The sequence below is a fragment of the Callospermophilus lateralis genome, chromosome 8 (genome assembly GCF_048772815.1).
Source record: "Callospermophilus lateralis isolate mCalLat2 chromosome 8, mCalLat2.hap1, whole genome shotgun sequence".
Taxonomy (NCBI): Eukaryota; Metazoa; Chordata; class Mammalia; order Rodentia; family Sciuridae; genus Callospermophilus; species Callospermophilus lateralis.
Window position 1 is genome coordinate 100,345,927 of NC_135312.1, and position 72,089 is coordinate 100,418,015.

The following is a 72,089-nucleotide window of genomic DNA, read 5'->3' on the forward strand; positions in this document are numbered from 1 at the left end:
ACTTCCAGTTAAGAAATGCTAAAGACTTTGCCCAGAGACAATGAAAAAGATGAATTGTGGGAATCTTAGGAATTGGCAAGACCACACCCATCTCAGGCTTAAAGGAGTTAAAGTAAAAATTCTCTTGAAAAGAGAACTTTGGGACACCATCTAGCATGAGGAGGCCTATGAAGTATTTTCAACATATTCAGCCACCCAGGCACTGAGATGCTGCTGCTGCCAGCATCCATCCATTGCTCAAGATGGTGGCAGATCTTGGCATAAACCTCTTGATGCTGGTTCTGCAAGAATGAAGGATGCTGGAGTTAGGGGGTCATATAAGCTTTCACCAAGGTTTCAAAGGAAAATCTGCAAGACCAGGCTAGGTGCTGCAGGTTCAGAGTCCCTGTGGGCAGCCCCTAAGAGGGCAAAGTGTGGACAAGTGAGGAGGAAGCTGAAGCTTCTGCAGAGACTCCTGAGATTAAGAAATTCCAGTAACATGGGACATTGTTCCAGGAAAGCTGCAGGAATTGAGCAGAAAAGAGCTAACAGAAAAGCCAGTTGGGTGGCAACCAAAAAGGTTATAGGGGTGGATCTACACAAGCCCTTTGGAGAGACTATCATGATGCCATATGCTCCAGATGCCAGACATAGAACTCTAGGACTTGTTTGGCCAGCTGGATTTCAGTCTTGCTTTGGTCCTATTCCTTTTTTTATACCCTTATTTTTGTGAATGGAAATGTGTGCTCTGTACCTTCATATATTGGATTCTTGTAAATCACTTTTAATTATTTATAGAACTCATTTTGTGAGCTTGCCCTAAGTCTCAGAGGAGACTTTGGACTTTAACCTTTTGGCAATCTTCGAACTGTTGAGACTATGGGGAATCTCAGAAATGGAAGAAAATATATTTTGCATTGTGAGATGCTCACGAGTTTTTTTTTTTATTGGGGGCAGGGGAAGAATATTATGGTTTAGATATGAGGTGGCCCAAAAAGCTCATGTGTGAGTCAACACAAGAAGGCTTAAAGGAGAAATGATTGGTTTATAAAAGTCTTAACCCAATCCATGAATTAATCCTCCAATAGAGATTAACTGAATGGTAACTGAAGGCAGGTACTGTGTGGCTGGAGGAGGTGTGTCCATGGGACCCTGCCTTTGAGGTTTATGTTTTGTATCTGGTGAATGGAGTCTCTCTCTCTCTCTCTCTCTCTGCTTCTGATCATCATGTGAACTGCTTCCTCTGCCACACTCTTCCACCATGATGTTCTGCCTCACCTGAAGCCCCAAAGAATGGAGCTGGCTGTCTCGGAAACCATAAGCCCCTGAAAATACTTTTCCTCCTCTAAATTTGTTCATGTCAGGTCTTTTAGTTACAGCAGTGAAAAAGCTGACTAAAACCCTCTTTCATAACAATTTGAGGAAATTGAGGGTTTCAGGGACAGGGCACAGCAGAGGAAGAAAAGTAGTAAGGAGGCCACTGTGAGCACTGGCTTGCTACGGAATTCACTAACACAGACACTTACACAGCACAAGAGAGGATTCCAGAAAGAAGAGCTCCCTGTGTGTCCAGGTTCTTGAGGATTCACAGATTATAGCTTTTCCTTTTCGTTATTCCTATTTGATAATGCCTCCATTTAGTCTGGTCTGTTTGCAAAATCCTCAAAATTTCCATCCTATATGGGCATTATCAAATTTTAAATTGACTGACACAAGAAATAGCAAATTTTTACAGAGCCTTTACTCCATGTCAGACATTGCTATAAGATGACATATATGAGACACCTCCTCCAGATACACAGCTTAAAATAATTCATAATGGTATGATACTTGTTTTCCATGCTCGTTTATAGATAAAGTAATTGATGAACAAAGATAAAAACTTGAAAGATAAGTTGCAGAGCTAGAATTCAGTTGTAGGCAGCCCAATAACAGAGTCCAGTATTGTAAATTACATATTACACTGACTTTGCAGGATTCAGTTTCATTTAATTAAATATAACATTATAATAAGATACTTTCATAACTTTTTCAATAATAGAAATATTGAACAATAAAGAAACAAAAAACAGTGTCTGTTCAGGTCCTTGGCCCATTTGTTGATTGGGTTATTTATTATCTTATTGTTTAATTTTTTGAGTTCTTTGTATACTCTGGATATTAGGGCTCTATCTGAAGTGTGAGGAGTTAAAATTTGTTCCCATGATGTAGGCTCCCTATTTACCTCTCTTATTGTTTCTCTTGCTGAGAAAAAACTTTTTAGTTTAAGTAAGTCCCATTTGTTGATTCTTGTTATTAACTCTTGTGCTATGCAGATTATGCTAAGTGAAGCTAGCCAATCCCTAAAAAACAAATGCCAAATGTCATCTTTGATATAAGGAGAGCAACTAAGAACAGGATAGGGAGGAAGAACATGAGAAGAAGATCACCATTAAACAGGGTTGAGAGCGGGGAGGGAAAGAGAGAGAGAAGGGAAATTGCATGGTAAAGGAAGGAGACCCTCATTGTTATAAAAAATTACATATAAGAGGAAGTGAGGGGAAAGGGGAAAAAAAAACGAGAGGGAAATGAATTACAGTAGATGGGGTAGAGAGAAAAGATGGGAGGGGAGGGGGTATAGTAGAGGATAGGAAGGGCAGCAGAATACAACAGACACCAGTATGGCAGTATGTAAAAAAGTGGATGTGGAACCGATCTGAATCTGCAATATGTATATGGGGTAAAAATGGGAGTTCATGATCTGCTTGAATCAAATGTATGAAATATGATATGTCAAGAGCTTTGTAATGTTTTGAACAACTAATAATAAAAAAATGTAAAGTTAAAAAAAAGAAACAAAAAAACAGACTTGGTTGAACACTTTGAATATAATTAAATCAACTTAAGAGGAAACTGAAGGATGATTTAGTGCCATATACACTGATGTTAAGAAAAATTCTTTACCATTTGAATTCACAAGTAACCCAATAACTTTCAACTTAAGAAGTTATTGGGGATTGGGGCTGTAGCTCAGTGGCAGTGTGCTTGCCTAGCATGTGTGAGGCACTGGGTTTAATCCTCAGTACCACATAAAAATAAACAAGTAAAAACATTCTGTCCATTTACAACTACAAAAAAAAAGTTATTGGAAGAGTTTCATATAGTCCTGTGCATCAAATAATTACACAAAGACATGATTATCTATTACACACACAATCCAAATAAGCTCATAATACCAATTTATAAAAATCAATACATTTTACTAAGAATTTACATTTTTGTTACTTGAAAATGTTCATAATTTTATCACTTTTAAAATATATCAATTACATGTAATATATACCTATTGTATATTGTGTCAAGAAATTAAAAGACTTGTTTATAAATTTTGATATATGTTCATATTGTTATTAATCACTGTGTTAATTGTTAAGCGTTTTGACCATTACCCTTCATGAATCAAAAAGATACTCATTTTGATAGGTATTTATATCTGATGCTCAATAATTTTACCCCTCATATGTACATGGGACCAAAATTGATTAAACATTTCAGGAAAAAATATGACAAAGAATCTCCAGTCTCACAAAACAGCACAATGTTAAACTCCAATGAAATTTACAGGATACATCCATGAACAGATTGTATCAATAAGAAAAAGAACACAAAGCAATTTCCTCATATGAAAATGAAACACTTAGATTTCTCTGAAATTAGAGATAAAAATGGAACAATATTTATGCAACAAGTAAACAAAATTTTAGTATTACTGAAGAATAAATTTCAGAGCTGAAAGAATGAAGACCTTTTTCTATATTTTGTATGCAACAAATAAAAAAGGCTACAAGCTATTGTAGGTGTGCTTTGAGTAGAATTTGGAGTTAAAACATTTATGCAGTGGAATTTCTAAATGCCAAGAACAGAGATCACAAATGGAGGCAATAATTAAAGCAATAATTGGAAAAATCAACTATTCACAGTTTTAGATTCAAAGAGTTATTCTGTTATATGTAAAACTATACACAACAACACCTGGTAAAAAGTTAACTCACCCAGAACAAATGAAAGAACAAAGTTTCTGAGGAAAACAAAAACTGCCAACAAAGAAACCTTATTAGATTCTCCTCAACACATGTCTGGAATACCCTAAAATTCTGTGAAAATATTATTTTTGCACCTAGAATTCCAAGTCTAGCAAATAAGACTGTGAAGTGAAAGACAAAGATTCTTTGGAATAGTTACAGACTGTAAATGCTGACATTCAAGAACATAATCCATATTTTAAAATAATAACATAAAAAAGGAACAAAAATACAAGTCACCCGCCCACACACATACACTCAAAACCAATATGAGAATGACATATCAGTAAAACATACAGTTCATGCTGCAATATTGAAAAGGTAGCTATGAAGCTTATTTGATTGAAAGAAATATTCCTTAATAAAAGCAAAATAGAAAACTAAAAGAATAAAACTGGTAATTTAAATTTTAGGTAACATCCAAAAGATTCTGACTTAATATAAATCCTGTCTCATTCAAAATAAAGGCAATGTAACTATTGCATTCTTCTTAATGTAATAAAAAAGAGCATGGTAAGTACAGATGTTTCACATTTAAGTTTACTAAATTAAAGAAAAAGATATAGTTTCCAAAATCCTAAAATAAAATGAAGTAAAAACAATCTAAACTCAATAATGAAGAAATGAATGAGACAAGAAATAATAATAAATATGGACCACAAGAACCACATGTCAGCATTACTAAAGCATTTCATATTTATTGTTTTAAAATGGGATCAATTTCCCTTATAAAATAGTTATTTTTGGATTAAAAAAGTAAAAGATAAATTATATTGAGTGGTACATAAATGTATTTAATTAGATAAACATTTACCAATAACTTATGATAATAAATATTTTCAAGATATAGAGAACCAAATTTCTATAAACAGCAATAAATAAATAAATAAATAAATAAATAAATAAAAATAAAGGACAATAGAAGAGTGTAAATAGAAATTCTCTGTAAAGTAACTGCACTATGTTTAAATCAGCATGGTGTTATTTGGAGATAGGCATAGATTATTAAAAAGTTATATTGCAAATTTAGGACAAATGATAAATGTTTGCAAAAGAAGTATAATTGATGCAATAAGATAGATATACAATAAATCATTAAATATTTAATTAAAACTTAAGAGGACATAAAAGAGGAGAAAGAAAATATGTAACAAATGAAAAGTATGACAGAAATGGGAGGTATTGATCCCACTATGTCAATTATTATTTTAAATATGAAGCATTTAAATACACAAGTTTCAAGAAAGAGGTTTGCTGAGCAGAATCACTAAAAGATTAAATTATAGGTCCACAAATTTGGTAACTTAGGTGAGCTAATTCCTAGTAAGAGACAATCACCAAAACTCACAGTATAAGAAATAAACACTATGAGTAGGGCAATATTTATTGAAATAATTGAGTCCTATTAGAGAGAAAATACCATGGAAGAGTTAGTTTTTCAAAGGAGAAGTATCAGATAACACAGCTTCGAAGTGGGAAATTGCTTTGGTCTCAGCCTCCAATCTATTTTACCAAATTCGTGGTAATTTAAGATTTCACAAGTTTGAAATTTTCAACTGCCTTTGCATCCTGAAACAGAGTCAAATCATGACTGAAGAAGCAACCTGGGAATGAGGTGACACTGTGGCCCCCAAATTCAACAACTAGTATTGAGTTCTTTTTTAAAAATTTTATTTGTTCTTTTTAGATATATAAGTCAGTAGAGTATATTTTGACATATTTAAGCAAACACAGAGTATATCTTATTCTAATTAGGATCCAAGTCTTGAAGTTGTACACAATGTGGAAATTCATTGTGGTATATTCACATATGTACATAGGAAAGTTGTGTCAGATTCATTCCACCATTTTTCCTATTCCTATCTCCCCTCCCTTCCCTTCATTCCCCTTTGTCTAATCCATTGAACTTCCATTCCCCACTTCATTGTGTGTTAACATCAATATATCAGAGAGAATCTTCAACCTTTGTTTTTTTGGAATTGACTTATTTCACTCAGCATGATAGTCTCCAGATTCATCCATTTACTGGCAAATATCATAAAGTCATCCTTCTTTATGGTTGAATAATATTTCACTGTGAACATATACCACACTTTTTTTATCCATTCATTTGTTGAAGGGCACCTAGTTTGGATTATAACCTAGCTATTGTGAATTGAGCTGTTATAAACATTGATGTGACTGCATCACTATAGTATGCTGATTTTAAGTCTTTTGGGTATAAACTGAGGAGTGGAATAAATGGCTCAAATGGTCGTTCCATCCAAGTTTTCTGAGGAATCTCTAAAATGCTTTCCATAGTGGTTGCACCATTTTTTAGCCCTACTATCAATGTATGAGTGTACCCTTTTCCCTACATCCATGCCAGCATTTATTGTCACTTATTTATTGAATGTGCCATTATGACCAGTGTAAGATGAAATCTCAGTGTAGTTCTAATTTGCATTTCTCTAATTGCTAGAGATGTTGAACTTTTTTTTCATATATTTGTTGACCAATCAGATTTCTTCTTCTGTCAAGTGCCTGTTCAAGTCCTTTGCCCCTTTATTGATTGAGTTATTTGGGTTTTTTTTTTTTGTATTAAGTTTTTTGAGTTCTTTATATATCCTAAGGATTAATGCTCTACCTGAGATGTAGGTGGCAAAGATTTTCTCCCATATGTAGGCTCTCTTTTCATGTTCTTGATTGTTTCCTTTGCCATGAAGAAGCTTTTTAGTTTGTTACCATTCCATGAATTGATTCTTGATTTTACTTCTTGCACTTCAGGAGTCTTGTTAAGGAAGTTGTTTCCTAAGGCGACATGATGGAGTGTTGGGCTTATATTTTCTTTGGATGGCAGTGGGAAGCAGCTCAGCTGCAAAGTTGAGATGAAGGGTATTGTTATGTTGCACAAGCCTTCATTTGACATGACCCCAAGATACTCCATGAAGAAATGGGAGAAAGGACGTTTATAGAATACAAAACAAACTAAAAGTTTTCAGAACTATGAATTAGATTCAGATGTATTTAGATCATTCTTCTCATTCATGGTACTATATAGAATTAAATAGACACAAACCTACTATGTTTTCAAGAAATCACTCATGTTACTCATGGAACTCCATGAAAAGCCTGCAAAATTTGACTCCTTTGACACATAAGATCATTTTCATATTTTAGAAACTAAATCTACGTGAATTAAGACATGAAATAATTTAGATCATCAATATGGGCTTATTCTCCATTGACTCTTTCAGATAGTGTAAAAGAGAATAATAAATAAGGAAGAGACTTACAACAAAGAAAGTCAGGGTCACTAAACATAATGGGCAGGTGAGTCTTTCATAGGAATAGAACCAGAGGTTACAATAGGGACTAAATCAGGAATGTTCTCTACTTTTGTACAAGGGGTTTCCCAGTTTTTACAACAGCATAGGAGAATTGATTTAGATCAATAACTCTATTTGTTTTCCATTATTCCTTAGTCCACTTGGAAGTATTTCTTGGACTTATCCTATTTCTATTTTTCCATAGTATATTAAATGATGGGCAGGTAGAAAGGAAAAAAAAAGTACTTTTTAGTTCTAAATTTTCTTTGTATTTAAAAATAAACTTAAATGACAAGTGAAATGTATATATTCTTAGTGAACCATGTGATATTTTGATATATGTATATATATGATCAGATTAAACTAACACATCTATCACCTCATATCTTATTATTTTTGTGATGAGATATTCAACATCTATTCTCTTAGTATTTTTCCAGTGTTAACTATATTAACCATGCTATTTGGTGTCTCCAGAACTTATTTCTTCTGTCTAACTTAAATTCTATGCCATTTATTCAATATCTCTCCATTCCCTGCCCTGCCCATTATCCGACCTCCACTCCCTGGTAATTAGTATTCTATTCTCTGATCTACAAGTTTGATTTTGTTTTGTATATTTTAGGTTATCAGAATGTAGACAGTCATATCCATCATATATAGTAAATATCCTAAATGTTAGCTATTATCACTTTATAGCATCTTCAGTACTTACAAAAAATTTACTTTAAAAAAATTTAAAGAAAAGCAGTTTCGGGGCTGGGATTGTGGCTCAGAGGTAGAGTGCTTGCTGAGCAAGAGAGTAAGGCACTGGGTTTGATCCTCAACATCACATACAAAAAAGAAAAAAAAAGAAAAGAAAGAAAACAAAGGTATTGTGTATACCAATAACTAAAAGATAAATATTAAAAAGAAAAATATTAGGCAGTTTTACTAGGAATAGAACCACAATTTGACCTGGTTGTGCCACTCCTTGGTATATAGCCAAAGGACTTAAAAATCAGCATACCACAGTGAAACAGTCACATCAATGTTTGTAGCAGCTCAATACATAATAACTTAGCTATGGAAACAACCTAGGTGCCCTTCAACAGATGAATGGATGTTGTGGTATATATATGCAGTGGAACATTACTCCACCATAAAAAAGAACTTTAATACTTTTGATTGTAAATGGATGGAACTGGAGAGTAGCATGCTAAGTGAAATAAGCCCGTCCCCCAAATTGTTCTCTCTAAAATGTGAATGCTAAAACTCAACAAGAGGGGAAGGGGAAGAATGAAAGTTCATTAAATTAGAGAAAGGAGAATGAAGGAAGGGAGGGGGAATAGTAATAGGAAAGACAGTGGAATAAATGGGACATAACTTTCCTATGTTCATATATGAATACACCACCTGTGAAACTCCACATCATGTACAAACTCAGGAATGGGATCTTAATTAGAATAAGTTATACTTCATGTATTTATAATACTCCTATACTCTCCTGTTATGTTTATCTAAAAATAACAATAACTAAATATTTAAAAAAGAAAAGACAGTTTTAATATTTTTAACATGGCAGATATTTAGATGAGACTGTTTCATATCACCTATTTAAGCCATAGCAGGCCCAAACTAAGGATTCTAGAAAGTATTCTTTAATTAGATGGCTTCTTTAAAAAGATTTTTAAGCATTTCTAATTTGTGTTTTAGACACTCAGTCCGCAGAGAAAGATAACACTTAAGAATTTTTCAAAGTTCTCATCATAGTAAACTTCTTTTAAATTGTAACTAAATGAGAATGTTTTAAAAATTGATGAAAGTCAAACCTCTTTTAACCATTAACTATGCTGTACATTTTCTGGCCTTAGTTTCTTCTTTGATTGCATTTCTCACATAACTCTGCTTTATGTACTTGTTACCAGCCCAGTTGGTTTGCTTACTATTCCCCCAAAGTGACAGACCCTTAGTTCTTAGTAATAATTGTTTACTTCTTCGCTGCACTCATCTCCCACAAATCCAGATGGCTCAGATGTCATATGTTATATGTTTTTCTTGATTTCTATATTAAAATTCCAAGTCAGGCTTCCTCCACAATTGAATGATATGATAGACTCAGTTTGTACAGGCTCATGATAATTAATTGATAATATTTTAGAAATTTTCCAAGTTGGTTGATACCATATTGGTCACTTGAAATTGGCTCTTTTCAGAACTATTTTTGAAATACCTACGAGCTTACTACTATCAATTCATCCTACTTCCTCGGTGCTTTATAGTCCCTATGGTTTTCTAAAATACATCTAACATATCAAGTTTTATGTTCCTTATTTATATTTCTCTTCTATTAGAATGTAAAACAAGGGTAGACATTTTAATTTCGTTTGGTGATGTTTCTTTTTGGTAGACATGTACTTATAAATGTGCTCACATTTAGAAGTTACTCAGTAATACAACCCTTTGTATCCATGAATTACATATAAAAAATATAGAGATATGTGTCAATACTGAATGTCTACAGATGTTTTCTTGTCATTATTCCCGAAATAGCATAGTAAACATCTATTTACATTGTTTGATGTATTAGAAATAATCTAGGGATGGCTTAAAATATAAGGGAATATGTTCATAGGCTATCTGCAACTATCATACCATTTTACAAAGGGTCTGAAGCATCCAAAGACTTTGGTATGAGAGGTAGTGCTGCAACCAATCCCCTTGTATCCTGAGGATGAGTGTACTTGTTCAACAATGAATCACCATTAACAGTATAAGCCCATTTTATGGCAGCGGAAACAAGTATACCAAATGAAAGACTACATTTTACAGACTGCTGGAAGTTAAAACATGGTCATTGACCCTCTCTGGCCAAAGTGATATTGCCAGAAGTGATGTGTTCCACTCTTGTACCATGCCTTTATTGGGAAGAGCTTAGGCATCAAACAACTATGAGTACAGACATAATCCTGTATCATCTGAGACCATTCATCTGGGGTAATGTGGTATGAAATAGACCTGTTCTTTGATTCAGTGATGCTGCAATAATAACCCTAGACTGATTGTGCTTGGATTATTATTTAAGAGACAAATAAAGCCATATTTTATTTAAGCCAGTGCTTCACAATATTTTACACTATAACACCCTTGGAAATGCTATTTATATGTGTTTCTTGGTAAATATATGAAATAGCAGGCCAAATGGTTTCAGCTATCAGTGTCCTGTAAATATCCCATGGCAGAACTTTCATGGTGTTATCAGCTTTTCATTGCACTCACCAGAACTTACATCTGAGTTAACACAGAACATCATCTACTTTAATTATTGATTTACTCAGAATATGTTAGTTACAACCTCTTCCTTTGTTAGAGTATGACATAATTAAATTTTAAAACAGAAGATTTAGATTCAAGGAACTAGCTCCTTTTCATGTTAAGATATTTACACTTGCTGATTCTTCTTACCATAGTATATAATCATTTTGCTCTCCCCTTCCAGGAAATAATGATACATTCTTCAGTTTTGAGTTCAAATGTCATTTCTTCAAAATGTGTTTATCTAAACTCTTAGGAAGATCAGTTTCCCCCAATTACATGCACATTAGTGTGCTATTTTTTCACATATATATATATATATATGTACATATATGTATGTATATATGAATATGTCTACATATATTCATAATTGCTGGTTAAAGGGAAATATATTTTCTTTCTTTCTTTCTTTCTTTTTTTATTTGTTTTTTATATATACATTACAGTAGAGTGGACTTATTGTACATATGTGTAGTATCATTTATTCTAATTAGAATCCTATTCTTGTGGTTGTAATTGGTATGGAATTACCCTGGACATGTATTCATATACAAAGATAGGAAAGCTATATGTAATCAATTCTACTGTCTTTCCTATTCCAATTTCTCCTCCCTTCTAGTCATTCCCCTTTCCCTAATCCAATGTATTTCTTTTCTTCCCTAACCCTCCCTTTCTTGTTGTGAGTTAGCATCTACATATCAGAGAGAACATTTGGCCTTTGGTTTGGGGGACTGGCTTATTTTACTTAGCATGATAGTCTCCAGTTTCATCCATTTACTGGAAAATGCCATAATGTTCACTTTTCCTTATGGCTAATAATTCATTGTGTGTATATACCATGTTTTCTTTATTCCTTCATCTGTTAAAGGGCACCTACTTTGGTTCCTCAGCTTGGCTATTGTGAATTGAGCTGCTAGAAACATTGATGTGGCTGTGATGCTTTAGTATGCAGATGTTAAGTCCTTTGGGTATAAACCAAGGAGTGGGATAGCTGGGTCAAATGGTGATTCCATTTCAAGTTTTCTGAGGAATCTCCATAGTGCTTTTCATAGTGGTTGCAACAATTTTCAGTCCCATCAGTAATATATGAGTGTATTATTCTCCATACTTCCTTTCACCTTTTATTGTTGATTGTATTCTTGATAATTGCCATACTGACAGGAGTGAGAAGGAATTTCAGTGTCATTTGAATTCACATCTCTCTAATTGTTAGAGATGTTGAACATTTTTCATGTATTTTTTGACCATTCATATTTTTTCTTCCATGAATAGTCAGTTCCTTTGACCATTAATTGATTGGGTTATTTGTATTTTTGGTGTTAAGTTTTTGGAGTTCTTTGTATATCCTGGACATTAAGGCTCTATCTGAGATGTAGATGACGTAGATTTTCTTCCTTGTCTAGGTTCTCTTCATGTTCTTGATTTGTTTCCTTTACTGTGAAGAAGCTTTTGAGTTTGATACCATCCCATTAATTGATTCTTGGTTTTATTTCTTGTGCTTTAGGAGTCTTGTTGAGAAAGTTGTTTTCCAATCTGACATGAGGATAATTGAACCTATTTTTCTTGTACTAGGCATATGGTCTCTGGTCTAGTGCCTAGGTCCTTGATCCACTTTAAGTTTTGTGTTGTGGTCCATTTGATTCTTGAAGTTGAGAAGGGTTTATTTGACATATATAGGTGCTTCACTATTTAGGGAATAAATATTTATAGTTGTTATGTTTTGTTGGTGTATAATTCCCTTAAGCAGTAGGAAATGCTCTTCTTGGTCCCTTTTGATTAACTTTGGTTTGAAGTCCACTTTATCTGAAATGAAGATAGAAATCCCTGCTTGCTTATGAGAGCCAAGTGATTGATAGGTTTTTCCTATCCTTTTACCTTCAGTTTGTGGATCTCTTTGCTTATGAGGCGTGTCTTATGGTGACAGCATATTGTTGTCTTTTGTTTTTCAATCCAATATGCCAGTCTATATCTTTTGATTGATGGGTTTAGACCATTTACATTGGATGTTATTATGAAGATATGATTTCTATTCCCTGTCATTTTGACTTATTTCTGGTTTTAATTTGAATTAGTTTCTCCTTTGATTGACTATTCTTCTAGTGTAGTTATTCCATTTGCTGGATTTTTACTCTTATTTTTCATTTCTTCTTCAAGACATATTTTATTGAGTTTATTTATTGAATAATGCAGGCTTTTTAGTTGTAAATTCTTTTAAAATGAGGAAAAGAATAAGTAATACTTATGCATTCAGTTAAAGATAGAGCTCTTCAAGAGGAAAGAAGAGATGAGGCAATAGAAAAGGGTTTGTAGATTCAAAAGGTGAATAGGGCAAATGCAGAGGAAAGGTAGGATGTATTTATGATGGGGAAAACAAAAAAAATAGAAATAAAAGGATCAAAGGAAGAGAGAGCGCTTTCTAACAAGCAGGGGGGGGGGGGGAGAAATAGAGTTGGTAAGAGACAACAGAAAATCAATCCCAAATATAATAATAAAAACCCCTAACCTTCAATAAACTGAGCACACACACAAAATATATACCTTCCAGAAATGCTAAAAATGGAAGAGCAGAAACAAATATGTTTGTGTACACGTGTGTAAATGTCCATCATGTATCAATCAGTGCATTCAAAAACAAAACAAAATAGAACACAAACAAAATAACTGAATACTCAATGAGAGCATTTGCCCTCTGTGCCAAACTGCCTTTCCATTTCTTAGCTTCCCTTCTCAGTGGGAGGTGAGAGGAGCTGGGGAAGACACTTTTGTCTTCACTTCCTGGGTATTGTTGCCTCTGGGTTCAGTGCCAGGAACTTCTGTAAGTGAAGCGCCCTGGGGTGGGGATTTGGTCTAGTATTGCTGCAGGGGTTTCACTGTGTGGGAGTTGTCAGGTGTTAATGAATCACCACTTCCAGGACTGTACTCCACTCTTCTCCCCAGGGCACTACTCCTGGGAAGGGAGAGTTGGTCCTTTGCTGTTTCTGTTTTGGGGGAGGCACTGCCCTTGTTTGGCCTCTCAAGGATGGCTTCCGAACTCTGAGCTCAGTAACTCCTCCATTCAGTTTCCCCCTGTTGTTGGTCCTTTGCGCAGCCAGGTTCCAGAGAATGCCTCCGGAAGGTGAGGCAGGCTTTCTCCAGCCTCTGTGATCTGGATCACCCTCAGGCAAAATGGTCTCTGATTCATCCGCTAGGCTCAGTTTATATTTTGTGTGTGTGTGTGTGTGTGTGTGTGTGTGTGTGTGTGTGTGTGTGTAGGGGGTGTCTGCTGGATTACTGTGCTATTTTCAACCAGGAACTCACAGATCTAAATTCCTTGTCTGAGTTGGCCCTACCATCTCTGGAGGTATTAAAATGTCTCCAGCTTCTGCTTCCCGTGCACCCTTGCTCCACCTTGACTTCTCTAACAAGTTTAATAGGCCAAATAGTCTCTGTGTTGGCCCAGGGCCGGCTGCCCCTTCTGATCCTGGGATTCCCCCACCAACACTTTCCCAGCACTTTTTGATCTTTCTCAACCTTGTGTATTAATTTCCCCTGCTCAGGCCCGGAGCTCAGTTCCACTTCTGTTTCTTAGCCTTGTCTGAGGTAAGCCAAATTTCCCAGTCCTCACGGCCTTCTGCTCAGTATTGAGTATTGGTGGAGGGCTGTTTTTGTTTTTGTTCTTCCATTCACCTCACAGAGAAGTAGTTTTCTCGCTGTTTGAGTCCCTAGTCACAGAGCTATGAGAAAAGTGACTTCCTGCTAGTTCTCCCTATTGTAACGCCTTGCTGTTTCATATTCTTTAAAACAGCTTCATTTACTTCTGTGTCATTGATTAAAGTGTTTCTATCTCAGCCAAGACATTCTGAAGTAAGAGTGGACTTACTGCTTAGCACCTGGTAAACGTTCATTTAACATTTGTCAAAGAACACATAAGAAAAATATCTCTAAAACTGAATTTCTTTATTAAAGAATGTCATAATATGTTATTATCAGCTCTATCCAGTTGAAGAGTCCATATGGCTCTTAGTAAGGGGGTAGTATTACTAATGCAGTGTAGGATAATGATATGATATATTGCAACATATAATTAAATGATATAAGGATATATTTGTTACATATCAAACATTGTTATAGGTCTCTATACTTTTATCTTATTACAAGATCTGATTTTACTTATTGTCTGCTCTTTTAAATCCTTAATAAAGGTAGACATATATTTTCCTTTATTTTGTTACCACTTCAAAATTATTGTCATTATACTTTGCATTTATACATAATTTTGTTATTTATAATCAGAGTGCATTCCTGGTCTGACTGAGTCTTGAACTAAAATAGAGTGGAGCTATTGACCTTTTATAAGACTCCAATGAAATCTTTTGATTTTGAGTAAACAAAATAAACAATTTTGAGAATTAATGAACATCTCTAGAATGTAGTAATTCTCCCTAAACCATAGTTTTGGACCTAAGTATGTGTGGATCTCATTCCAGATGGTGACCTTTAATCTAAAACTTCCTCGGTTTATGCAATTTGAGCTTCTGAGAATTGCTATCTACCAGCTGGTAGCAAAACACCATTGCAGAAATAAAGACAATCTACCTTCATTCATTGTAATTCCTAGAATTCATTTATGTACTCTTATTCATCCCTATTAGTCACAAATATTTCATTAATACTTTACTATATTCCAAGCATAATTTTAGTCACTAAATACGTATCAATTTTACATAGTCTCTGTAGTCAGGTGATTTACAGACTATTGTGTAGAAAATAAAAGGCTAAAATTAAAAGAATATATAGCATTAATATGATAATTCCAGAAAGCGGTACTTGGTATGAAGAAAGTTAAATGGGACAGAGAGTGAAATTTTAATAGTATTTCTGCAAAGTTGATGTGATATTGGCAGCTGTGTGAAGTTCTGGATGAGGTGTATCATAGCAGATAGCAAAAAGTCATTAAATAATTTATAAAGTATTTAAAGGATTATATGCATGTAAATTACATCACACTATGATTGTGCTGACGTGGGTAGACAAGAATGAGAAAGTTATGTTCATGAGGATACTGCAGTTCTGGAAATCAGATAAGGTGGTTCAAATCATTGAAATTTCAGTTGTTTCTGTAATGTAGGAATAAATTCATAGTATTTTTATGAGCCAAGAGTTTTATGTGTAAGAGGAAGTTAACACAATAATTTGCAAATGATAGGACCTATTAAGTGAATAGTGCTTTTCCCTTTTGTTTGTGTTTATTAGAGTAGAACATCTCACATGGTACAAATATTGGGTATATTCCTAAGAATAAATTTAAAGAATATAAATTTAATTTCTTGCTCCTTTATTAATTTCTTAAAATTTATAAATAAATTAAAAGTATGAAGTTGTTTCTAAAGCTTTGTAAAAAGTATCATCTTGGGTGAGAGCTGTTTTATTTATTTGATTTTGCTGTTTTCCCTCTGGGTTCCTTTTTTTTTTGAATAGTACATTTGAGCCATGATGTATTACCTTATTCAATCCTTGAAAACATGGGTGCACAGATGTAAATTGGTCCCAATGGAACTAATAATAGAGTCGCTGGGGAATGTGCTACTGAAACAGAAAAGTAATTCTTTGGCTATCGCTATGGTTTTAAACAACTTGTTTATATCTAGCATGCTTACATATATATCATTTAATATAATTGAATGCCTTCATAGTTATGTTTAGTAATTTAAATATGTATATGTAGAAAGGAACACTGGGAGCATATGTATGGATATCCATACATAAAATATGAATATTCATAGATATGTAAAATATTTTTAAAAATACACATAAGGACATCCATTCATTTGCCCACAAAGGTAGCAAATACATCAAGTACTATTAATTCATATATATGAATATGAATTTGCTGTTTTAGCAAAAAAATTAGTCAATCTTCTGTTCATCTTCATTGCATAAAATATAGCCCAAGGGGAATTTTAGCCTGTCGCACATTGTGTTTGGCATAATTTAAAATTAAAGCGGTGAGTGTGAAGATATTTTAGCAAAAGCAAGAACAGAAAAACCAAATAAAACTATTCTAACAGTGTAGGCATCTGTATTCATGCTGAGATTTGTTGTCAATATTTTTAAAAATCCCATTGTGTAATCATGCTTTGCTAATAGTAATAGCTTTTTCTTTCCTCTCCAGAGAAAGGAATGATTTTTCAAGATCAGTCAGAAAGAAACTCAAAAAACAAAAAATTCTAAGTTTAGTGCTGCAAAAATAGTTTACTTTGTCAGATATTTTCTGGTTTAAGGCTGAGGCCATCAAATAAATAGTTCAGAAGACTAATGCCTATATTTGTTGTATTCTACGCAGAAAAATGTCTGTCTGTTTATATGACCAGGATGAGTGCTCATGATTGATATCTGATTAAACAGAGAAGTATACATCATATATAGTGTAAGGAGAATTCAGTATTGTAACAAAATCCTATTATATTATTTAGAAAGGGAAAAAGTCCATGATGAATAGGAAATAAGCTCCTTTCTCAACTTCACTATCAAGTATGCTTATCATGGCTCAGAAAAAGGTAGGTTTAATTAGAAACTGACAGCATAAAAATGCAAACCATTACTACACCAGAGTCAAACAGAGTTGACTGCCTTATTATGCAGAAACTGTGTCCATCACATATTTGATGTCTCTAAGCAAATTACAGGTAAAATTAATTTTGTAAAAATAGTGATACTTAAGTTTTCAAATGGAGCATTTGTCAATTGACACAATTTTTAGGTCTAATTTTCCATCTGTAAATTCATGAAAAGATACCAATGTAATGGTTAAAAACAAAGATAGAGAAATATTTTTTTCTCTTTTTTTAAAGAACAAAATTCAAATTCTCACTAGGAATTTTCTTTAAAAGACAATAAAATCCAAGAGACAGAGGCATTGTACCTATCTTTATGTTATATAGTTTTACTGAACTTAATTCTGTTGTTCAAATACAAGTGGACAACAATGAAAATAATTAAGAATATGAAATTTAAGGAATACATCATGAGAAAACAGAAGTAGTTATATTAATGGGGACAAATCTTTTATATTTTTACTTTATGATAATAATGCCTATGTTTCTTTTTTAATAGCCACTCTTTGTCTTGGGTTATTTATAAGGCTGGGGCTGAGGTACACAATGCTTTCACTTGCATGTCCAGTTTCTAAGCCGGGGTGAGTGGAACAAATGGGGTTGGTGTCATTCTTGTAAACAGGATAATTTGGCTTCTTAAATGTTGGATTATAGCTCCAAGATAGCAAAAGTGAAGGCTGTCAAATGTCACATGGACCTGTCCTGGAATTGATGTACTATCACTCTGTGACATGCTGTTGGTTAAAGCAAGTCACAAGGCCAGCTAGATTCAAAGGACATTGTAAAAGGATTTCACATCTTGAAGAAAGAAGCACTGTATGGATGTAAGGATTGAGCAAGTGTTGGTGACCACATTTGGAGGGGATCCACTGCACAGTGCTGCAGAACATGATAAGATTGACAAGCCAATCCTAGCCATCGCTCATCTAAGAATAGATTCCTACTTACTCAACAGAAATCAGAAAATAAAATCCAATTTCCCAAAACTGCTGCTACCAATGGGGAAAACATATTCAGGTCAGAATCAAAATTCAATATAGAATCAGAAGGAAAAAATAGAGACTAGGAGAGGCAGCTGAAATGAAATTCTTTTGCTACTTGTAATGTACTTAGGAAACCAAGAATATACATGCCTAGACTTAGTTCATGAAATACACATTTTGGGTTACACAGTTTCATTGGCTCCAGTACATGAGTCCACTTGGACATCTTACTATCAAAGGATAATTTTTACAAAGGTAAAAACTCATCTGGAAATAAATAGAAGAAGTGTGTGTGTCAAAGATTTATTTAATTTATAAATGAGGAAACCAATAAAATGGTGATACTGATTTTAGTCTTACAGGGTTTTTTTTATTACATAAATTAAGACACTGTGTCCTAGAGAAGCTATTTGCTGAAAATCACATGGGCAATAAGTGTTAGATGTGGGAATAAGATCTAGGACAAATTCTCATTTTACTACAGTCTCCCAAGTGAGATAATTCATTTTTGAAAAACTTATTAAATATTCGGTATGGTATTTAGCTGAAATCCTCAAGACTATAACTTCTAATCACTAATCCTGGTTTTGTGTCTTACAACTATACAATGTACACCTCATTATACATCAGGTGTACTTTCAACAATGTAGAACCCTTATCTGAAATAATTCATACTGGTATGAATAGCTTGGTGGTACTATTAAGTATTTGCCATGTATCCTGTTTTCTTAACATTGCTACATTATCGTTAGACTTTTTCTAAGATGTATTTTTTTCATATTAATTCTTGGTTCAACTAAAAGCATTATATCTTATTGTAATAAGCTACTATGTTAAGTTTTTCTCACAAAATTTGTGTTTATGCTTAAATTGTTTTTGAATTTGTATATGTATTTGATTTTGAATTTGTATATGTATTTATACATATTCAAATACATATGTATCAGAGTTCTTGATTGCAAATAAAAAGTAATTGATTCTGGTTAATTCAAGAAGAAAATGGACCTATTGCAGTTATATTCAGTAGCTGAAGAATCCACAGGAGACTGGAATGGAAGCGAGAGAAGCAGCTAAGGTCAGGTCTCAGGTACACCCAGGTTAGAATGACAAATTTTCTGTTAGTTCTTCCACAGAATTTTCTGCAGTAGACTTCTGCTAGGGAATACGTTACACCTCTAAACAAATACCCATTTGTTCTCATATTGATAGCATAACTTGTTCAAAATTCACAATGCAGAGTGGGGCAACTATTGCCAAGTTAGAGCAGATATCTGCTCCCAAAATGCCAAGGTATATGTAACCCATTTCAACAAACTTTCCTACTGGGAGGTAGCATCTCAGCAGGTTTTGTTCCTTGTGAAGAAAGTGGCAATGAATGCATTTACATTGAAAGATGAATCTGCATTCTTCTAGTGGGTAGGTAATATTTACTCATTGTGTTGATTAATGTTATAGGTCAACTTGACTACTTATGGGGTGCTCAGAGTAGACATTATTTCTGGTTGTATCTGTGATGGTGTTTACAGTTGAGGTTGGTATCTGAATCAGTGTACTGTGAGAGGGCATCACCACTCTGTTAAAGGTCTGAACAGAACTGTTAGAGGAAGGAGGAATTCACCCTTTTTGGCTTCCTGCTTAACTATTTGAACTGGAACATATCTCATATTTTCTGACTCTTAGACTGGGATTTACCACATTGCCTCCCCTGGTTCTCAGGCCTGAATTGCTCCACTGGATTTTCAAAGTCTCTGGCTTGCAGAGATGATTGTGAGACTTCTCAAACTCCATAGTAGTTTGAGACCATTCCTTGTAATGAATAAATTTCACCCCAACTCTTTTCTTCACTACTCATTACATATACTCTTTACTGATTAGCAGTACATTTTTCATTAGGTTTCTTTCCCTGCTAAGGAAATCCAGACCTTAATTGTGAACCATAGGGTCAGTTTGTAGGCCATGTGTCTTGCAAAAGTTTACAGTAGACTTTCAGTAAAACTTAACACTTTATACAGTGATCTAAAATGTTGTCAACTAGGTATATCAATACATTTGTTTACTATGTGGAACCACATAATTTATATCTAAATCACTATTTCTTTAGTTAAAGAGGATATTATTGATAATCATACTCAGATAGCAACTGTGTACAGTTATTTTCTGAATGAATCTAGAAGATTTTTCCTTTCAGTATGTCATTTCACTCATATACCAAACTAGCTATATAGCTGATACACACAGTTAATTAGGAGACCAAAAACTTCCATAGCATCAGACACTGCTTTACTTGTTTTGTTTTTTTTTAAATAGAAAATTAGAAAGATTTGCTTTATTGTGGAATATATGGTATTCCAAGTATGCAGTGTGTCTCAGGATGATTGTGCTGGCACAGTGTGAAGGCCAGGGAATGGGTGTATTCAGAGAGTCCAGCCCTGTGTGGGTACTTCTAAGACCTTGTTGTAACCTCATTCTAAGTCCCTGACCATTTGGGTCATCTCTTCAATACCTTGAACATCAAGCATAAGCCACAATACATCTTCACGCTTAGCTGTTTATAATTTGTGTTAAGTGGAAGAAATGACTTATGGCAGTTTGACTCTCCTCACTGCCCTCAAAAGACAGTCCTGATTGTGAATGACACGCAAAAGCCTTCCACTTACTCTTGTTAACAGCATCTCATGCAGAGCCATTGGTAAGCCAAGGTTCAATTGTTTTCTTCCCTTTGTGCTAGTTATAGGAAACTCACCATGGGATGACATTTACAACTTTAGGTGGGTGCTGCAACATGGCAGAATATAAGTGTATGTGAAACATGGAAGTTTTTTTGTACATTTAGTAAGTTATTGGACCAGTTCTTATTTTTATATGTTGCTGGTGGCCTGTTGGAAAAGCCAACCTTGATAGGATGTATTAGATGAGCCATTCAAATGAGACAGCTTAGGTCATGTGGTCCTCTACAGTTCCATTCTTCATTGGGGACCTGCAATAAGCCAAAATGTATTTCTCAAACATCAAATTTCTAGGAATATACTTTTATTTATCGCATATACTCTAGATAAAAATATATTTTGCAACAAGAAGTATCTTTTCAGCTGGGAATGTGAAACACGCCTGTAATCCCAGCGGCTCAGGAGGCTGAGGCAGGAAGATAGTGAGTTTAAAGCCAGCCTCAGCAAAAGCAAGGTGCTAAGCAACTGAGTGAGACTCTACCTCTAAATAAAATACAAAATAAGCCGGGGGAGGTGGCTTAGTGTTCCACCTCCTACATTCAATCTCAGAATCTCCCCCCCCCCAAATGAAGTGTCTTGTCTCTATCTTCCATTATTTTTATGATGAAGGTAATTTAAAATTTTCCCCTGACAGTTGTTGTTTTTATCTATTTTATATAAATAAAAGTTCTAAATGTCTTCCTTAAGTCTTATCTTTCATACTTTGTGAACTAATTAAAATGTATTGAGTGATACTAGATAGAGCCAGCATTCTTGCTACTTAGTGAGCAGCATAGGAAAAGACAAACACACACTCTTGCCCACGTCCTGCATGGGTAAGGAAATGGGTTCCCCTCTGGAGGGATGGGCTGGCTGAGAAATAGAAGCTAGGAAAAGTAGTACTATGAAATAACCACATGACACAGGAAAATAGCTTCAGAGTGGGGGCAGCGATGGACAAAGCTGACCAGAAGGGTTCAGCTTCAAACAAAGAATGGCCTGTGCTTGTTTTATTTATACTGGAATAGATCAAAGGGAATTCTATAGAAAGTTCTTCACCAAAATAGGATAGAAGTGGAGACAGGTAGGCTGCTGGTTCCTAACAGGTCATGCCCATCTCCAGAGCTGCACTGGATCTTTTGACAGAGCAGAGAAGTTCACATGTAATTGGGCATTCTTAATAGAGAGAGTGACACTATAAGTTCCCAAATACCACATCTACCACCTCACTGGCTTCAATGATGAAAACGTCTTCACACAGATTAGAGGTGGCTTCCCACTAACCCTTTTTGTCATAGAATTCCCATTCAAAAGACAGTAACCCAGAGTAAACATGCACACACTCACACATAGTACATTTCCCAGGAATTTTAAGTAAAAATTATTCAAAATAAAATAATTTGATACTAGACAGGGGCAGGGGAACAAGAGAAGCATAAGGGGAGGTCTCTTTGAGAATATGCCTTTATTACCCAGATCTGTAACCCTGCAGCCTTGCTGAGGACTCAGCAGAGTCTCCATGGGGGAGAACTAGCTCAGTTATGCTGGTTCTGTCTCCACACTTGCTGCAGCCCGGCTGGCTGGGCAAACTAACCGGGGGATGATGAGCAACTTGTGTAGATTGGTACAGCAGGAATGGAAGCCATTTATTGTAGGACAGGAGCGGTATTTATACATTCCACACAGCTTATCTAATTAACATAAACTAGATACAGCAGTCAACCAATCAGGAATCTCCACACCTAATGGCTCACTGGCGTTACTTCACAAACCACTCCCTCTGGCATTTTGCCAGGCACCATCCAGACTTGTTTACAGACTCTAACATTTCTCTGGCAAAATGCCAGGTGCCATCCTGACTTGTTTACAGACTCTAACACACACTAGCTGCCAAAGGGCTTTGAATTTTCCATGGTGGAAGAGAAGACTTCAAAGAAGGCAACAGATTGGAAGAGCCCACAAACATAAAGGAGTCAGACTCTTGTTCTAAAGAAAATATAAATTCTAGTAATTTAATTTGCCTCTTTGTACCTGAGTATTACTGATTTGTGAACTCTGGATAATAGTTTGGAACAAAGATTAAATAAGGAAATACAATGAAATTTTTAGCACATTTTAGGGAAAATTACAATACTAAATAAATATAGGGTGTACATAATAATATAATAATAATGATTTTGATAAGTTCTTATGTGCATTGTACCTAGTCATCAAAGTTAAATCTAATTATTCTACTTATTTTTTTCCAATTCTCTTCTTTATTACACCACTATTCCAGGAAAAAAATATAAAAGGATACAAAAGAATAGAAATACTGTCCTTCCCAAATAGAACACTATATTTTGTTCACTGTATACTATGTGCTCAATAAAAATAAAACATATGAATCAGGCACAGTGGCACACACCTGTAATTCCAGCAGCTCAGGAGACTGAGGCAGGAGGATGGCAAGTTCAAAGCCAGCCTCAGCAAAAGCAAGGCACTAAGCAACTCAGTGAGAACCTGTTTCCAAATAAAAAATACAAAATAGGGCTGGGGATGTGGCTCGCTGGTTGAGAGCCCCTGAATTCAATCTCTGACAGCCTACCCCCCCAAAAAAAAGAAAACATGAATGTGAATATAAAACAAATGAATAAAAATGATAATTCATAATGAAAATTTGAATATTCTCCTACATTCTCATTGTCTTCTTATTCATCAATTCCAGATGAGCAATCACATCCTTTTATATGCTTTTTCTTCTAGTCATTCTCTATCAATGTCTGTCGTTTTTACCTCCTGTTTTACCTTTAATCCTCCTGACATCATTACTAAATATTGTTTCAATGTTTAAAATTCACTGCTTCATATCTCTCCTCCTACATTTTGTCTATGTCATTTTTATATCTGAGCTCTGGAAACTGTTCTCTTTGCAGTGATACTATTTCTTTTGATGACTCACTTTTTGACTCACATAATCTATTTTATGACATTTCTATCAATTTTCGTGTGCGTACAGTTTGCCTTCTCTTATCGGTGATCTTTCATTGCAAGGTCTCTGTCCATGGAGTTACATTTATTTTTCATGGATTTATATAAACCTAATTTCTAATTTGCAAAGGGGATTTGCCTGGAAAAATCTAATAATTTTTTTTACAAGAAGAATATCATTCTGGGATGTGAGTTAGAAGGATTATATTTTGAATCCACACTGTAGCCAACTATCTGTGCCCTACCTTCTTTCCAGGGTAATTATTTTTTTAGTACGAGGAGAGATGAAAACACTTTCCTTAATCTAAATCTTTTCTATTTCTTAGATTGAACTTTAAATTCATTATTTCTTCCCAGAGTCACGCTGACAGAATGGAAAAACACAGCTATTGCTAACCTATACATTTTGAGTAAAATGATTTTGGAACTTTACAAATAACTGTAGTTTCTAATTACTGAATCACTTCATGTGCTTGGCACTAGAGAGTTCAGGTCTTGTGCTTTCTGCTCAAGAAACCACAAGAAAATTGATGACATAAAAAAATATGGGGACATAGAAATACTCCAAAATATGCAGCTTAATGTTGCCTATTTTAAGGGTATATTAGACTGTAAAAGTGCTTATTTCCCTGTTGCATCAAATGTTCAACAAAATCTGTTTATAACTTGCTTGCCTCAGTTTGTGCTGTAGAGTATGTGAAAAAAGGTCTATTTCAGAAAGGAGGAATTTGGAAATTTGGTAAGGTTTGCAGCATCTGTTCTGGAAAGGCTTCCCCATTGATGTTCAATGTGGTGAAATATTTTGAAGCCCTTGGAGACTCATTGATGTTCCTGGAGTCTGAGGCATCAGCAGTAACCATGAATGCCTCCGTTCATTTGTAAAGTGCTCCAGCCAGAAAATTAAGCTGCAAGATGAAGATCTTGCTCCAGTGATCCATACTCTTGACATATTCAGCCTTTCAACCTGGTATATTTCAAACCTCTTTATTTGAATCTCTCCAGGGAAGCCAGTCAAAGAATAAAAATGGCCCATAAAATAGCAGACTGCCTTTTGAATTGAACAAACAGCATTCTGCAGTGATTTTCTTTACCCTTTGCTCATTGCCAGGACACTTCCAAATATAGGAAAGGCCTTTCTTCTCATTTTCAAAGCATCACATAAGATGAACCCTAGATTCTTCAATAGCATCAAACTTCATACCACTATATCAGAATCTGGAATGGCATTGAACTAAAATGACACAAGATTCCTAGAATCCCACATTTTGGAACTTTCTATTAAAAGGACATGTGAGAGAAAAGAGAGTGAAGCATGTTTCACACACTAAAACAAATACCAGAGAAAATTAATGAGTTTAGACAGGTGGTGTACCAAATAATAATTTCCTATTTTAGAAATAATTTCAAGATTAGAAATTGTTGTGCTTGTAAATTTTTAACATAAGTAAATGTATTTGTAATCTGTGTGATATACCAGGGTATAAAATATCACCCAGTTTTAAAGTTGTGCTTTTATGGAATATACTAAGAATATTTTATATTATGTGCTTTAATTGGGTCACAGCTGTTCGTATGTGGATACCTACTGCATATATTATTGACAAAATGTGGTTGCTCTTTTTTTATCTCAGATTATAAGTGATCAATATTAATACATTTCTGTATTTATTCTGTATACTAAAACTATGTACACACAGTGAGGATATGTTAACACAGAGTTGTCATAGTGATTTGTGAAAATTATGTATCTTACCCAATACTAAACTCTACTGATAATTTCAAGGATACAAGATAGAACAAAGTACAGCTATAATTTTATTTGACAAATCTCAGTCCTACAAAACAGAGTTTCGAAAAAATTTATTTCTCCCATATTACAAATTGTTTTTAGATTAAGATAACCACAAAAATTCTAAATAGTATATGCAGAAACATTGTTATAAAAAAGTCATCTTGTTTTGAAGACTTTCTTATCTATAATTTATTAAGTTACACAGATAGAATATAATTTGCTTTACTTTTTCCAGCCAGCCATGCACCATAAATCAACAAAAATAGGTTTATTTATAATAAGTGGTCTATCCTGCTTAAAAAGTGTTTTTTTTTTTTTGTTGTTGTTGTTTTGTTTTGTTTTTTAGACCCCAGGATCCCATATCCTCTGGGAGCAATTGATACTAACATGTTTACAAGAAGGTCTAGTTAAGATCCTCCCACAAAGAAAAGGAATCGTTGCTGGCTGAAGTTAACTGATTATTTCCAGAGAGGGAAAATCTATATGAAATGCTTATAGATAAATATTTTAGAGAGGTACAATATTTACATTTTGAAAATATGTTCATCAAAATATATGGACACCATATATAAAATTGATACATTTTATATATTTAATACATATATAATATATATGTATATATATATATATATAGTTGGAATACATACAAGGTTATGTTAATACAAAGTTGATTTGTCATAGTGATTTGTGAAAATTATTATAAACAAGATTTATTTATTATTTTATTGTAATAATAACATGCTAAGTATATATGTAAATAAAAAAGGACAAATATTAAAATACTACATTTAAGAAAGAAAACATGCATCAAAATTCTAAAAGGGGAAAGTTAATTTCCCCAGGAACAAATTCATTGTTGATTAAATGACAAAATATGACCAGCATTGGATAATAGATTTCTTCACATAATCACTTAAAAAGGGAATCTGAATTTGATGTAAGGTTTGAAGGATTTGTAAGACTTGGGCAGGAAATAAAAATATGCAAGCAAAATAGTTGTGTCTAGACTGTGTGTGTGTGTGTGTGTGTGTGTGTGTATTCATTGATAATGCATGATAGGAAGAGCATAGTGAGGATCTAAACTTTCCATAATGGAGCATTAGAAGTAGAATAAAATTATGTAGGTAACATGATGCTAGATATGAAGCAGACTGCAAATTTATCTGCAGGTTGATTTTATGTAATTAAAGTTAGAGTATAATACACATACTCTTCATCATGGACTTACCATGACAGCTGTGATATCTTACTGATGTTTAGAAGGGAATTTATTTGTTTCTTTGATTTCTTTGATTGTTTTGGGTTTTGTTTTGTTTTTGTTTTTGGTAAAAGGGATTGTATGAGATGGCCCTGTAAACAGGAAGTGTTGCTAATAGGAATAGGTGATAGAGAAAAAGAGTTTGCTTTTGGTAATAAATCCGGAAATACCAAGAAGCACAAGTGGACAGATTTTAGATTGTAGTTTAAGAGAGTGCAGGAGGAAAGCTAGAAAAAATAACAAATTTCAATTTTTTAGATTTTGAGTGTTGTGAACAAAAACCGTTGAGTAAAACCTCTGGTTAATCAGGAAGGACAGGATGAATAAAGTAAATAATTGAGCTTTGGGTAAATATCTATGGAAAAAATGCACAAAATAAAGTAGGAGAGACATAAAGCTGTTCATGAGGCTACCACACCAAAGTCACACTGTGCGAGGCAGGAAAATATGTAGTCGCCTTCTATGAGAGGAGGATTTAATGGATAAATGAACTGTGAGGTCAGTGAGCAAATCAGCTGAGATGGTGTTGCAAGAAATGAGGTATAAAAATGGAGTAATTTGGGAAACTAAGTTTGAATAGAAAAGCTAAATGGGACTGAACCTGGTAAAGCCTAGAACAGGCCAGTGGAGTGGAAATGATTCCAACAGTGTCATCATGAACTGAATATTTAGGGTTTCAAATTTGCCAGGTGCCAATAGAGAAGGGACAGCTGTAGCCATACTGGAAGATTCAGTTCTTGAAGCAATGAGAATGGAGCTAGAAGAGTGGAGCACATGGATCATATCTGAGAAACTCCCATTGTTACAACTACAAGAAAACGAAAACCAGGAAAACACAAAATGAAAAGAATCATTGAGCCCTAATGTCAATAAAACCTAACGATATTTTTGTTAGCATTTATGATGAAATTACATCTCATTAGAAATACCTAGTCACTACAATTTCCTGGGGTATTTCTCCTGGAAAGAGGCAGAGGAAATACATGGTAAGCTGTCACTGATGATTTATTTTTTCAAATAAGGGTATGTGCCATGCAGGTGATCAAAACAAAATCTATGGCTTTTGAATTAGACATTTATTTAATTATCTGTGTGTGTGAGTCAAGGTTGGAGGACATAAAATGCAGAGGGTCTTCTTTGTTATGAGGAGATTTTAATAAACAACTTTATTTCCAAGGGTTCCATCTCAGACCTGTGAAAATGATTCATAAGTATATGTTGACATAACAATTAGAAAATTTTCCCATTACAACTATGGAGGCTTAAAGATGAAATAAATACAAAAGCTCTAGTGTCTCATCAATAAGTTTTTAAATGAAAAAAAGTAAAATGTGAATTGTTTGATTTTTATTTTATTCTACTTATTTTTAACATGTTAATTTTGTTGTTAATGACATTAAATAAATTGTGTGTTTTAAACTCTACAACTTGCAAAGTTTTCACTTTCACATCCATGGTTTCTTCATTACAACCAGAATAATGAACATAGACACTATACTAAGTATTTTCTCATGTCCTTTCATAAGTTGTCTTTTCCATTCCCCCAAACCCAACTTAAGGTATGCCTGATCTACCTTCTGTCACAATACATCAGTTTGCATTTTCTAGAATTTTATGTACATTGTATTATTATTTAGTGTTGGGTTTGGTTAAGATTCAATGTCTTAATAACATTGGATTTTCTGACATGCACATATTATTTATTTATTTACTTATTTATTTATATCTCTAAAAATATTTCTGTTTTGTAGTGTTCAGTGCCCATGTCTTCTATTAAAACTTTATCATGTGTATTTTAATATGCTGATCTATTGAAAATTCTATTGTTATTTTTGACTCAATTCTCATTTTTCACTGTTTTATAGAAATACATTTCTGTACTTTAGTCTTGCACATTACAATCTTATTAAACGTACCTGTTTTGGTACATATGTTGTAGATTTCAGAAAATCTTCTCTAAAGTAAATTGGGTCATTTGCAAATAAAGAAAATTGTATCCTTCTCTTTCCTATTTGTATATTATTATTATTATTATTATTATTATTATTATTATTATTATTATTATTATTATTATTTGTCTTATTGTACTGGCCAGGACTTCAGTATAATGCTAAATAGAAGTGGTGGTAGTGTATATCCCTAACTTGCTCTTTATATTAGGGGAAAATATTCAGACTTTCATTATTACATGTGAAGTTTGCTATAGGGTTTCTGTAGTTTTGTTGTTGTTGTTGTTTCTTTTTCTTTGTTGTTGTTGTTTGTTTGTTTCTTTTTGGTACTAGATATTGAATCTAGGGGTGCTTAACCATTGAGACACATCCCTACCCCTTTTTATATTTTATTTGGAGATAGGGTCTCACTAAGTTGCTTAGGGCCTTGCTAAGTTGCTGAGGCTGGCTTGAACTGATTACCCTTCTGCCTCAGCCTCCAGAGCTGCTGAGATTACAGGCATGTGCCTCCATGCCCGTTGTAGATATTCTTTATCAGTTTAGAAAGCCCATTATATTTCTAGTTTCTGTTAGTTTTTAATCAAGAATCAGTGCTAGAATTGGATAAGTTCTTTCTCCAGGTCCACTAAAATTGTCATTATTATTCTCTTTTAATCTGTTATTGCTGTGAATTATATTAGTTGGTACTTAATTATTAAACATGAAATTCATGGAATAATCCCCACTGCATCACAATATATTATCTTTTTTTTGGTACAGTTTGGATTCTATTTGCTAAAATTTTGTTTGGAATCTTTACATCTCTGTTCATGAAATGTACGGGTAGGCAGTTCTGTTTGCTTGCAATACTCTTTCTATGGTGTTAATATTGGTATAATGCAGTATTTATGAAATATGAAGAGTGATCCTCTTCAACTTACCAGAAGACTTTGTGTAGAAACTCTTGCTTAAATATTTAGTGAAGTTCACTTGTGAATCCCAAGTATTTTATTTTTTTGAGGCTATTGTGAAAACAATAGTGTTACTAATTTCTCTTTCAGCTGATTCATCATTAGTATATAGGAGCACATTAATTTATGGGTGTTAATTTTATATCCGGCCAATTTGATGAATTTGCTTATGAGTTAGTTCTAGAAGATTTCTGGTGGAGTTTTTTTTGGGGGGGAGGTCTTCTAAATATAAAATCATGTCATCAGAAAATAGAGAGACAGTTTGAGCTCTTATTTTCCTATTCATATTATTTTATTTTATTTCTTTTTATCTAATTGCTCTGGCAAGGGTTTCAAGAACTATATTGAATAGAAGTGGTGAAAGTGGGCATCCCATCTTATTCCAGTTTTTAGAGGAAATGCTTTCAATTTTTCTCCATTTAGAATGATGTTGGCCTTAAGTTTTGCATATATAGCTTTTACAAAATTGAGGTTTATTTCTTCTATCCCTAGTTTTTCTAGTGTTTTAAGCATGACTGGGTGCTAAATTTTGTCAAAAGCTTTTTCCATGTCTATTGAGAAAATTATGTTTTTTTTTCTGTATATCTGTTAATGTGATGAACTATATTTACTTATTTCCATATGTTGAACAAACCCTGTAACCCTAGGATGAACCACAACTTGATCATGGTGCACTATCTTTTGAATACAGTTTTATATGAAATATGCCACTATTTTATTCATAAATTTTGCATCTATTTTCATTAGTGATATTGATCTAAAGTTTTCTTTCCTTGATGTGTTTTTGTCTGATTTTGCAATCAGGGTGATATTAGCTTTATAGAATGAGTTTGGAAGGGTTAACTCCCTTTCTATTTCAAGGGATAATTTGAGGATTATTGATGCAAGCTCTTCCTTGAAGATCTAGTAGATGGCTGAGAATTTGTCTGGTCCTGGGCTTTACTTGGTTGGTAGGCTTTTGATGTTATCTTCCAGTTCAATGCTTGAAATTGATCTCTTTAAATTTTCTATGCCCTCCTGTTTACATTTGGATATTGTCTCTATAATTTGTGTATATGTCTCTAGACCTTTTTAATTTCTTTGTGATTTTCTATAGATTTTTAAAATAATTTCTGGTTATCATTTGCATTTCCATAGTGTCTGTGGTGTTATTTCCTTTTTCATCACAAATTTTAGTAATTGCAGTTTTTTCTCTCTCTCTCTTGGAAATCCATCTAACAAAATAGGTAAAAGATCTATACAGTGAAAATGACAGAACACTGAAGAAAGAAATTTAGGAAGACCTTAAAGATGGAAAGATCTCCCATGTTCTTGGATAGGCAGAATTAATTTTGTCAAGATGGCCATACTACCAAAAGTGCTATATAGATTTAATGGAATTTCTGTTAAAACTCCAATGACATTCTTCATAAAAATAGAAATAAAACGTTCAGTTTGAAAAATAAGAGGCCCAGAATAGACAAAGCAATCCTTAGTGAGAAAAGTGAAGCAGGAGGCATAATACCAGACCCTAAATTATACTACAGAGCTATAGTAACAAAAACAGTATGGCATCAGCACAAAAACAAACATGAAAATCAATGGAACAGAGTAGAAGACACAGAGGCAAACCCACACATATATACTTATCTCATAGACAAAGTGATAACTAGACAAAGATGCCATAAAGATACATTGGTGAAAAGATAGCCTCTTCAACAAATGATGCTGGGGAAACTGGAAATCCACATGTAGTATAATGAAATTGAACCCCTATCACTCACCCTGCACAAAATTTAACTCAAAGTGTATCAAGAACCTAAACATTAGACCAGATACTCTGTGCCTAGTAGAAGAAAAAATAGGCCCAACTCTCCCCCATGTCAGCTGAGGGACTGACTTCCTCAACAAGACTACTAAAGTAAAATACTTTAGTATTTTACATGTAAGATCATGAATCAATAAATAGGTTGGTATCAAACTAAAAATTTTCCTCACAGCAAGAAAATAATCAAGAACATGAAGAAAGAATATACAGAATGGGAGAAAAATTTTGCCACCTGCATCTCAGATTGAGCACTAATCTCCAGGATATACAAAGAACTCAAAAAACTTAACACCAAAAAACAGCTAATCAATCAATAAATGGACAAAGGAACTGATAACCACTTCACAGAAGAAGAAATATGAACGGCCAGCAAATATATGAAAAATTGTTCAATGTCACTAGCAATTAGATAAATGCAAATTAAAACTACACTGAAATGTTATCTCACACCAGTCATAATGGCACATTCAAGAAATAAGTAACAATAAATGCTGGCAAGGATGTGCAGAAAAGGGTACACTCATACACTGTGGGCAGGACCACTAATTGGTGCAACCACTATGAAAAGTAGTATGGATATTCCTCAAAAACTTGGACTGGAACCATCATTTGACCCAGTTATCCCACTCCTCAGTATATACCACAAAGACTTAAGATAATTATTCTCCATATATGTATAATACTCCTAAATATACTCCACTGTCATATGTATCTAAAAGAAACAACAAAAATTAATATTTTTTTTTTAAAATCAGATATTATAACCTAAAAAGCAAACGAACAAAAAAGCAAACTCACTAGTGAAGCTATCTTGGCCTAGATTCTTCTTCACTAGGAGGTTGTGAACTACAAACTTGGTTTCTTTAATTTTAACTGCCTACTTCATAATTTTCTGGTTGGTTATAATTTTCAAAAATTATGTTCTTTTTTGCTCAAGTAGTTGAATTTATCATCCTAAAATTGTTGTCATTTCACATGTCTTATTGCTGATATTAATAAGCCTTCTCAAAATGTATCACTTTTAGTCATTTTCTTAAAGAATGACTTATGGTTTCACTGATTTTCTTATTTTGCTTAACTGACTTTTGATCTGCTATTTTTGTTTCTTTTTTTCTACTTACTTGATTACATTTTTTTCATTTTCATGTTAATTACTTTAGAATTTTCTATCATAGGCCTTAAATAACATGTATTCATCACAAGTACACTTTTAATCATAATCCACAAGTTCTGCCTTCAGCTTTTTTCTTTTTCCTCAAGACGGCTGTGGCTGTTATAGATGTTTTCTACCTCCACATGAGTTTTAGGATTCTCTGTTCTAGTTTAGAGAAGACTGGTACTGGTGATTAGCGCAGCATTACTTTAAATCTGTACAGAACCTTGGGTAGTATGGGCATTTTAGCAATCTATCTTTCAATTTATAAACATGGAAATCTCTCTGTGTTTAATGTCTTCTACAATTTCTTTTATCAGTGTTTTGTAATTTTCTTTGAAGATTTTTTTACTTCCTTAGTTAAGTTTATCCTAGGTATGTGTGAGCATGTCTCTCTCTCTCTCTCTCTCTCTCTCTCTCTCTCTCTCTGTGTGTGTGTGTGTGTGTGTGTGTGTGTGTGTGTATGTTTGTGCCTATAGTAAACAGGATTGCCTTCATGATTTCTTTCTCAGATAATTTATTACTGGCCACTGATTTTTGTATGTTTATTTTATATCCTGCCACTTTACTGCTGTTTGGTGGATTCTTTAGGTTTTCTTGCATATACTTTTGTATTATCGTTTTTGGTAAGAGGCTAATGATAGCCTCACAGGATTATCTTGGAAGAACTCCCTCTGTTTCAAGTAGTTGGAATAGTTTAAGAAGCAGTGGTAGTAGTCATTCTTAAGTTTGTTAACATTCAACAGTGAAGCCATGCAATCTTGAGAGGTTTTTTTGTTGGAAGACTTTTTATTACTACTTCAATCTCATTACTTCTTATTGATCTGTTCAGGTTTTCTGTATCCTTACAGTTTAATTTGGGTAGATTGTATTTATCCAGAAATTTGTCATTTTTTCCTAGATTTTCCAGTTTGTTGACATATTTTTTTTCAAAAAAAATCTTTAATGATTCTTTTTTGTTGTTATTTTGTTTTAATTAATTAATTTATTTTAATTAGGTATGTATGATAGCAGAATGCATTTTGAGTCATTGTACACAATTGCAGCACAACTTTACATTTCTATGGTTGTACACAATGTAGCATCACAACACATGTGCAGTCATACATGTACCTAGGGTAATGTCCATCTCATTTCACTATCTTTCCTGCCGCCATGCACCCTCCAAAGCCTCCCTAACCTTTGCCCAATCAAAGTTCCTCCTTTTTGAAGGAGAGAAGATGGCGGGCCAGAGAGAGTCAGCATTCTGTGTTGCTCCATGATCCAGATCTCACCTAATCAGACTACTGAATTTCAAAGAGTGTAAGAGGACTCCTATTTAGTTGGTTTCTGCAGAAATCACCAGCACCATGACCCCTGCATAGGGCTTCGAGCCTCATAGTTTGAGTAGGACTCTGGATTTCTGGCTCTCTAAACCCAAAGCCCAAAGTTCTAGCACATACAGGGCTCATGAGCACATTAGAAGAATCACCTATCAGCACCTCTACAGAACTCTGAAATTTCACTCTGCTCCCCAGCAATAATAACTCAACAAAGTATCCACCCAACACAAAAACAGCTCTTAGTTTGGCAGGTGTACAGTGCGACCAAAGCGCTGCCCACCTGTTGTGAGCCTTGTTGTGAGAGGTCCTGCAGTTGGAAACTGCTAAGGGAGAGGGAAACAGGGAGACTAGGAATTGGGAAATCTCCAGGCAAGATAGGGAGATAGCACCAGGTGCTCAAGTCATAAGAGCAGTCCCAAAAAGAGACCTGTAAGGTGCAGTATCCCTGCAGGGACTGGCAGGTGGAACTCCCTGCTTCCAGGTGCCCTATGCCAGGACCAGTCTTCCAAACCTGGCTACCTCTGCCATTCTGAGGGCAGAGACACCAGCCTGCAACAAACAACCTCACCTATTGGATGAGAAGAGAAGCAAAAATGAAACAGATCTCTAAAATTAGCAACAACCTTGTTTTCTTCCTTTGAGTTTTTTTTTGTTGTTGTTGTTGTTGTTGTTTATTTTTCTTGTTCCTCTACTACCTCTCTATCCCCCGGCCCTCACATCTCCAACATATGTAAAATCAAGAACTTTGCATGAAATAGGATTTTAAGGACTAAGTCATCTGAATAATATAATATAGAGGTGTTGTATGCACACTTTTTTCTTTTCTTTTTTCTTTCATTTTTCTTTCCCCCTCAAAATTTTACTATTTTAACATCCTGTATTTTTCTAAATACATATGTGTGTTTGTTTTATGCACTCTATTGTCTTCCCACGTACTTTTCTACCCTAACTTACTTCCTGTCTATTCTCTTGCTACTAATCCTCTTCATTAGATTTCTCTTTCACACTTCCTAAGATATATTAACTCTATATCCTCTCATCCTACCTCTTCAGCATATTCTCCTACATACCACCCTCAGTTCATTGTCCACCATCAGATACTATAAGCCTTTTAACAAAAGTACGGATTATACTTTAGACAATAATTGAATCCAACATTTCTATACATTGAGACTAAACTGTAAATGTCTTAATAACAACAAATTGATCTTAGGTAGTATATTGTTGATAGTCGGATCTGTTAACATTGTCCTATACCACAAAGTAGAAATCTTTTCAATCTACAAGAGCATTACAAACCAATAGGGTAAAAGCAACAACACTCCAAACCCACAGAGCTGTAAAGGAAGGACATGAGCAACATGAAAAGACAAGGGAAGAAAGTGCCCCAAACGGATCAAGACACCACATGATTAGAATCTTTGGCAGCCAGAGCAGAAGAAATTACAGAGAAGGAGTTCAGGGTGTACATGGTTAAAATGTTCTGAGAACTTAAGGAAGATATAAGAGAGCAAATACAGGCAGTGAAAGTCACTTGACAAGGAGCTTCATAAACAAATACAGGAAGCAAAAGATCACCTGAATAGGGACATAAAGGTTCTTAAAAAAAAAAAAAAAACAAACAGAAATCCTTGAAATGAAAGAAAGAATAAACCAAATTAAAAGCTCAAATGAAAACACCACAGAGTAGACCACTTGGAAGACAGGACATCAGACAATGAAGACAAAATATATAATCTTGAAAAGAATATAGACCACACAGTGATAATTGTAAGAAATCATGAGCAGAACATTCAAGAAATATGGAATAGCATAAAAAGACAAAATTTAAGAGTTATTGAGATAGAGGAAGGCATAGAGGTCCAAACCAAAGAAATGAACAATCTATTAAATGAAATAATCTCAGAAAACCTTCCAAACATGAAGAATGAATTGGAAATCCAAAATCAAGAAGCCTACAGACGCCGAGTGTACAAAATCATAACAGATCTAAACCAAAGCACATTATAATAAAAATGCCCAACATACAAAATAAGGAGAGAATTTTAAAAGCTATGAGAGAAAAGAATCAGATTACATATAGGGGAAAACCAATTAGGATAAAGGTAGATTTTTCAACACAGACCCTGGAAGCTAGAAGATCCTGGAACAATGTATATCAAGCTCTGAAAGAAAATGGGTGCGAACCAAGAATCTTGTATCCAGCAAAATGAAGCTTTAGATTTGAAGATGGAACAAAAACCTTCCATGATAAACAAAAGTTAAAAGAATTTATAGCTAGAAAACCAGCCCTACCAAACATCCTTGGAAATATATTCCATGAAGAGGAAACGAAAAACAGCCATGAAAATCAGTAGAGGGAGGTAGTACCCTAAAAGAAAAACTAATCAAAGAAGAAAATCAAGTCAAGTTAAATAACAAAAATAATCAACATCTCTGGGAATACAAACCATGTCTTAAACTCATCAATCAAAAGACATAGGTTAGGAGGTTGGATTAAAAAAAGACCCAACAATATGCTGCCTCGAAGAAAATCATCTAATAGGAAAAGCCATAAACAGACTGAAGGTGAAAGATTGAGAAAAATCATACCACTCACATGGACTGGAGAAGCAAGCAGGGGTTTCCATCCTCATATCAAATAGACTTCAAGCCAAAGTTAGTCAGAAGGGTTAACATTACATATTCCTCAAGGGAAACAAAAACCAAAAAGACATAACAATTATAAATATATATACCCCAAACAATGGTGCAGCTATGTTCATCAAACAAATTCTTCTCAAGTTCAGTAGCCAAACTGACCACAATGCAATAATCTTGGGTGACTTTAACACACCTCTTTCACTATTGGATAGATCTTCCAAACAAAAGTTGAATAAAGAAACTATAGAACTCAAAAATTCAATCAATAACTTAGACTTAACTGACATACATAGAATATTTCAACCAGAATCAAGCAGATGCACTTTCTTCTCAGCAGCACAAGGAATCTTCTGTAAAATAGACCATATAACATGCCACAATGCAACTCTTAGCAAATACAAAAAAGTAGAGATACAACCATGCATTTTATCAGATCATAAGGGAATGAAATTGGAAATTAATGATAAAATACAAAATAAAATTTTCTCCAACACCTGGAGATTAAACAATATGATACTGAATGAGCAATGGGTTTCAGAAGACATCAAGGAGGTGATTAAAAAATTTTTAGAGGTAAATGAGAACATAGAAACAATATATCAAAATCTCTGGGACACTATGAAAGGAATACTAAGAGGAAAGTTCATTGCATGGAGTTTATTACTTAAAAGAAGGAAAATTCAACTAATAAATGGCCTCACATTATATTTCAAAGCCCTAGAAAAAGAAGAACAAATCAACAGCAAATCTCTAGAAGGCAAGAAATAATTAAAATTAGAGGTGAAATTAATGAAATCAAAACAGTTGAAAAAATTGACAAAACAGAAAGTTCTTTGAAAAAATGAATAAAATTACAGATCCTTAGCTATGCTAAAAAGAGAAGGACAGAGATAACTCAAATTACCAGTATATGTGATGAAAAACGTAATATCACAACAGACACTACAGAAATACAAAGGATAATTAGAAATTATTTTGAAAATTTATACTCCAATAAAATAGAAGGAATTGACAAATTTCTTAAGTCAAAAGATGTGCCCAGATTGAACCAGGAAGATATACACAATTTGAAAAGACCAATATCAAGTGATGAAATAGAAGAGGCCATCAGAAGCCTACCAACCAACAAAAGCACAGGTCTGGATGGATACACAGCCAAGTTCTACAAGAGCTTTAAAGAAGAACTAATATCAATATTCTTCAATTTATTTCAGGAAATAGAAAACGATGGAGCACTTCCAAACTCATTCTATGAGGCCACTAACATCCTGATGCCAAAACCAGGCAAAGACACATCAAAGAAAGAAAACTTCAGACCAATATCTCTCATGAACAAAGATGCAAAAATTCTCAATAAAATTCTGACAAATCAAATTAAAAAAAAATATCAAAAAGATTGTACACCATGATCAAGTGGGATTTATCCCAGGGATGCAAGGTTGTTTCAACATATGGAAATCAATAAATGTAATTTATCACATCAATAGACTCAAAGATAAGAATCATATAATCATCTCAATAGATGCAGAAAAAGCATTTGACAAAATATAGCACCTTTACATGTTCAAAACTCTAGAAAAACTAGGGATAACAGGAACATATCTCAACATCATAAAGGCTATCTACGCTAAGCCTCAGGCCAACATCACTCTAAATGGAGAAAAATTAAAGGCATTCCCTCTAAAAACTGGAACAAGACAGGGACGCTCTCTTTTACCACTTGTATTCAACATAGCTCTTGAAACACTGGCCAGAGCAATTAGACAGATGAAAGAAATCAAAGGGATATGTATAGGAAAAGAAGAACTTAAATTAGCACTATTTGCTGATGATATGATTCTATACCTAGAAAACCCAAAAAGCTCCACCAGAAAACTTCTAGAACTAAATGAATTCAGCAAAGTAGCAGCATATAAAATCAACACCAATAAATCAAAGTCATTTCTTTATAGCAGTGACAAATCCTCTGAAGAGGAATTGGGGAAAACTATCCCATTTACAATAGTCTCAAAAAAAAAATAAGATACTTGGGAATCAAATTAATGAAAGAGGTGAAAGATCTATACAATGAAAACTACAAAACTCTAAAGAAAGAAATCAAAGAAGACCTTAGACGATGGAAGGATCTACCTTGCTCTTGGTTAGGCGGAACTAATACTATCAAAATGACCATACTATCAAAAGAACTATACAGATTTAATGAAATTCCAATCAAATACCAATGGCATTCCTCACAGAAATAGAAAAAGCAATCAGTAAATTCATCTAGAAAAATAAGAGACCCAGAATAGCTAAAGTAATTCTTAGAAGGAAGAATGAAGCACGTGGCATCACTATACCAGAACTTAAACTATACTACGGAGCAATAGTGACAAAAACAGCATGGTACTGGTACCAAAACAGACTGGTAGACCAATGGTATAGAACAGAGGACACAGAGACTAACCCATAAAATCACATTTATCTTATATTAGACAAAGGTGCCAAAAACATGCATTGGAGAAAAGATAGCCTCTTCAACAAATGATGCTGGGAAAACTGGAAAGCCATATGCAACAAAATGAAATTAAACCCCTATCTCTCACCATTCACAAAACTCAACTCAAAGTGGATCAAGGACCTAGGAATTAAACCAGAGACTCTGCATCTAATATAAGAAAAAGTAGGCCCTAATCTTCATCATGTGGGATTAGGCCCCAACTTCCTTAATAAGACTCCTATAGTGCAAGAATTAAAACCAAGAATCTATAAATGGGATGAAATCAAACTAAAAAGTTTCTTCTCAGCAAAAGAAATAATCTGTGAGGTGAACAGAGAGCCTACATCTTGGGTACAAATCTTTACCCCTTACACATCAGCTAGAGCACTAATCTCTAGGGTATATAAAGAACTCAAAAAGCTAAGCACCAAAAAAAAAAAACAACAAATAACCCAATCAACAAATGGGCCAAGAACCTGAACAGACACTTTTTAGAAGATGATGTACAATCAATCAACAAATATATTAAAAAATGCTCATCATCTCTAGCAGTTAGTGAAATGCAAATCAAAACTACTCTAAGATATCATCTCACTCCAGTTAGAATGGCAGCTATTATGAAGACAAACAACAATAAGTGTTGGCGAGGATGTGGGGAAAAAGGTACACTCATACATTGCCGGTGGGACAGCAAAATGGTGCAGCCAATATGAAAAGCAGTATGGAGATTCCTGGGAAAGCTGGGAATGGAACCACCATTTGACCCAGCTATTCCTCACCTTGGACTATACCCAAAGGACTTAAAAATAGAATACTACAGGGATACAGCCACATCAATGTTTATAGCAGCACAATTCACAATAGCTAAACTGTGCAATCAACCTAGATGCCCTTCAGTAGATGAATGGATAAAGAAAATGTGGCATATATACACAATGGAATATTACTCAGCAATAAAAGAGAATAAAATTATGGTATTTGCAGGTAAATAGATGGAGTTGGAGAAGATAATGCTAAGAGAAGTAAGCCAATCCCCCCAAAACAAATGCCAAATGTTTTCTCTAATATAAGGAGGCTGTTTCATAGTGGAGTAGGAAGGGGGAACATGGGAGGTTAGATGAACTCTAGATAGGGCAGAGGGGTGGGAGGTGAAGGAAAGGGGCAGGGGATTAGCAAGGATGGTGGAATGTGATGGTCATCATTATCCAAAGTACATGTATAAAGACACGAATTGTTGTGAACATACTTTATATACAACCAGAGATAGGAAAAATTGTGCTATATATGTGTAATAAGAATTGTAATGCATTCTGTTGTCATTTATTTATTTATTTTAAAGAGAGAGAGATGAATTTTTAATATTTATTTATTTATTTGTTTTAGTTTTTTTGGTAGACACAGCATCTTTATTTTATTTTTATGTGGTGCTGAGGATCGAACCCACTGCCGTGCACATGCCAGGCAAGCACGCTAAAGCTTGAGCCACATCCCCAGCCCTGTTGTCATTTATTTTTAAAAATAAAATAAATAAATTAATTAATTTAAAAAAAAGTTCCTCCAGTTTTTCTATGCCTCCCCACTCATTATGGATCCGCATCCACTTATCAGAGAAAACATTCAGTCTTTGTTTCTTGGAGACTGGTTTACTTAACTTTGCATGATATTCTCCAACTCCATATTTACCTGCAAATGTCGTAATTTTATACTCTTTTAATGCTGAGTAATATTACATTGTGTAGATATACCAGTTTCTTTATTTCTTCATCTATTTAAGGGTATCTAGGTTGCTTCCACAGTTTAACTACTTTGAATTGACCTTCTATGAACATTGATGTGGCTGTGTTACTATAGTATGCTGATTTTAAATCTTTTGGGTCTAGAGTGAGAAGAGGGATAGCTGGGTTAAATGGTGGTTCCATTCTAAGTTTCCTAAGGAATCTCCACACTACTTTCCAGATTGGATGTACGAATTTGCAGTCCTACCAACAATATATGAGTGTGCCTTTCCCCCCACATTCTCGCTAATATTTATTGTTGTCTGTATTCTTGACAACTTCCATTATAACTGGTATGAGATGAAATCTTAAAGTAGTTTTGATTTGCATTTCTCTAATTATGGGATGGAATCAAACTAAAAAGCTTCTTCTCATAAAAAGAAACAATCAATTAGGTAAATAGAAAACCTACATTTAAGGAGCAAATTTTTGCCACACACAAGTCAGAAAGAGCACTAATCTCCAGGATATATAAAGAACTGAAAAAATTTAACACACACACACACAAGAAAAAAATCAATAAATGGGCTAAGGAACTGAACAGACACTTCTCAGAAGATATACATTTGGCCAACAAATATTTTTTTAAAATTGTTCAACATCTCTAATGATCCTTTGAATTTTTGTGATATCAGTTGTAATGTCTCCTTTTTTTTTAATCTCTAATTTTATTCATTTAGTTCTTCTGTCTCTCTTTTAGTATTTCTAAGGTTTTTCAATTTTTGTTTATATTTTCAAAGAAACAGCAATTTGTTTCACTGATCCTTTTGATTGTTCCTTTAGACTCCATTTCATTTATTTGTGCCCTGATCTTTATTATGATTTTACTAATTTGGGGTATAGTCTTTTCTTGACTTTCTAAGACCTTGAGATGCATCATTGTCCATCAATATATTATTTACTTTAAATCTATTTTTTAATGTAGGTACTTTTTGACATAAAATTCCTCCCATAGTACTGATTTTGATACATTGTCAGGTTTTGGTATGTTGTGTTTTAATTTCCCTTTATTTTAAGGTTTTTATTTCCTTATACCATAAATTTGTAAAAATATATTTTATTAGTTTACTATAGATACACATATTATTGGAGTTAATTCTGACATAATTATACAAACATGGAATATGAGTTACCTTAATTCAGTCCCCAGTACTTGCTCTCCTCTATCCTAATATTCCCTTTCTTCCCCTCTATTGATCTTTCTTTTATTTATTGACAGATGCTTTAAGAATTAGTTCCTTTTGGATATGCTTAAAGTTGAGATTCACTGTGGTATATTCCTATGTGTACAAAGGAAAGTTTTTGGCAGATTTATTCCACCATTCTTCCCTTTTCCCATTTCCCTTCCCTCCTCTCCTCCCTTATTTTATTCCACTGATCTCTCTTCAGAGCCAGTGCAGTAAAATGTATGTGGGGTTCACAAAATGGGAAAAGTCAGGGTCTTTTAACTCATGGATCAGGCCAAATAAAGGTAATGTGCCCTTCTTGAGCTCTTGGCTATAGCATTCCCAGGTTCACTGGGAGATCAAGTATATTCCTTCACATAGGCCAGGCTACTTGTGTGGATTTCAGATCTTTTGTTTAGGCTGTAAGCCTTCAAGGACCACAAAACTTTCCAGTAGCTAGGATTGTCGATATCTGTGCTGATTGTTGGATCTCTTTCTTTCACCTTTTTCCTTACAGAGGAAATACTCCACTCCTCCTACATAGAGTCAGGTGAATGGGTGATGGGATATTTTGTTTCTCTTGCTCTCCTGCTATTGCAGGTCACTGGACGTCATAAGGGCCATTTTTCTAATACTGTTATCTCACAATTGCCCAATACAATATGTGGGAATACACCTGTTGTTTTGGTTCTTCTGTGTGGAGGAGATTCAGTATTGGGTACCTCTGTTCAGCCATCTTTCCTGCCCTTTTGTCATATTTGAACAAAAACCTTCATGAAAACGAGTATTACCCTTTAAAATGTCCACCTCTAGGGAGCCTAGCTGACTAAGGATCTTAACTACTACCAACAAAGTAGGATGCATATCTGACTATAACTGTGCATTTATTTCTATTTGCAATTAAAACATATTTTGTTTAATATATTCTAAGAATCTGTTATTAGATACATAAATATTTATGATCATTATATGCTATTGATGAATTTGTGATCCTGAACATGGTGGATGTTGGTAAATGTTCATTGACTGTTTATAAAGCAAGTGTATACTGCTATTGTTGGTGAAATCTTATCACTTTATCAATATAAAATGACTTTTTTTGTCCTGAGGTTATCATTAACTTGGAAATCTACTTTTCTTACACTAATATAGCCAATATAGCATGCTTTTTATTAGCATACTTCTATTAAAAATTTACTTTTAACCTTTATGTTGAAGTATAATTCTCATATGTAGCATATAGTTGCATGTTACTTTTTTATATGATATATTAATCTGCCTTCTAATTGGGGATATTTAGACCATTTATACTTAATGTGATTATTGGTCATTCAACTATTGATGTATATTTACCCATCTAACTTTCAAAAACATTTTTTATTTGTTCTAATTAATTATTCATGATAGAAGAATGCATTTCAATTCATTATAAACAAATGGATCACAACTTTTTATTTCTCTAGTTGTACACTATTTAGAGTCACACTAGACATGTAGTTGTACATGTACCTAGGGTAATGATGTCCTTCTTATTTCACCATCTTTCCTGCCCCCATGCACCCTCCCTCTCCTCCTCCCCTTTACCCAATCAAAATCCTCCATTCTTCCCATGACAACCCCCTCTCCCCCATTGTGGATCAGCATCCACTTAACAGAGACCATCCAGCCTTTTGTGTTTTGGGATTGGCTTACTTCACTTAGCATGATATTCTCCAACTGCATCCATTTACGTTCAGATATAATAATTTTATTCTCTTTTAATGCTGAGTAATATTCCATTGTGTCTGTGAACTATAGTTTCTTTTGAGGAAGAGTAGAACAGCCACTACTTTACAAAGTGGTTGTACTAATTTGCAGTTCCACCAACAATATATGATTGAAAATTTTAATGCACATTTTAGCCAGAATTTGTTATTCTGTGTATTCTTGATGATTGACTTCAACTAGAGTATGATAAAATCTCAATGTAGTTTTATTTTGAATTTCCCTGATTGCTAGGGATGGTGAACATTTTTTCATACACTCATTGGCCATTTTTATTTCTTCTTTTGAGAAGTGTCTGTTAAGTTCTTTTGCCCATTTATTAGTTTTTTTTTTTTTTTTTGGTGTTAAGTTTTTAGTTCTTTATAAATTCTGGATATTAATCCTCTATCACAGAACACAAAGGTCTCCCATTCTATAGCCTCTCTTGTTTCCTTTGCTGTGCATAAGGTTTGTAATTTGATGTTGTCACACTTATTGATTCTTGGTTTTATTTTTTGAGCTTTAAAGGTCCTGTTAATGAAATCAGTGCTGCACAAAGACCCAGAATAATCAAAGCAATACTAAGCAAGATTCGAAATGCTCTTGGCATCACAATACTTATTTTCAATTGTACTACAGAGCTAGAATAACAAAAACAGTGTGATATTGGAGTAAAAGCAGACATGAAGACCAATAGAATAAAAAGAAGACACAGAGACAGATCCACATAGGTACAGTCACCTGATACTTGACAATGGTTCTAAAACATAGCTTGGAGAAAAGATAGCTTTTTGAAAAAGTGATGCCAAGAAAACTGGATATCCATATATAGAATACTGAAGCTTTCCCTAACTTTCCCTCTGCATAAAAGTCAACTCAAACTGGATCAAAGACCTATGAATTAGAGAAGAAGCTTTGTAACTGCTAGAAGAAAAATATAGGGTCAAAATATTTTTTAATATTTATGTTTATTTTATTTGCTTTTTTCCGTATCTGTTCTTTTTATTATTTCAACAATTGTTTAAAATTTATGTTATGTATCTTAAATTACCACCAATATCTACTACTGAGCCTATATACTTTGAGTACATATTATAAAAATCTTAAAGATTTATATTTACATGTCTTTCCTCCCAACATTTGTGCTATTAGGTACATAGATTTTTAACTTAATTTATAAACTTCAGACTATGTTATTTTGTTTATAATAATCTTTAAACATATTAAATAATAAGAAAAAGTCTTGTGTATTACTCTTGAAGCCATATTTCTGATTTTGTTTGTTTGGTTAACTCTAACACTGGTATCACTTCCAAATCAGTTTCAATAGATTTGATCTTCTCCTCTTTATACAAAATAATTTCCTGTATTTTTGTATGTCTAGTATTTTTATTAGATGCCAAACACTCTAAATTTTATTTTATTATTTTGTATCTTACCTTGTTTTATGAATTTGTATTTCATTAAATCTTCTTAAGATTTGCTTTGGGATGCAATTATTGACAAATAGTTTCTGTAATGGTGTTGATGATATTTTAAATGGAATAGGAGCAATGCTCAATATAGGATTGAAGAGATAAGAAACTTCTCTATAGTCTGTCCCATTATGAGGTTTTTCAGCCCTGTGTGAGTGCCTCACATTTTCCCCTTTGAGTTCCCTCACTCTGGCCTTTGGCTTTAGTTACTTTACACAAATTCATATGCCAATCACTTTCAGAAAAATACTGAGAAAGAGCCACTGTAAATCTCCCAAGGGTGCAATGTCCTTTTCTACAGTTCTCTGTCTTTTGAACTGTATTGTTTTCTTCTAAGTGGTCTCTCATCTCTATCCTCAACTCATGTAGGCTGCTGGTCTCCATCTAGTTCTCCTCTGATCTGTGGCCTAGAAACTCTCTACAGGTAGGAAGCAGAATTAATTCATTTGTTCTTCACCAATGGAAACAAGAACTATCATTCTTGTTCTCAAAAAGTTTACCCAATTATTTTGTAGATATCATAGCTAAAAACGACAAGAGAATATGATGAATTTTATGTTAAGTGATTGCCTAGGATGTAGTGAAATAATAAGGTATGTAATTTATTTTTGTGGTTCAGAAAATAATTTTCAGAAGAGTATTGAACTGAGTCTTAAAGGACAAAAATTAGAGAATAAATAAAGTGGCAGGTGGCTTTGTAAAGAGTGGTTAGCATGTTCAGAATCACAGAGGTAAAAAATAGAGGAGGCATAAAATTTTATGTGTCAGGAACATGAATTGCATTTGGGGAAACAGTATGATAGGAGGGCCCAGATAAAACAACTTATGCTAAGATATTAATTTATATTTCATGCCAAAAGCTATGAGGAACCTGTAACAACTTTAAGAGGAAGAATGATATAATGAAATTTGTCTTTCATAAAATCATTATAACACTGAAAAGGGTTAAGACCCTAGAATGAGGATTGAACAGGTTTTTGTGGTAATGTAATGATAAGATAAAGCCTGCTGCATCCAAAATTCCCAAAGGGATTGATTTCTATATAAGATTTAGATTTGACTGAGCATATGCTCATGTGAAAAAAAATTAAAAATTGGAAGACAAGTGAGGTGGAGGCCTTATGGCAGGTTCTTTGGCTATTTTACTTGGCAACTGCGGATGCAGATTTTCAGTCATTCCATAGTTCAGTCATTGGCTCCATAGTATAGACACAAAGGTACAAATACAATTTTGCTGTTGCAGGTTACAAAATGAAAACTATGGTTCTGGAAATAAGGGTTAAAACTAATTTTTTTTCTCATGACATTATCACCTCCTTCAGCCCTCCCACTAATTTCTTGAACCTTTTAATGTCTTACAATAAATTTAAAATCTTTTTAATATCCTTAAACAAATTCCTTTGTTCCTAAGCTAGCTAAAATAGAATTTTACTTTCTAGAGCTAAACTCTGACAAATACAAATAACAGCATTAATTTAGATAATTATACATATTTCACATGAACTATGTTTTCTGTGACTTTGTCAGTTTTTCTTGTATATAACAAGTGATAGGCACAGGGAAATTCTCAATATTATATAGATACCGAAATAGAGATAAATGTGAGCACTCAAATATTATATCTATTTTTTTTATTTCAAAATATTCCTTTCTACTGGAGTATAAACATATCAGCAACAAAAAAGGAGGTGAAATATTTAATGTGAAACTTTTATGAGGAAATATGAAGGTGAACTCTGGCATTGAAAGTATCAGATCTATGCATACATTCCTTTGAAGAAGACAGGCTAACTTTCTATGCATTTTTTAATGACAGCTTTACATGATATCAAAATAACCTCTGGCAGTGAATAAATTGGTGAATATAATCACAAATTCCTTAACTGATCTGACTGTATAGTTTACTGTTTCTAAAATATGTGATCCTACCAACTTGCAAAGAGTTTCTAGCCCCAAGCTTTTAAATTGACCATCTTTGATTTAGTTTAAAAGCTATTCTTTGGCATATTGTAAATAAACATTGAAAAGAAAGGAAAAATCTATAAAGTCAAAATTTGGAATATTTGTTATCTACAGGCAGTCATATTGGCCATTATTTCACTTTTGTTAAACAGTCAATAGTCTATCACTCATCAAATCACGGGATCATCCTTATACTGTACTTAGACTGAATAGGTAGCCTTCAACCTAATTTTGCCTGAAGAACTAGGCATTGTGGTTAAGCTTTGCACTCTCACTATGTGGACTCAAATCTCAAATCTATCAGTTACTAATCATGCGACCCTGAGTAATTTATATAACTGTTCTGAGGCTGAATGTGCACCTATTAAATATCTGTAAATTCTTCTGAATCTATTCACGTCATAATTGTTTTAGTAGAATAAGCTCCACAGGAGCAACATAAATAGTAAATAGAATTTTCAGTTCCTGAAGCACTTAGTCTAGTGTTTGTCACATAGGGATAGATTCAGTAAAGGAGACTTTTTAGGATTATCATGGAGCATTTTAGGCACCCTCATTCAAAAATACCCTCATTCGCATAGGTGCACCAATTTTTCCAATCTTCACTTTTAGCATTTGTCTGTAAAGACAATCTACGGAAATAGTTTAAATTTTATTTAGGTATTACATTGGAACAAATATATTAACTAAACTGTTCTCTGAGTGCTTATGTCAAAGAATGGAATATCTACCTTTTAGAAAACCATGACACTATGCCACAAATGTATATATTTTGGACTGGACTAAGGAAATTAAGGATATTTTATAACTGTAGAGCTATAAGAGAGTTTTAGAAAAGGGAGAAGTATTTTATTAAAAAGAATCCTGCTTTTTAAACAAATGAATATAATGTTAATAGAATTTTTGAATGTCTAAACAATGTTAACAGAAGTATGTTAAAATATAACTGCAGATACTCATAAAACTATATCTAATGCATAATAGCTACTAGTAATATTTTCTTTGATATTTCTTATATAAATGTTAAAAATAATTAATGATAATTAATCAAGTTTACAAGATGTTCTCCTTATCCAGTCTTACGTAAAAGGTTAAAATGATTTCAATTAGTCTTCTAGTTGACTTTTTGCATTTCTTTGGCAAGACGTAATTAATTTTCAATAAATTGCCTAGTAGGTAGTACAGAGGCATTGAATATATTAAATTATTATGACTTATTAATGTATTTATTTCCAACAATTAATTAAAAATGTTTAACAAGGCAGCACATTGCAAAGCTTTTAATATAATCACCAAAGTAATGCACACAGACAAAAAAAAAAAAAAACCTGAAAAAAAATATACCTTGGTTGTGGTAATTTTATTAAACATAAAAGATATCATTGTTACACAGAGTAAAGGTGAATTTAAAACAGCATTTCATTTTCTACTACTGTTGGGTGCTATCAGTCACAGTATGGATTTTATCATGAATGGGCACTGGTATTACTGTAAATGTGTTAAGTTCTGATAATATGGGTGCTAACTTATGTCACCACAGGAACAGAATGTGCTAGAGATATGACTTAATTACTTCACACATCCATTTACACTTTTCTAAATATGTTCAATCATAATATTCAAATATCAGTCTCTGTATCACTTTAATTGCTTTCTTGGAAAAAATATTTATATATACCTGACTTCTGGGGGCTCATGTCACTAAGATCTTTGAATACTGGGGATGTGCCCCGAACAGAAAATTACTGCAAATAAATGCTTGCAGAAATTTGCCCTGTTTAGGTTGATTTATAACATATTCCCTATGATTATTATAAAAAAAAACTGTGATTTACTTCTCCCCAGAAAGTGATAATTTAGAATTAGGAGACATCTTAAAAATATATGCTATTTATTAAGGGCAGAAAAAGCCTTCATTATAGAAGATGATTTAAAAAGTAGTTGAAGGTAAGAAACACATAAGCTAGTATTAAATAGAGGTTTTCCTATTCATTCTACTTATCTTATTAAAATAATTTGTAGCTTTAAATTGGATAGTCCACAAGATTAGTAACAGACTGTGATAAAGTTTGTGTGCTTTTTAAATATATTATTAGAATCACTTGGTAAGAAATATTAAGGCATGAGTAATATCTCACCACTAAAAATGATTTGATAAGTTTTTACATTCATGTTACTATCAGCTTAAACACGTACACTGTGATAAAATTTAAAAGTTCTCCTGTTGAGGTTTACTTTGAAGTAATTAAATAGATATTAAAGATGTATTTATGGTTGTATATTTAAAGAATCACAAGGGTGCACAAACGCTTTCTTTTCTTTTTCTACTCATGTTCTTTCAGCTATCAAGTTACTATTTTTTCTACCATATCCAATACACCTCCTAGTCCTTACCCCCTAAAAATAAACCCCAAACAATACTTTTAGGGAAATTGTCTGAAGCATAAATCAAGTCAGACCTTTGTGTTATACAAATTATATGGATCCAAACTGTCATGTAATCATTCTTATAGAAATCTAACCAAAACTATTTTCAATACAGAGAGTAAATACAACTTCTAAAACATTTGATTTGTTGTTTTGATCACTGTACAGAGGCAGGAATCCTTGCATGATGCTTGTTATTCATACCTGCTGTTGAAACAGGCCAGAAAGAAAACACCATTAACAGAGAACTCGGGCTCCTTTTGGGAGATGGCATTACATACCAATATCATAAATATTAACTGCAAAGCATCATGATAGCATGGGGGACATTGAAAATAAAGAGACTTCTTGTAAAAACTACAAAATTATTTTCTTTGTGTCTCATAATTCTAAAAATACAGAAGATTGAAAATTTTTTGAGACCCATAACATTTCTCCAATTAATCTACTCATCAATCAGAGAGATATTTATTGGCAATAGAAAATTTTAAAAAAAATCATAGTTCTTTTCCTGAGCCTATGGAAACCAGATTAACTAATAAGAAATTTAATGCAATGTGATTTTCTCCCAAAGTAAGAAATCTCAAAGGAGTGTCACCAAACCACACTCTATTAAAATACTACTTGGAATCTAAACATCAATATTTCAAGGAAGCTATTATTATCCCCATTTTATAGAAGAAACTGCCCTGAAATTCCCTGATTTACTTTAGATTCCAAGTGGTAAATCTAGACTTCAACTCCACTTGAACCAATAAACTATTCAACTTTGATATGATGTGGTATATGCATATTCATCTTTTCCTATTATTTTGTTCTAGTTCATTTTCTCCTCTGGAATTGTCACATCAGAAAATATGGCTAAATTGGTTTATTTATAACTTTTAAATCATAAGTTGGTATCTTGATTAAGACTATTTTAAAAATTTCTTCTATTACATACTGGACACCATATAATGTTGTAAATAGGACCTAACTTTATAACATTTGACTGTAGAAGTACAATTCTATGAAAATACTAAGTACAATTGAGGAATGTTTCATGAAGTCTTTTCTTGAGTACTGTTCCTATTGTGTTACATGTTTTTTCCTTAATAACTCAGGGGATCTGTACATGTATTCAACTGTGAAGCATTAAATTGAGTTCCTTGATAGAATACTCTTGACTCATCTTAGAGCATATTATAATGCAACTGTTCAAAAAATTATAAGCATTCATATTATTCTTAAATCATGCAAGGAAATAGACAAGAGTTGAGAACTAATAAAACAAATGAATAAATTTTTGCCTCTGGGAATATGGAGTAGGCATAATTTTTCCTTTTCTTCCTACCAAGTACATCTAGAAACCCTTAATATTGTATATAAAACAAGTATAAGAGCACTCTGAAAGGTTAGAGAGATGAAGACAAACTATCTAGGGACCTCAGAGCCCTAAGGACAATGTAGTTATAGGTTCTCCCATTTGCTTTTTCCCAGTATATGTCAGATTGATAATAGAAAGGCTGGCAACACAAAATCACTAACAGAAACAGATTTTATTATTATTTTTTTCTTTGGACAGAATGTGGATTTTTAAAAAGCTTCGACAAAGGGCTGTTCTCCTTCAACAAAGGACCAAGCATAGAGAAGTCTTGTGAGAAGGAAAATTTTAAGAAAATATCCACTCTACTCAAGTCATAAATCACAACAAAAGTTGAAAGAATTCTGAGTCTGCAATTCCAACCATGCCTTGCTGAAACAAGGTACCTCAAACTCTGCTGCAGAGGCTTCAGAGATGTTTCAGCAGAGAGCCAGATCATTCTTCTCCAGTGGTAATGAGGCTCCAGCTGTGGGGATGGTGATGACTGCAAGGGAACCTGGACTCCCATTGCCCTCCCAGCTGTAATGAGGAACTCTTTCAACTCCCACTCCTTACAGGGGCTTGTCAGACAACTCTTAGTGAAGAGTTAGGGCTTTCACCATCAGTCAAGAGACACGAGGCAATCACCTCACTCTTGTGGTGGCCACCTGGGGAGCAGCAATGAAGCATCCCTCTCCCTCCCATACAGGAGACCTATAGAGGAGCCAGGAGTCTCATTCCTACCTGGGATTGATAAAGAACCTCCCGAAGCTGGATGCGGTGGCTCATACCTGTAATTCTAGTGGCTGGGGAGGCTGAGATAGAAGTATTGCAAGTTCAAAGCCAGCCTCAGCAAAAGCAATGCGCTAAGCAACTCAATGAGACCCTGTCTCTAAATAAAATACAAAATAGGGCTGGGGATATGGTTCAGTGGTCCAGTGCCCCTAAGTTTAATCCCCAGTACCCAGAAATGAAAAGAACCTCCCCACTTAAGTGGCAATGGAGGCTAAGTGGAAATTTTCATCTATGTCCAGAAAAAAATCAATGTCCCACACACTAGGTTGGAATAATGACAGTAAGCCAGCTTAAACAGGAAACTTAAATGAGATTCAGAGTTGTCCTATACAATGTCCCAAGTATTTAGATCGCAATTTAAAAATACATGCATTATAAATAATATATAATTACATACATATAATATATATGTTATATATATATATGTTATATATATATGTTATATATATATGTTATATATATATGTTATATATATATATGTGTGTGTGTGTGTGTGTGTCAAAAGATGTCAACTGTGAAATGACAGAGGTGTTAAAATTATGTGACAACATCTTTAAAGTAGTCATCATAAAATTGATTAGAGGAACAATTACAAAAATATTTACAACACATGAAAAAGTAGTCTCACAAATAAAATCTCAGTTAAGAAACAGAATACAAATCAAATGGATCTTTTAGAGCTGCAAATAAAGCTCAGGAGATAAGACTCACCAAGATTAGGGAGGAGACAGAGAAAAGAACCAATGCCCTGGAAAAGAGAACTATTGAAATTGTCCAGTCTTAACCACAGAGAGAAAATAAATGAATTTAAAATATCCTATGAGACTACCGTGAATGATAATATTTATGTCATCATATCCCAGAAGCAGTGGAGAAGGAAGATGGGGAAGAAAAATATCCACAGAAACAAAAATAATAGCTGAAAGCTTCCCAAATTGCCCAAAGAAATAAACTTACAGATTCTTTGGAGGAAACTCTAGAGATGATATACCCAAATAACTCCATACCTGGACATAACATAGTGGTGCTTCTAAAAACCAAAGACAGTAAGAGAAACTAAAGCAGAGAGGAAAAGTTGATGACTTACCTGTAAGGGAAAACAATTCAGACACAGTGGGTTTCTCATCAGGACTGTGGAAGCAAGAACAAAGTATCATACATTTTTAAAAACACTGAAATAAAAGAGTTGTTTACCCAGAACCTCATTTCCAGTGAAAATAGCCTTCAGGAATGAAGGTGAAATCAAGAAATTATACAATGAAGGAAAATTAAAGAATTTGTCACCAGTAGAGCTATCCTAAAAGAACTGCTAAAGGAAATACGTAAGGCAGTGATAAGAAAATTAAACAAGAAACAAAGAACGTAAGAAATAACACAACAAGCAGAAAATAAGAGTGAATCCACTATACACCCATTAGCATGGCTAAAATCCAAAACGCTGACATCACCAAATTTTGGTGAGATTATGGACTGCAGGAACTCTCATTTATTTCTGGTGATAATGAGAAATGGCACAACCACTCTGGAGGACAGTTTTGCAGTTTCTTATAAAGTAAAATGTAATGTAAACTTATTGTGTGATCCAGAAATTTCACTTCCTGGGATTTACCAAAATGCAATTGAAACAACCAAATTGTCCTTCATTATGTAAGTGGATAAATATTGTGAGATATATAGGCATAAAATTGAATATTATTTTATATGAAAATGAAGGAATCATAAATGCAGATTGCTGAGTGAAAGGCACTAGTCTAAAAAGGCTGCACTGTATTATTTCAATTTCTTTACATTTTTCAAAAAGCAAAACCTATGGAGACAGTAAAAGATCAGTGGATGCTTGAGATTTATTGGGAGGGAGGGAGTAATGAACATGTTTTGAACACAGGAAAATTTATGGAAGAAGAATTATTTTGTATGGTATTATAATTATGGATATACATCATTATACATTCATCAAAACCTCTAGAATATACAACTCAAAAGAGTAAATCCTAAAATAAATTGTGGTCCTTAGATAATATTAATGTAACAATATGACTCATCAGTTGTAATATATGTGAAACATTAAGGCAAGATGTCAATAATAGGAGAAACTCTTCAGAATAGTGGTGAGAAGATACATGGTAACCCTCTATACTTCCATCCAATTTTCTATAAATTTCTCTAAAATTCAAAGTCCATTAATTTGAAAGCATAGGTACACACAATAGACTCTCTTGGCCTATTTTTCAATCTTCCAAATTATTCATATTAGGCAAAAATTGGAAAGAGGTCACCTGATGTCGATTGGTGAAATATTGAACAGAGGCACATTAATACCATGGGCCCTCCCCAGCAATAAGAAGGAGCAAATCACTGATGCATTTAACAACTGGATAGCTATTCAGTGAATTATGCTAGGATAAAAATAATGCCAATACCAAAAGTTTGTACACTACATGATTTCATTTATATAACATTCTTGAAATGATAATATTAAAGAAACAAAGACCAGTTTCCTGTCTATTATTATTATTATTAATGCATTATATCATGTTGCATATGATATTTATTATTATATATGTAATATATATTACATATATATTATTAATGCATTATAATTTATATATGTATATACATATATAATACTGATTTCTCTTCTACTATTGTTATTATTAGCACATTTTATATATATATATATATACATATATATATGTATATATATATATGTATATATATATATATATATATATATATATATATATATATACTTTTATACATCCCTCCCCCCACATACAGAGCTCTTTGTTATTGTGTTATATTCCTACACAGGCATAGCTTAACTTGGTAGATTTCCTTCCCTATGTCCTCCCTTCCTTCCTCCCTCTTGATCCCCTTCTTCCAGTCCATTGGTCTATTCTATTTTTGTGTAATATTCTCTCTCTCTCTCTCTCTCTCTCTCTCTCTCTCTTTAATTCTTTCCCCCCTACTCTCTTATAAGAGAAAACATTTGAGTATGGACTTTTTGAGTCTGGCTTATTTAATTTATTATGGAGTCCTCCACTTCCATTTTTTTACCAATATATGACATAATTACTCCTCTTTATGGTTGAATAAAGCTCTATTGTGTATATATACCACATTTTCTTTATCCATTTGACTATTGGTGGTCACCTGGGATAGTTCCATAACTTGGCTACTATAAATTATGCTGCTGTAAACATTTTTGATGTTTAGTAATAATGCAATATAATGTAATAATGTTAAGGGTGAAATAAAAAAATAGAATTAGAATTACAAAAGCAAATGGTTTTAAGTAGAGTGCAAAATATTGAAATTGAAAATAAATTATGGGTACTACTTCAGGCAAACCAAATTCAACTTTTTTATAATTAAATGTGTGAAGAAACAACAAATACCACTGGTTAAATCTCTTAGTTTAGCTGATTCAAAGCCTTTCAATACAAGCTATTTCTCAATTCAATTTTACCCAGAGTTAAATTCTCGTTTTTGTTCTTCTTTTAGTAACTTTAATAGAGGCTACTTCAAAAATAAATTATTAAACAAATTGCAAACTATACATGTTAAAACTAACAATAAAGAATTTAAGTAAAAATAGAACCTAAAATTACAATAGTAAGTTTCCATATACAAACTCCTACTAAATGAAGTGAAGAATAAAAAAGAAACTTAGTGATGAATAAAAGAAGAAGAATTTCAAGAAGAAAGAGATAAAAAATGACGGAAATTTTGATAATTTATGGATAAATCCAAATAAATATCAAATATATAAGTCAGGAATTTTAGTTTTAACATCTTTGGGGTTAAAAAAATGCCATAGATAATATTAACATCTGTGAAGAGTCAGTTATTCTGCAGGAGGACAAAAAATGTTGATTTTCTCTCTCTCTTTCTCTCTCTCTCTCCAAATGAAATATATATATTAAAGTTAAACTAATAGGATTATAGTTTCAAGTTATAGAGCAAAAGTTTAAAAAAAAACTTCAAGGAGAAATAAACAAATTTGCTCTTAAAGCAAGTGATTACAAATGAGATTTCTCAATAATAAATGGGACACATAGACAAATAATCAAGATTCAAGATATTTTGACATACAATTGGTAAGCTAAAACTAGTGCATTAACAAAGAACATTCAATTTACAACTATAGGTACCTAAATGAGGAAAAGATAGACTTTAAAATTAAAGGTTATGTATGAAAAAGAATAAAATTAGTCTTATGCTGTATAAAAATAGACACGATATTTGTCCAAGATAAATATGTGAAAGAAACTATAAGCAGTTAAAATATAATTCACAAGAATACCATGATCTCAAGACTAGAATGATTAAACACGATATGAAAGCACTGATTGTAAATAAACAGTAAATGTGATTCTTAAATTGGACTAAACACATATCTTTCTGACTCAAATGGGTCTTTGGAGCACCACATCTGCTGCTTCTCCTCATAGTGTGCTAGAAGTAAAGTCTCTCACATCTTCCTCTCAGTGGTATGTGAGTTTGTCATAGATAAACCTACAATAGTGTGATATATCACAGACTTTTTACATCATGACAAATATCCAAAATCATAATACATGTAGAACTTTGATAGGGGAAACATGGAAGTCTGCTCAATGCTGTCCTTTCTCCAGGGTTTTATCATTGAAATAATGCAAAATGCTGTAGTGCAAAATAAAATATTAATAAATCAAATAGCCTATTTAAAGAATAAGTCCAAGTGATAAGGGTAAAGACAAAATACAAATGTCAAAATAAGGGGAAAATTTATGCTGCATAGTACAACAAAAGGTTAATTTTACATGATATAAAAAGCTCTTTCAAATAATTAAAATGACAACAATTCAAAAATTGAGCCGAGATAAAATATAAATAGAACAAAAAAACAAAGGCAAATTGTTTTTACAATTCTGTTTTAGTCAGCTTTTTCGCTGCTGTGATTAAAGGATCTGACCAGAACAATTGTAGAGGAGGAAGAGTTTATTTGAGGGCTCACGTGTTCAGAGGTCTCAGTCCATAGCAGTCTGGCTCCATTCCATGGGGCTTGAAGTGAGACTGAACATCATGGCAGGAGAGGGTGGCAGGGGGAAGCAGCTCCCATCAGGAAGCAGAAAGAGAGACTCCAGTTCCAGATACAAAATATATACCCCATAGCCATGCCCCCAGTTAACTGCTCCCTCCAGTCACATCCCACCTGCCTCTAGTGACCATCCAGTTAATCCCATCAGGGATTAATTCACAGACTGGGTTATGGCTCTCACAATCCAATCATTTCACCTCTGAACCTTCTTGCATTGTCTCACATGTGAGCTTTTGGGAGACACCTCATCTTCGAACTATAACAATATACAAAACCATCAAGCTCATTTGAATAAAAAATCCATTTCACAAATTAGAATTATCAGAACTGTAGTGACATTGTATAGTCATGTGCCGCATAATGATGTGTCCATCAAGGGTCAGTGGTGGACTGTCTATGATACAGTGGTTCCATAACACTGTATTGTCTAATGACATCTTAACTGACTCAGTTTGTTTAGGCACACACTGGGGTGTGCAAATAACAAGGAAATCACCCAGTGACACAGTTCTCAGATCACATTCCTGTCATTAAGTAACATGGTTGCATTACAGGAGGATGGCAACCAGAAAATCCCATATATTTTTAGGAAGAATATAAGGTGTAATCTCCATGAAGAGAATTTGATTCTGTTTATCAAGACTTCTACTAATGATAATATTCCTTATACACGTAGGTATGAGGAATAGTGTAGGTGCAAAGTTATTAATGATATTATTCTTTATAATAAAAAAGTTGGAAAAAATAGAAGTTCAGTGGGAAAATTTTTAATAGATTTAAATTAATTACAACCATACTCTAAAATTTTAATACCAGCCTCCCCCATCCACCCCCATTAAAATTGAGGCAAACCAGCAAGATGGTGCATGTCTGTTGTCCCAACTACTCACTCAGGAGGTTGAGACAACAGAATCACTTGAGTGCAAGAGTTCAAGAGAAACCTGAGCAACATAGCATGTTTCTTTTTTAGGAGGAAATAAAAAAAAAAAAAAAGAAAAAAAGGGAGAGAGAGAAATGGCTCAATACTATGTGCACTAATGGACTAATTTGTGTGTTTCTGAGTAACTCAGTATGATGCAGAACATTCTGTATAGACTACTAAGTATAAATACTAGTTACCTAAGAAAGAGCTCTGTGGACAGAGTCCCTGAAAGGCTTTTGCTTCATCTGAGGGAGGAAGACAGCTCACAGTAAAACTTTGGGGATAGGGCTCAGACTGTGGTATAGAAGTACCAGAAGGTATTCACATTTGTACTCCACTGAATGAAGCCACTGGAAGCTAGAAGCATAGAAGTACATTGATATACATCAGCATACTGGACATAGAGTAGGGAGGAGAGGGGTAGAAAGCCAATCTAGATTGGAAAATAAAAACACCAGCATATGCATATTAATTATTATTTATATTTCTCCAAACAATAACAATAAATTATCTCTTAAAATCCTAAACACTCATTTATTTTACTTTAAGCATATGACAAAGTTTTGAAATTTGCACAGTAATTACATTGTGTAAAAATTAAATATCTTTATTTTCAGTAACTTAGTTCACTCTTGAAATATCCATTTTGGAGATTTGTCCCTTTGTATGGGACAAAGGAAAGAAAACAGGCAATTTAAACTTATAAATTAATTCTAATTGCTAGGATTTCTATCCAGGTTAATACTAAAGAAAGCTGAAAGACCCTTACATTAACATAGGGGAGCTTTTCTTCCCTGCCTTAAGATTTGATTTCTCCCACTTTTATGAATGAATGTGTTTAGGTATAAACAGTTTACCATCTTTGTGACATGTGGTTTGCGGGGCCTAGGAAAGAGGTATGCACAAGGCACAGGGACTATTTATAGATCCAGGTCCCATCCTTCAGTGCTTGCTGCTCTTTGTTAGGTGGTATTGGTAATGGCTCTTTCAGTCTGATCATTTTGTATGATTTCCATGCATCTATCTACTGTTCTTCTTAGGATAATAGTTGCACTTATTGTAGATATTCACAAGTCTTGTCTTACCTTCTACAATCTTTATCCTCCCTGGTCATTCACTAGGCCTCTTCCAGACTGATTGTTTCTACTGGGTAACTATCTTTGCTTCCCCACTAGACTGCTAATCTTGTTTATGAACTCGATGTTGGACAGGGCACTATGCAAACACAACTTTTCCCATGCCCTAGAAAGCAAGATTCCCTAAATAAAATCGGAGAACTCTACAATTTCTATTTCCTGGAATTTGACACCAACTGGGCCAGCAAAATCTCATCTCTTTTGCGCCGTTGTTCTTTTTCTTCTCTTCCTGGGATATCTCCCTTGGACTGGCTAAATAACTCTTGGAAGGGTTTTCTTCTTCTTGTACTCTGGGAATATCCACTACATGTATACTTAAATCTCCTCTATGCAACAAATAATTCTATGAAAACCTCCTAAATTTCATCCTAGATAAACATTCAGTAATTAATAGTCTTTACGAAATGTTTTTATTTCTTAAATAAGGGATGGTTTCAGTAATATCAGTGTGATACTAAAAAATAGGCAAATATATGGAAATCCTACAAATATGTAAAAATACATAGTAACCAATATATATTGAGGTTTTTTTATATTCTGTATCTTGAGCTTCTTATTTTATTTTTTTGGTTGGAACACATGGCTGATCTTGTAAAGAAAAAATAATACAAATTAAAATATTCATTCTAATACAAATAATATTAGAAAATATAATGGAACACCTATTTGAAAAATTTAAAGAGACTTTTGTTCTATATGTTGTTTTCATTTGGAACTTTACAAAATTACATAACACAGAATCTCTGAATTAGATATTAGATTAGATGATTGGTGAATTCATTCCTAATTGTATCCTTTTGTAAAAAAAGCAAAAAAAAAAAAAAAGAAAAAAAGTGTCCTATATGCGATATTGTTAATGTTACTGGTAATTTTTTCTACCCTGTACTTGTTCCTATTAGGAAAAGTGAGTTTCCTGTTTGGGACTTTGTAATGAACAAAGATAATTTACAAAATAAGAACTTGTTTATGTTGTCAATATTTTTTAATTACTATTTTTTTCTATATGTACTTGAAAGCAGGAGAGTTCTGTTAGAATTTGGAACTTGATATTGCAAAGACATTTGTTTTTTGTGCCTTGTAGCAAAACTGTCTAGGAACTGAGAGGCCAAGGTCAAGCTCACTCTTCTCTGGAAAGTAAACAATGAATCTTTTTGAACATTTTGACAGGGAAACAATTGTTTCCAGTTGAAAGAACATGAGTATAGGATGTGTACATTACAGTGCACATGTCAAAATCAGAAACACTGGTGACTTTTGCCTCTAACCTAAGTATCCAGCACTGATGGTTCAGGGCATTTGGATCATAGAACACTGTCCTTGTCTTTCTTTACTCTTGTGGGAAGATGCTGGCAGTGCAAAACATGTTTATTTATTCTGAAAAAATCCCTCTTCTTAAGGTTTATTGATAATGACTCATTTAAATTTTGTTTCCATCTTCTTATTAACTAAATGCAAATGATTTTTCCCCATTTAGCAAAGTTCTAAAAACATCAGAGACGTTTTCTAGACTAAGAACCTGATAAAATGCTTTACCCAGTATATGTCCTCCATAAATATTTATTGAATTGAACTGAATTTTCACCTGTTTTGTTCAATGATAAGTTAAATTGTGATGCTGATAAGTTTTAATAAGATGAAATTTGTGTGATTAAATATAAACTAGGCGCACACATTTAGAAAGTGTGACCTCTCTGAAGTGTTTATTCATCCTGGTATGTGAAGCTGGTGTAAGAAGCATAGAAATGTTCTAACTGCTCTTCCTAGACTAAGACAAGAGAGAATAGCTAAAGAGAAAAATAATGCGTTTGCATGAGGAGGTACACAGCAATGAAGAGTCATCACCAAATAGCCAAATAAAAACACAAACTGGGGGCTGGGACTGTGGCTCAACTGTGGCACAGTTGCCTAGCATGTGTGAGGCACTGGGTTCGATTCTCAGCTCCACATATAAATTAAAAAAATAAAGTCTATCAACAGTGAAAAAATAGGGCTGGGATGTAGCTCAGTGGCAAAGCATCTGCCTTGCATTCGCAAAGCTCTGGGTTCGACCCTCAGTTCCAAAAAACACACACACACACACAAAAATAAGATTAAAAAAAATGAAAAAATAAAAACAACAACAACAACAAAAACACCACACAACCTGAAAAACAACATAGATCTAGTTTACAATCTTTTTCTGTGTCCAAATACTAACATCTTTCTGCCTTTTTAGTATAAAAGATCTCCCACACCCCCAACAAGATCTCCTTCAATATACTGGCTCAGTTAACTGGATAATTCCACAGAATGCAAATTACTTAAGTGTCATTTTCTCTATTAAATTGCATATTATTTTGCACAACTAAATGCCATCCAAATCATTCACAAAAGTTCAATAACATAACATAGCAGTAATAAATTCATTTTGGATAGCTAAGGCATTAAAGTTCATAAAAATTCACTTGAAATACGGCATATGAACCCACATGCACATAAAATGTGGCCTTTTATGTTTCCAGAATTGATAGATTGTCCATAAGTACACTAATTTGTGAATTTTAATGAATGCTTATAAACTTAGGTCAATGAATATTTAATGAATATTCACTAATGATTCATGAGAATTTCACATGGATAGTATAAACTTTTTGTGAACTTTGCATTAGGAATAGTTTAGACTACATGCAATAATACTGCAGTTATTTAGGTCATATTTTTCATATATGTTATATGCTTTGCTCATATGTATTTATGGCTATATTTACAGTAAAAAAGCGAAATATTGAAAATAAATTCTTTGCCATCCAAGGACTAAAATAATTAATATGGAGATTATAGTACATATGATTCTGAAACGGTTGATTTTTAAATTCTTCAATATATTTTGACCTTTAGTCATTTTAGTGACTATATAGGGTAATTAATTGCTTTATGAGAATTGAATCTCAAAGAAGAGTTGAAAAAATATTCAACTTTGTTTAAAGAATATTTCTCTTGCATGATAAATATTTAAATGAATCACAATTTTGTAAAGCCTAGAATTACAAAAATGATAATTTGATGGTGTTCAATATACGCTGCTATAAGTTTCACATTAAATAGTTCATATAGTTAAAATTGTTTTAGTTAAATCAATTAGTCACTTTATTTATTTTTGTTTTCTTGCAGCATAATTTCCTGAATCTTACCTATTTGGCTAGATTGTGGCAGATAATTCAAAATTTGAAAATGAAGACATTTGTTATGGTTTAGATATAAGGTGTCCTCAAAATCTCATGGTGAGACAATATAAGAAAGTTTAGAGTTGAAATGATTGGGTTTTGAGAGTTTTAATTTAATCAGTGCATCACTCCATTTGAATGGATTAACTGGGTGGTAACTATAGGCAGGTAGTGTGTGGTTTCAGGAGGTAGATCATTAAGGATATGCCTTCAGGATATATACTTTGGTCTTGGTAATCTGAGCTCTGCTTCCTGGTGCTATGTTCTGAACTGTATTTTTCCATCACACCCTTCGGCCCTGATGTTCTGCCTCATATTGGGCCCAGAGCAATGGAGTCTGGTTGTCTGTGGACTGATACCTCTGAAACTGTGAACCCCAAAATAAACTTTTCCTCCTATAATAATTTCTTTTAGGTCTTTTGGTCACATCAGGAGAAAAACGGACTAAAACAACATTATAAAAATTTTGTTGAGATATTATTCATCTGAGCTCTTAGAAAAATGACTTTAAAATTTTATGCTTATATTTTATACAAATACTCAGGGTGCACAACTGGCCCAGAAACCTATTTATGTTATAGCTTATACACTGCCTATCACATTTGATTTAAATTCTGGCAGTACTTTTCATTTTTTGAAGTTATTAAAATTTAGCTACTAATATATAATAACACCTTGACTATATACCAATAATAATTATTGGATATCTTAACATAATACCTATATTTTTTTATAAAATTAAATGAAACTTACCAATTTTCAATCAAATCTTCAAAATTTTATGAACAACATTAAATGGCCTTTATTCTTCCTCTGATATTAGAAGAAAAAATGATAAATTTATCACATAAAATAAATAAAAAGAAAAGAAAGCTAGGTGCTATGGCATGCTCATGTAATCCCAACAGCTTGGAAGGATAAGGTAGGAGGACCACAGTCTCATGCTAAGTGAAATAAGTCAATCTCAAAAAAACAGGGACGGAACGTTTTCTCTGATAAGTGGATCTAATTTATAATGGGGTCAGAGGGAGGCATGGGATGAGTGGAGGAACTTTGGGTGGGGCAAAGCAGGGGTATGGGGTAGGAATGATAGTGGAATGAGACAGACATCAATACCCTAGGTACATATATGATTGCATGAATGGTGTGACTCTACTTCATGTATAATCAGAGAAGCGAAAACTTCTGCCCCATTTGTGTACAATGAATCAAAGAGCTTTCTGCTGTCATGTGTAACTGATTAGAACTAATAAAATTTTTTTAAAAAAAATTTTAAAAATAGCCTCAGCAACTTAGCCCCTAAGCTATTTAGCGAGACCCTGTCTCAAAATAAAAGATGTTTTATTTTATTATATGATATATAATATCATGTATGGCTCAGTGGTTAAGCATCCCTGTGTTCAATCCCTGGTACAAAAAAAAAAAAAGGAAAAGAAAGGAAATAAAAAAGAACAGCAACTCTCTGCCAATAAACTATATTCCATATGTAATGTGTATAGCTCACTTCCCTCCCTTCAGTCCCAAGAAGAATTCGTGAAATCCTAATGGGTGGAAAATTTACTAATAGTGACATATTTTCTAATTAGAGCAAAATTTACTATTTTTCCCTCTGCCAAATTACATTTTCCAGTAGTGTTCAATATTTAATGAAATAGTCAAACATAGAAATGGAAGAAAAATTTCAAATTACTTAAGAACTTCAAAAAAAATTGTAATACTTTGTAGGTAAAGGAGACCAAAGACCAAAGTGCATTTAATGTTTTTGATTTGAATATTCAATATCACGTAAGACACCAAATGTAAATGTTTGAAAACCAAGAAGAAATTTATAACAAAGTACATGTCAGTTATAAGTATGATTTCAACATTTCTTCCTGGTTTTTATAATTGTGAGCAAAACACTCTAATAAAGAGTTGAAAAATATTTCCTTACCAAAAATACCAAAACAAACAAAAATTTCAATGATGCAACTATTTAAAAAATTTATTAGAAAACATTTACATTTTAGGCCTTTGAAAATAGTCCCAGTGTATAAAACATTTTTATGACTGATCATATACACTATGTTTATCCTTTAACTATTGCTGCATTAGTAAACTACTTTAAATCCAGTTTCTTCAAACAAATACCAATTATTATTTCCCATGAATCTCTGTGTGGACCAGCCAGTTCTGCTGATGTAGGCCTTGTTCTGCTAATGTCAGTAGGGCTTGGTTATGCACCTCAGTTAGAGGCCAATTAGTCTGTAGCTTGTTGATGTAGGATAGCCTCATTCTTATACCTGGCAATCATGTTATGTAGTAATTGGGATGAGGGGTGATAGGAACATTGTTTTCATCAGGCAATAGGCCACCTTAGGGAAGTATATTGCAATATCACTAAGAAGGGGCAAATTCCAATGCTAAAGTATTTCTCATGTCTCTGTTTCACATTCACTACTTTTCTATTAGCCAAAGCAAACTTCAATGCTATGTTCAGAACCAGTGTGGGAGACAACTATATGAACGGAGAGATGCAAGGAGAAGGGAATAAAGTGTAGCAATCTATGAGAAGTGTTAGACTTTTAAATAGCTTTGTTCTCTCTCACAAATACATGATATAAAAGATCTTTGCAAATGATTAGGCTGGTATAGAAAAGAAGGCTGTCTGAGAACTTGGCTGTGACCATAGCAAGAGTGAAACTAATAATAAAAAATGAAGCCAATATTACTGGGTATTGTCAAGAGATGGCTTTCAAACTGATGTTTTACTTCAAAAATTGTTTGCATCTCTATTTTGGTCCCAGTGTAAACATTTATAAGCTATTAAGTTCCTGAGTGATTTGAAATGCAAACTGATCCAACAGGCTAGGAAATCAGTGCCAACACGCTATGAAATAATAACCAGCTGACCAGATATGGTATGTAGATAGAACTAAACTATGATTTCAGAAAATCTGCAAATATTTTGAAAATTAGATTCAGAATAAAATGGAATATCTGTCCAGATGGCATTTAGACAATTAATAATACCATATATAATTACTTTTTAATCTTAGGAAATTGTTTACACCACTCCAATGTCACTATTTTTTGAAGAATGAAGCTTAGCATGGTAGACCATAGACCAAATACCACAATCACTCATTAATGTTTAATGGTTCAGACATTTGTAAAATTATTTAATTACACAATTTCTTTATGTGTCATTTACACTATGGAGATATTAATGCTGACTTAATAGGATAATTGCAAGAAATACATAACGAATTTTTTATGACACTTTAAACCAAAAAATGCCACATACCTTCTGCTCCACTGCAATTAGATTGGTTCATTCTTGAGAATTGTTCATTATAAAAGCAATATTATAATACGATTGTTTTAGTAGGAAAAAAGACATTAAGGCATTATAAATTCTTTTCTCCCTTTACTAAAGAAGATGCAATATCACTCCACTTAATGTGTCAAGTTGGCAAGGCACAACACAGCATTTTTTTCTGATCTATAGTCATATTTCCAGAAGAGTTTTAGTTCCAAATTGAGTAACAATAAATGTATTCAGTATAACCAAGTCATATTCTATAATTGTAGCTATTATAGCTAGGTTTACATTATAAAAGCTATATATAACATACAAATTAATGTGTAAACACATGAGATGTTTGTTTTTATTATATTCCCACTAGTTAAGTTTGAGGCAATACTTCGGAGTATGTATTTAGCCATAAATTTTGAAATAATTGTTCCCAAGTATGTGTCACAGAATATTATGAGAGAACCTACATTTTGTACTTTCTCCTGAGGGCTAAATATTGATGATGTTTTGTGAGTGAATCTCAGGAGCCATCGGAGGAAATCTTTGTTTTGCATGTGTGAAAATAATGCCTGACTGTAAATAAAAGTGTTTACTATAGAATGTGGTCTGTCAGCATTTCCTTTATTTTAGATTTTTAAAAAATTAAGGAGTTAATATGTATTGGATAGTCTTTCCAGAGCAATATAAATAGGAACTCAATAAATTTTCACAGAACACTTATGAAGTAATGTGTTAGCACTGTAACTCATTTTACAGTGAGAAAATTGAGATAGGTTAAGTAGCATGCAAAAATTCATACAATTATCATGCATTGAAATAAAAAAATCTGACCTTTGAGCTATTTATAAAAGCAGCATTTGAGCTTGAAAATTGAACAGTTTATTTGTGAGATCATATTCTAACCTTTAGTCCATTATCACTCTTTGTCTACAAAACTGAAATGCCTCTATTGGAAAAATACAATGTTGTTATCTTCTTAGTATTATTTTCTCAGTGGTCTTTCAAAGGCCTTGATTTTTAAATATCTTTGCCATCTTCAAATAGATGGATTCTTCAAATTTTTTTTCTAATTTTTCCAGCTCTTTCCTGTAATTAGATTGGCCAGCAAGAGGTTTCTTTAGCATCCCTAGCTGCAGAGTTCTTGTACTCTATTCATACAGTCTTTTAAGGAAAGCATTTATAATTTAGCCATACCACATTTCTCAGTTACTACTTATCCCACCAGTTTGAGCCTATTTCTAATACCCATGAAAATAATTAAGCCACTGCATCATCTCAAGTTTTCCATTTAGCAGTCAGCAGCACAGCATTGCATTTGCAAAAGATTTATTTGGGGGAAATTCCTGTTTAGGATGGAGGAGACAGGAGCCCTATTATGCTCAGTTACTAGCTAGGAGCATTCCAGGGCAGGAGGGCATGACCTGTCAAAAGCACTGTGGCAAATGCAGAAGGCAGAACAGGTGCAGGGTGTCAGCTCAGTGCACTTCTTGCCGCCAGACTTTCCTGATGCAGAACTGAGCAGTGCACTCCCGTGGATGTTACAACCACTAGGTTTACCAGTGTTCCTTTGACTTTGCCCTTCTATTATTTTGATTTTCTCCTCTAAATAATGAAATAAAGTCCATATTTTAAAGAGTAATGAAAATATCAAATAAGAAAATATAAATGTATGTATTACAAAACACTTAAAAGGCATTATGCAATTATTAATCATTATGATGTTTCTTAGATATTTCCTTACAAAAAGAGTTCATTTGTAGACATTCAAAAGTGACAATAAACTTTAATTTTTGAAAACTACAGTTCATATTAATGTGGATTAATGTGGTAATGTCATATACCTTAAGACATTTCTAATAGAAACGATAGTTCTAAAAGACATACTCTCCCTATTCCATAATTAGCTCTTGACATTGCTTTCTATGCTTGCTTAGCTCAAAATAACTCATGATTTTTAATGACCAACACTTGTAAAGTGACTTTAAATCATTTCAAAACATATAATCAACTTGAATTTCTAAGAGAAAATATAAGGTACCAGTATCAATAGTAATTCCAATTATAACAAACATAATTAACAAAATTTTTAGAAATACAATACTTCATGTGACTATTTTCTAAACTATTTACAATAAGAAAATATGTTGGCAAAATATGTGGACAAAGGCTCTCTTTTTCTTATTTTAAAATATTGAATTGACAAATATCAATTATAGTTAAGAGAAATAATATGATGATAGACATTCACACTGGGTAATGATTACCACAATGAAATTAGGATCTTCATTGCCACCCCTCTCTCACTGTGGTCTGAAACCATTCTGTGCACAGACCTAGAGTCATGCCTCCCTGTATCCCTGAGGCAGGCTTGCTGACCAGCGTCCCACAAAGACTCTCCTTTACGAAGCCACATATAATTTTCCAGAGTGAGTAAAACTTTATTTTTGAAGTCCCTTACATTTTATGAAATTTATGAAATGAGCTATGCTACTAACAAATAACAAAATATTCTGCAGAGTTTTTTTGCATTGTTAATATTTATTTTTTAGTTTTCAGTGAACACAACATCTTTATTTTATTATTATGCGGTGCTGAGGATTGAACTCAGTGCCCCGCACGTACCAGGCGAGCACATTACGGCTTGAACCACATCCCCAGCCCCATTTTTTTTTTTTTAATAATACATATATCTGAAGTGTAGAGGAATCTAGAATTATATATAATATTTATATAATTATATATAATATATTCTTATTATATATATAATTCTCTCTATATATTCTTATATACATATTATATAATTTATATATAATATGTATATAAGAATATTTCTCTGTTAGAATCAATTTGATTACTGGTACTGGGTGAATTTTAGAGAATGAGAAAAGGCAATAATTATAAAAATATGACTAAAATGTAATATAATATTTAAAATGCATCATTACAAAATATTGAGTAGTGTTAAAATACGAGTAATAAGAACATGGGTTTCTTGTTTTCAAAAAATTTTCTTATTTTCATAGTATTAGAATAAGCAAGTAAAATTAAATAGCCACCATGCTATGTAGTTTTTATGTTAAATTATCATACATGTGCAATGCCCAGATAACACTTAGCAGTATACAGTTAGGATTATTTCAAAGGTTTTCAGAATACATTCAAATGTGGAAATGTTTATTTGTAGCTTTAGGATATTGGGTTTTGACTTTCTTATGTATTCCTTATATTTCTGATTACATTTTTGTTAATACTTGGAAAATTAAATGTTTTCATACACACTAAAAATAAGAGAACTGTTTAAGATCTAGCAATAAGATGATGTAATGTTAATATTATAATGTTAAATATAAAGCATTGCTTCCTCCTTTTTTTGTTACTTTAAGCATCCTCTTAGTATTTGAGCAAAAATTTTGCTTGGACATTTGTTTGTACCTTTACATAGCCATAAGATATTCTGAATGACAGCTTGAGACTAAACTGAATTTCTTATCTAGAGGTGTCTGCAATAGGCCTCTTATCTCATTGTCCTGGTGGATGGATATCAGTTTAACAGTATGCATACTCACTATAGCAAAGAAACAATTATAAACTGATGTAATAATTGAGAACTCAGTCCTAGTTGTGGTACTGAGCTCTGTTTTACCAATGTTAAATATTCTATCCTGGCATCATGAAACCTTTATAGAATCATCTTTCAAACTATATGCCAAAAATTACATCTTCAAAAAGTATACTTATTATCATATTACCTTTCTTTTAACAAGTGCTCCTCTGACTCATTTCCACATAGATGAAAAGTTGAAAACAACAAATAATACATTTTAATTTCAGGTACTAGTATATTCTTGATAGATTAGTTAAAAGGGTTTTCAGAAAACTGGTCAACACAAAAAATTCAGATAGTAATATTAATAAGTTGAGAAAATACACTTCTTTGTGAAAGCTCTCTACAGAATAAAATATTTTGGAACTCAGCTAAAATATTATCCACTGGTTCCAGAAGTTTAGTGAGATAGTGATTTAAAATTCATGCTAACCAAAAAAAAAAACACTTATTAGTAATTTATTATATAAGACATATTCCACAGCGAATCTCATCACCACATACATCCACAAGATGCTAACTAAAATAAATAAATAAATAAATAAATAAATGGCAGACAGATATGTAGAGTAGAGGGAAGGGCACAGGGGAAGAGAGGAGGGGAAGGGAAGAGGAAGTACTGGGGACTGAATTAAAACAAATTATATTCTATGCCTTTAACAAAACTATGTCAAAATGAAACCTATTGTAATGTATAACTAAAAAGATCCAATATAAAAAAAGAATTAGAGGTTTTTGAGTAATAGCAATATCAAAACAGATGTAAATTAAAAGAGCCAGAAAGAGAGTACTTGAATGTGTTATAACTAGTTACTATAGGTAACTCTCTCTAAAACAAGGCCCCAATTTGTTGCATAAAATCTATTTAAAAGTAATTCTCCAATACTTGGTTATAATTAGGTACAAAAGTGTAAAAGATGATTTTCCCCTTAGTGGTACAATACCTGAACTTCTCATCTCTGAATTGAATTTAATAGGTAAGAAATATCTTCTTAATTATCAGTGTTTTCAACTGCATATGATGTCCATGTAATTATCCAGCTTCCAACAATGGACAAAATTTATATTAGAACTGAGATCATAAAGGGCACCAAACCAAATATAAACAAAGCAATAATAATAAAATAAATCTTAATCATTACTTAGAAGAAAAAATGTCAAACTATTGGGGAGTACTGAAGTACAGTCTGAATTGCTTTATTCCTGATTACAATTTATATAAAACTTTATGACTTTGTTTGATCTAATTAAAATAATTCTCTAACCTATTTTTATGTTCTTTTTAGCTATACATGACTGTAAAGTATATTTTGACATATTTATGCAAACTGAAGTATGTCCTATTCTAATAGGGTCCCAGTCTTGTGGACGGATGTACATGATATGACTGACTGTGGTGTATTCAGATATGTACATAGGAAAGTCATATTATCTCTAACCTATTAATGATTGCATTTCCGTTACCTCAGTTTTATAAAACTAAAACTAAAAACGTTCTTATGAGTTTGAATTGATTAAAAAAAAATTTAATGTAAAACCATTCTTTGTTGTGCGCAGTTCGTGTTTTTAGGATTAAAGACAATTGAAAATATGTTATGACAGTAGTCTTTTGCAGAGAAATAGAAGTTTTTATCACCACAGCTTTCAGTACTTAACCCAGAATCCTGAAGAGAAAGTTATAACTGACATGGGAAACTGTTGAGTACTTGCACCAAAGGTATTTATTGCTGAAGAATAATATTTGAGTGAGCAGTTTATATAGTATAGCCTTTATAACCCATACTAAAATTCATGCTTGTGACTACCATACTTCTGGAGAGTATGGGATGTACCTGATCAATAATATATTTCAGGCAAATAAAATGTGAGTATAGCAGTATTTTCACTATATAAATATGACCACTATTTTCTCAGAATAGATTACATAGTTTATGTATAGTTATGGAAAAAAATCAACAATGTGTAGATTGCAAAATGGCATGAAAAGTACAACAACCTAATACATTTCTAATCAAGCTTTTTCTCTTTTTTACATTTTGTGTTTTAACAAACTTAACAAAAAAAATGCTGAAGCATAAAACACCAATAATTCTAATGTTCTCTCATTCTCCTCAAATTCTTTTCTCAATCCAATTTTCATTGATCTAAAGTGAAAACAAAAGGAAGCATTATGAAATATGGAAAATTTACTTTTCATGGATTGCTTAGATTGAAAAAGCAAATATAAATGGTTTCTTTCTTTACTATAGGAACCTTTTGACAATCAGGGGAAGAAGTTTAAACTTTGGAAAGGATTGGTCTCCTTTTGATTCAAAATACAATTTTTGTAAGGAGAAACATCATTTCATAAGCTTCTGCCAAATTAGAGAAAAACTGTCAGAGGACACTGCTTTGAAAATTACAGGGAAAAGCCCATGACACCTGGAAAGAGATTAACCACAGTCAAGGACCCAAGAATATGACCTATGCACTATAAAATAACTGACATTCAAGATGAGCTAATAATTAATGTTTTGTATTATACATCATTATTACATATATTACATGTTATAAAATACATATTGTACATTTTGTATTATATGTTATATAATTAACATTTTCTGAGTACATTTTGAGATAAAATATATACTAATACTTAGCAGGTATTTTCTTATTTAATATCTTAATAACTGTGTATGAATTGTATTGGTATTATTTCATTTTATAAATGAGAACAATTTATAAAATGAAAAACAAAACAAGAAGAAAAAAGAGATGAAGAAAACAAAATGCTGAAGACTTGAAGTACAGCAAGTAGTAAAGGAGAAGATGCTATTTTTCATATGAACAATAGTATATGTTAATATGAGATTAAGAAGGTCATAAATATCTAAAAACAAGGATATCTCTAAAGTTTCAGTAATGGCATAATT